Source organism: Echeneis naucrates, chromosome 14, assembly GCF_900963305.1.
Source record: "Echeneis naucrates chromosome 14, fEcheNa1.1, whole genome shotgun sequence".
Taxonomy (NCBI): domain Eukaryota; kingdom Metazoa; phylum Chordata; class Actinopteri; order Carangiformes; family Echeneidae; genus Echeneis; species Echeneis naucrates.
Genome location: NC_042524.1, coordinates 21949266 through 22021354, shown reverse-complemented (window position 1 = coordinate 22021354; position 72089 = coordinate 21949266).

The following is a 72089-nucleotide window of genomic DNA, read 5'->3' as shown; positions in this document are numbered from 1 at the left end:
CAGAGAGCTCATAGTTCCTTACTGTCCTAGCAGGCCACTCCGCTCTCTAGATGGAGGTTTACTTGTGGTTCCTAGAGTCTCCAAGAGTAAATCTGGAGGCAGATCATTCAGTTATCAGGCTCCTCTTCTATGGAACCAACTCCCAGCATCGGTCCGGGGGGCGGACTCTTTAGCAATTTTCAAGACCAGGCTTAAAACTTTCCTGTATGACAGAGCTTATAGTTAAAAAGTTAAAGTCCTCTACTCTTTAGCTATGCTGCTATAGGCCTAGGCTGCTGGGGGAAGGACTGAGCTTCTCTCTCTCTCTCTCTCTCTCTCTCTCGCTCTCTCTCTCTCCCTCCCTCTCTCCCTCCCTGCCCCCTGCCTGTGCCGATAAGAACCATCCTTCTTAAAAATCACAGTTTCTCCCAATTCTAAGCGTTTGTACTGCATTTACTAACCATGTTCTGCCAAAGTCTCTGTCTCTCCCAGTTCCTCTCCTCTCTCTCCCTGTCCTCATCCTGCAGGTGGTGACTCATCGCCATCCCATGTTCCTGCAACACCTGCTGGTCACATATCTTCATGAATACACACACTACTACAGCTCATCTCCATGAACTTCCTGCCTACAACCCCCTTGCCCCACGCCTCTCTCACCCTCTCTCGCTCTCTCTCTCTCTCCCACTCTCAACCCAACCGGTCGAGGCAGATGGCCACCCCCCCTGAGCCTGGTTCTGTTCGAGGTTTCTGCCTCTTAAAGGAAGTTTTTCCTTGCCACTGTTGCCAAGTGCTGAATAATTTCATAAAGAGTTTGGTCTATACCTGCTCTTCATGTTAAGTGCCTTCATCACAGAGATGTGATGATCTATACATATAAATTTGATTTGGTTTGATAAGAAGTCAGTAATTGACTCACCTCAGTCGCCCATCCTCTGCTGCAGCACCTCCAGGGATGATCTTGGTGATAAAGATCCCAGGGTCATCACCAATGTGTGGGTTATCTGTCCCTCCAGCAATGCTGAAACCCAGTCCTGAGTTACCCTGCAGCCATGAAGACCAGTCAGTGAGAAAAGCGAAAACTTATTTTGATTACAGCATGCCAAGATAGATTTGTAAATGTCATTCGTGAGGGTTAACCTATTTCTAGAAGCAGTCAACCCATAGATGAAGGAAACATTTGCAATGTTGTGATCTCACTAAAGAGAAACAGGATTAGATTTATTCATGTTATTATCAAGTATCAAGTAAGTAATAGGGCAGTGTTTTGTTTTGTTTTTTTTTTTCAATTTGTCAATTGCACTATGCACTATGGCCACACTGCGTTCGAATCTTGATAATGCTGCCCCTCTCAAAAAGAAAGTATTCAATCTGAGGAGGATGGCTCCCTGGTATAGTTACCAAATCCGTACCTTGAAGCAGACATCAAGGAAATTAGAAAGAAACTGGCGTTCCAGTAAGTCAGAAGAGTCTCACAGAGCCTGGAAAGATAGCCTAAAAACATATAAAAAAGCTCTCCGCAGTGCTAGAAGTTCATATTACTCAGCACTCATAGAAGAAAACAAGAACAACCCCAGGTTTATCTTCAGCACTGTAGCAGGCTGACAGAGAGCCATAGCTCAGTTGAACCAGTGATCCCCTTAGCTCTAAGCAGTGATGATTTTATTAACTTTTTTACAGATAAAATTCCCACGATCAGAGAAAGAATTTATCAGCTCTTGCCTACGTTAGATAAAAATATCCTACTGAATACAGCAACTCCTGAATCAGCTGCGACGCCTCTTTTACATCTGGAATCATTCTCACCTCTAAATCTCTCAGAGCTAGCTTCTATAGTTTCATCATCCAGACCGTCAACCTGTCTATTAGACCCAGTACCAACTAGCCTCTTTAAAGAGATCTTTTATGTAATTGAGCCGTTTATTCTAGATTTGGTTAATCTGACTTTATTTCTGGGTTATGTACCTCAGGCACTTAAGACTGCGGTCATCAAACCCCAGCTTAAAAGCCTAATCTTGATCCAGATGTTTTGGCAAACTATAGACCCATATCGAACCTTCCATTTATTTCTAAAATCATTGAGAAAGCTGTAGCAAAACAACTACACGAGCATCTGGATGGGAACAGTTTGTTTGAAGAGTTTCAGTCAGGATTTAGAGCCCATCATAGCACAGAAACAGCGCTGGTTAAAGTCTCCAATGACATTCTAATGGCCTCAGACAATGGATCAGCCTCCATACTTCTCCTTCTAGATCTTAGTGCTGCATTCGACACCATAGATCATAATATTTTACTACAGAGACTGGAACATGAAATTGGAATTAAAGGAACTGCACTAAAGTGGTTCAAATCCTACTTATCAGATAGACATCAGTTTGTTCATGTAAACAACAGCTTCCTCCTCATGTACTGTAGTCAGTCATGGAGTCCCGCAGGGTTCGGTACTGGACCAATCCTCTTTACCGCTTTATCTGCTTCCTCTAGGCAACATTATCAGGAAACACAGCATCAATTTCCACTGCTACGCAGACGATACCTCAGCTGTACCTATCAATGAAGCCAAATGAAGTCAGTCAGATAGTCAGACTGCAGGCATGTCTTGAAGACATAAAAGTCTGGATGACTGGAAATTTTTTACTTCTCAACTCTGACAAAACAGAAGTTATTGTACTCGGTCCTAAGCACCTCAGAAAAATACTATCTAATCATCTCATCAGTTTGGACGGCATTACTTTGGCCTCCAGCTCCACTGTAAGAAACCTTGGAGTAATTTTTGGCCAGGACATGTCCTTTGTCCCTCACATAAAACAAGTTAGTCGGGCAGCTTTCTTCCACCTGAGAAACATTAGGAACATCAGAAACATCCTCTCTCAGGATGATGCAGAAAAACTAGTCCATGCATTTGTAACTTCTAGGCTGGACTACTGTAACTCATTACTATCTGCATGTCCAAACAAATCTCTAAAAGGCCTTCAGTTAATTCAGAACGCTGCTGCACGAATATTAACAGGAACTAGGAAAAGAGATCACATCTCTCCCGTGTTAGCTGCTCTTCATTGGCTGCCAGTAAAATATAGAGTAGAATTCAAAATCCTTCTTTTAACGTATAAAGCTCTTAATGGCCAAGCTCCATCGTATCTCAGAGAGCTCATAGTTCGTTACTGTCCTAGCAGGCCACTCCGCTCTCTAGATGGAGGTTTACTTGTGGTTCCTAGAGTCTCCAAGAGTAAATCTGGAGGCAGATCGTTCAGTTATCAGGCTCCTCTTCTATGGAACCAACTCCCAGCATCGGTCCGGGGGGCGGACTCTTTAGTAACTTTCAAGACCAGGCTTAAAACTTTCCTGTATGACAGAGCATACAGTTAAAAAGTCCTCTACTCTTTAGGTATGCTGCTATAGGCCTAGGCTGCTGGGGGAAGGACTGAGCTTCTCTCTCTCTCTCTCTCTCGCTCTCTGTCTCTCCCTGTCACCCTCTCTCCCTCTTTCTCTCTAACTCCCTCCTTGCATGCGCTGATAAAAACCATCCTTCTTAAAAAAAAAAAAAACAACAGTTTCACCCAGTTCTAAGCATTTATACTGCATTTACTAACCATGTTCTGCCAAAGTCTCTGTCTCTCCCAGTTCCTCTCCTCTCTCTCCCTGTCCTCATCCTGCAGGTGGTGACTCATCTCCATCCCATGTTCCTGCAACACCTGCTGGTCCCATATAGCATGAATTCTGTATTACAGCTCAACTCCATGAACTTCATGCAACAACATGTTCCTGCCTACACCCCCCCCCCCCCCCTCCAATGCCTGCCTGCCTGTCTCTCTCTCTCTCTCTCTCTCTCTCTCTCTCTCAACCCAACCGGTCGAGGCAGATGGCCGCCCCCCCTGAGCCTGGTTCTGCTCGAGGTTTCTGCCTCTTAAAGGAAGTTTTTCCTTGCCACTGTTGCCAAGTGCTTGCTCATCGGGGGATCTGTTGGGTCTCTTTAAATAAATTTATAAAGAGTTTGGTCTAGACCTGCTCTATATGTAAAGTGCCTTGATGTAACTTTGTTATGATTTGGCGCTATACAAATAAATCTGATTTGATTTGATTTGATTTGAATTAGGTCACATGACCTAGTACCCGCTTTATTCACGAGTTCATTCAAATGATTCTTGTTGCATCCACATATGAGTCAAGATATGTGGATGCGTTTTTTGTGGATTATTTAAAAAATTCAATTTTTCTCTCATGTGAGCTACTACTAACTGGGGTAAGGGTACAGGCTATGATTAAGGATAAAATAAATCTTTGGCAATAGTTGGCACAACTGTGTGCAAAGCAGCTGCAAGGTGTGTTTAGTTTTACGAAACAGACCTTTTTGTTGAAACCAGGAATAATTTCTTCAAAACATAATCAAATATTGATGCATGATTCAATGCTCTCAGCAAAAGCACGAAATGGTTGGCATGTTGAGTCTTCAGTTTCATATTAATTCAATGACCCTGGTTTCCAACTGTAAACTACAGCCACAGAGTCTCTCTTGATTTAACCTGGCTCTTTATTGCCAGGACTTAAGTAAGAAATATTGTATTTAGAAATATTGACTGCAAACACATTCATCTGGAAGCCAAATCATACTGATTTGTCTCTGCTTCATTATCTGACAATAAATATTGGAGATACTGGAATATGGTTTAACACTGTATTAAATCTTAGTGCAGGCTTTCTTGCTTGCCTCAGATTGCTTTGGATCTGTCAAAATGGCCTCTACTCTGTTTCTTTTGGCAACCACCAAACTAATATTTCTGTCTTTACTTCTGAACTTTACAAGCTCGTGCCAACTGTGCCTGATTTATACATTTCATTAGTAACTCATGACATATATACAGATAAGCCAATGACAATGAGTGCACAGCAGTGGGATGTTTTAACTTCCCCCACCTTCACAGAGCATTTTAAAGCCTCCAGGAGCCTGCTTGATTCCCCCACCAAAGCATGGCAGGCTGTAGATGTAGAGGTCAAGCACTGATGTGGGATGTGAACTACTCACCCGCTCCAAAGTGATTTCCTCAAACTCATATTCAATTTCTGTGCCGTTGACCTGGGTAAACAAAATAAAAGGTTAAACAAGACATTGACATAATTTTGAAGCCTTCAAATATGGAAGTGCTGTTGAATAATTATGCAAAATTGTATTCAGAGAGAATGATGTTAAGTAGTTGTAGCGCCAACTCCACATTAAATGTGAGGGTGGTGTTTTCCAGTGTTAAAAAGGCTTCACTTCAGGGAAACTATTTAATGTGATGGTTAATTAATATTTTTTTACAACATGGAATACAGGAATCAGGCTTAACTTCACTCAAATAATTAATTGCTAGCAAGTGCTTCCGCCATTATTCACATGCATTATGCATGTGGATATCAAATTCCCAGCTGAGTATCATTTGGGAAAGGCATCAGATTCTATCTCTAACTTCATATGATGGGGGAAGCAAATTGTATCTGAATTAGCATCAGTGGTGAAGTATAGTACACAGTTTTAAATGTTGCGAATGACAGTCTTGGACACTTCAGTTCAAGTGAAAAAGTGAGCCCAAATGATGAGGCTGATGAGGCTGGAACCCACTCTCAAGTATTTGCTATTGACAGCCTTTGCATATTTGTTTTTATGTAAAATCCTGTTCAAACTGCTGAAGATTAAAGTCTTTAGAAAGTCTTGCACTGCTCTGTTATTCACAATAAACATCAATAATTCAGCACTGTGACCTATTTTTTTTTTTTTTTACTAACATAAGTTGCACAATGAAAATGTGTAACTCATACATGGCACACACTTTCCTATCTCAAACTCAGTCACAAAGCAGAAAGTACTAATTCTCTTTTTAAATGTCCTCCTTTAACCTGTTGCAGTTATTGTGTAGGTGCAATAAAAAGATCACAAAATTTCAGACTCACATAAGGAACTGACTCCAAAGCATCTGTGTTGACAATTACTGGGGCAGGGCTGGCCTGAAAAAGAAACAGAGAGAGCGAAGGGTTTTAGTAATAGTAATGCTTGTGCCCACCACTGTCCTACTTTCCATAAATGTATCCAGGGGGAAAACTTGTGTAACTCCATGTCATGAACAATGCAACTGACTCTATTTGCTGGATGGAACCATAAACACTCCTCTCCACTGAGTTGTTATGGCTAAAAGGGTTCAGAGAGAGTGAGAACATGGTAGTAAATGAGCGGATGTAATAGGATGCTTTTGTGTACATATGAAATTCAAAATAAATAAAATAAAAATCAGTACCTACAGAAAGCGGTTTCTGTAGAATTGTGCCAAACACACCGGAGAAACAAAAAACATTAAAATCACCAGTGATGAAACACACAAAATATTGTTAACAGCTTTTAAGATCATGATATCTTTTCTCTGCACTTTTTACAGCACCACTGCAGTGTGCTCTCTGCAGTATATTTGAAGTTTGACCTCCCGTCAGGTACAACATTACAACATAAACTGTGCAGCATAAAATAAAACCAAGGTCATACAGTACACGTGGAATGTTTCCTCTTGATGGCTTATAGAAAATGAGCAGATGGCAGAGATCCCAAGAGAGGAACTCGAAACTGTTTTGCAAACAGTGTAAGTGAACATAATTAACAACAGCAACAATGAGACTTCAAAATATGATGCATTTACAAATTTCTTTGAAATTTTTACTTTGGTTTTGCCCCAGAAGATTAAAAAAACCCAGATAGATATATCTGGGTATACATTATTATAGTATATATAAGATATACATTCAGGCTTTTATTAATGGTCCTGGTCTTGCTGCTCTTGTTTTGTGTTGCCTTTCTCCTTGTCTTTGGTTGGTTGGCATGGTAATCCTAGATCTAATCCTAACTTCTCCCCTCCTCATCACAGAGCTAGTTCACCTGCCCCTCATCCTATCAACTCTGCAGATTTTTATCAGCGGATGGTTCATTCTACCTGTGTTTGCTACATTTACATACTTACATTACAGACTGCACCTGCTCCACCGCTTATCTTAAACTTGACAGGACCTTTACTCTTAGTTGACCTTTTGACCCCGCCCCTCTCGACCAATGAGAGCGTTTCCCCGACCCTAACCACTCCCCTACTGTGTCTACGCCCCTAGCGATGAGGCCACAACCAATCAGATCGTAGTGGTCATTGCAAATACAGTCAATAGCATCCTATGGGTATTGTTTTAAGAGAGTAATATGAACACCTTCTCGTTAAACTTGACAGGTCTTTTGATCTTAGTTGACCTTTTGACCCCTCCCCTCTCGACCAATGAGAGTGTTCCCCCGCCCCTAGCGATGAGGTCACAACCAATCAGATCATTCAAGGGCGGGTATGGGCAGAATGGCACCAAATTCATTTGCAGGCTGACAAGCAAAGAGATAGGACGTGTGCTGCTGTAGTGAAAGGAGAGCATATTGACGAGACAATGATATTCACATGACACAGAGTGTTTCTCTCTCTACGAAGAGGGAGGATATTGACAATACAATGATATTCACACAACAAGATAAAAAAAAGAGTTTAAATAATCTGAAAGTTGTGTTTTCTCCCTATGAAGACTCACTTGGGTCTTTGTAAATCAGGGCTGAGAAGAAAAGAGGAAGGTTTCGTCCGTTGTTCAAACCACTGTTGTAATGAAAGGAGAGGATATTGACAAGGCAATGATTTTCACATGAGAAAATGGAAAGAGAGTGTTTCTCTCTATGACTATGGTCTTTGCAAATCAGGGTTGACTGGAGAAGAGGTAGGTTTCACCCACTGATCTGGCCCTAGTGATGAGGTCACAACCAATGAGATCATTCGAGGGCGGGTATGAGAAGAAGAGCTCTAAATTCATGTAGAGGTTGACGGTGAAAGGAAATCCTAAAGTGTTGAGAGCAGATTCAATATATATTTAAAAAATGTATGTTATTCAAATGACATGGTACACATAGTGTTTATCTCTCTCCACGAAGAGCGAGGATATTCACATGATCTGAAAGTTGTGGGGTTTTTTTTCTCTCTATTAAGGGCTACTCACTAGGGTCTTTGTAAATCAGGACCTCTTTTCCTCTGAGTGGAAGACAGGTAGGTTTTCGTTCGTTGTTAAAACCTCTGTTGTAATGAAAGGAGAGCATATTGACAAGACAATGATATTCACATGAGATACACAGTGTTTCTCTCTATGACGTTTACAAAAAAAACGGTTTGGCTGAAAGGTCCGCTGAGTCTGTTTTCACATTTCAATATAGACGGAGTGTGTTAAATAATCTGAAAGTTGTGTTTCTCTCTATGAAGCTCACAGAGAACCAGTCAGAATAAAATGACCTGTGAGTCTGTCTTCTCATTCCAAGAAAGGACAAGACCCTGATTCTAAGGTGTTACACTACATAACAGACAAAACATAGCGGCGGTGAGTCTAGGGAGACAAGATCTTGGACTGTAATGTGTTTACCAGAAAATGTCACAGACAGTGGTACGTCACTATGAACGGCAAGAGCAAACCTCACGTGTGTCAAAAATTGAAATGCAGAATATGCAGGGAGGTCACCTGTGACGAGGAGGAGGAATCAGGGAGCGAGAAGCATCTGTGTTACATGCAGCCTTTACAGGCAGACACGGATCATACGTGTCAGACGTGACCTCCCTGTATCCCTATGTAAATTGCAGTTTCCCTTATCCTCTGGGTCACCCTGAAATAATTCTTAAAGATTTTGAACACCCCAGCAGCTACTTTGGGCTAATCAAAGCCGTAGTGTATCCGTCCAGAGGTTTGCTATTCCCCGTTCTACCCTACAGAACTCTTTCTGGTAAACTTGTGTTTACTCTGTGCCGCGCCTGCGCAGAGATGAATTTTCAGCAGGGGGCGTGCACTCACAGTGACGAGGCCAGGGCCTTAAAGGGGGTGTGGGTCACGCCAGAGTTTAACAAGGCTTTGGAGATGGGCTATCATTTGGCCAAGATCACAGAAGTGTGGCACTTTGATCGCAGGGACGACACCGTCTTTCTAAGTACATGCAGACGTTTTTGAAAGGTAAACAGGAGGCTTTGGGTTACCTGCCCGAGGTGGTAGATGATGAGAGCAGGGAAAGATACATCAGGGACTATATCAGACACATCAGGGTATTTTGCTGGACGCCTCCCAAATGAAACCAAATCCGGCTAAAAGACAAATTTCTAAATTGTGTCTCAACAGCTTCTGGGGAAAGTTTGCTCAGAGAAATAACCTCTGTCAGACGTCTCTCATCACAGAACCCGAAGAGTTTTTCCCTTTAATGTTTTCAGAAAAGCACAAAGTCAAATACTTTAACTTCATCAACGACAGAGTGGCTCTGATCCAGTGGGTGCACGGAGATCGCTACATCGCCCCTCCCAACAAGGTAGACAATGTGTTTGTAGCCGCTTTCACCACGGGCCTACTGCAGATTAAAATTGTACGGTTACTTGGAGCAGATGCAGGAACAGAGTTCTTTACTTTGACACAGACAGCCTCATTTACACCACTAGAGAGGGCCAAAACACACTGCCTCTGGGCAACTACCTGGGAGAATTGACCGACGAATTAGACGGGGACAGCATACAAGAATTTGCCGCAGCCGGTCCTAAAAGTTACGCTTATCAAACTAGGAACAAGAAAAAAGCGGTGCTCAAAGTCAAAGGTATTACGCAGACGCATGACAGCTGTCAAAGAGTCAACTTTGACAGCGTCAAACGACTGGTGGAGAGCTATGTGAGACAGCGGGCTGAGAGTGGGGAGGAGGGAGAGGGGTCATTCAAACCCCTCAACAGAACATTGTAAGGGATAAAAGGGATTTCTCTTAAAGAATTCTTCATTTCAGAAAAAGTTTCGCGTTGTGTTTGACAAGAGACGGTTGCTGCCTACTGGTCGTACTTTGCCTTTTGGTTTTGAAAAAATGTTCACACCTTGTTGAAGAAAATTGATTTTGATCCTAGATTGGTCCTGCCAGTTTCATGCCAGATTGTGGACCCAGCGGTTGTGGAAAAACTTTTTTTGGTAAAAATTATTGGAAAATTGTCAACATGTGATGACCGTGTACCTGAGAATATTGTATGGATTTATACTTTTATCAAAGCATGTACGAAGAACTGCAGAAGAAAAATAAAAATATAAATTTGTTGAAGGACTGCCGAATTCTTTTGAAGACGCTCAATTATTTTCCCCCTCAACAAAACCATCTCATTATATTAGACGAAGAGAAAAAGAAAATGAGCCAGAAGATGTTTCTGCTGAACCCTCAACAGCTGAGCCGACTGACGCAGACGTCAAGCCCCACGGTCGTCCTGGGTACGGAAAACTCCGGCTCAAACCATGAGACGTGAGGGCCGAAAGTGATTGGATGAAAAAATGAGGGCTGTATTAAACAAGGCGGGACTAACCCCTTACGAGAAAATAAAAAAATACAACGCCCTGTTGCAAAGATATCTCATCCTCGACAAACAAGATGACAGAGAGGGGGCGGTGAAGAGACAACCTGCACCCGATGCCGCTGCAGAAGAAGAAGAGGCGGAGCCGTTGCTACAGCAACAAAAACAACAATGACAACAACAGGACAACGCGGTCTCTGAAGTACTGCAAAACCTGGCTCCTCGCGATCGTAAAAATGCTTCCTATATCATGAAGAAATTAAGCAAGAGCAACGGCGGGTGGACTCCAAACGGTGAATTTGTGTATAAGGGAAAGACTGTGAGAGGTTCTCATATAGTAGACCTGTTTAAAAATTTGTCCTCGTCTTATAATAAAAAATTCCACAGACTGGCGCTGAAGGGTTGGATGTTTTTTTTAAATACTCTAACGGAGGTCATTCCCCTATCCTCCGTGAATAACCCTCAAGCTCGCAAACAATACAGCAGACTCAGAACTGGGGGTGAGGAAGAGGAGGAAGAGGAAGAGAGCGGTGGTGGTGGTGCTGGTTTTGAAACCGATCCCCACGATGTCCCCCCGCATGTCCCCCAAAGAGAGAAGAGACGATGATGATGAAGAAGAAACACCCCCGGTGGAGAAAAGATATAAAGAGATGCAGAAACCTCCGTGGATTGAATTTAATAAAGTTTATAGTTGAAAAAAAAAAAACAAAACGCTCGAGACCGTTTTCCTTTTATGTGCATCTTTTATTTCTTATCCAGCTTGTGACAATCTTTAAACATTTGTAAAGAGCAGACGGTGTGGTGAGAGTCTTACGACTCCTCGTACAGCTTTGATATTTTTTCACAAAACGAGTCACCGTGTCATCATTTTTAATGCCTCGTCTTCACCGCCGTACAAAGATAAAACATTTTCAAAAGTTAAACCGCAGGTCTGTGACATAAATAATAAACACAATGCTGGCCGCAGGACGTCCCATTCCGTCTTCTTCCAGTGTAAGGGCCAACCAGTGTTCTCCGGCTTGTGTCCCGGATGTGTGTTCACAATCATGTAGGCGGGGAGTGTGAAAGATGACGTCAGTAAAGGCAACTGATCCAAGGCCCAAACCCTGCAGAAAACATTTCCCAGTAACGATGCATGAGACTTTCCAGCTGAAAGTATTCTTTTTTTTTTTTTTTTGCGTCAGTGTTGACTTTTAGGTAGTAATCCACCAACAGTTGTCGCTTGGAATTGATTTCCAAAATAGATTCGTAGCAAGCGTAAACGATCAGGGTGGTGGTATGAGGTAACGGCACCCTGAATCTCATTTCCAGCCTTAAATTTCCTTTGGAAAAAAGGGGATAAGGCACCGGCGTCTTCGGCAGCGTTGAGGTTAAAGACAAACAGAGAGTAAGCCCTGCTCAAATTCTACCCTGTTGATGCTTAGAGGTAAATCTTTCAAATGTCTCCCTGTGGCGGTAAACATGTTGTAAAACTCTCTGACGGACACACCTCGGTTAAATTGAGGTTGAAAAGCTTTGCCCGGAATTTGTCTCCCGTCACGACACAGGGCCATGTTTTCCACGTCATTGTGGATAAAATTGAACGGAGACAAGTCTCTTCTACCCGTGAAAGCCTCGTGGTGCACTATAGCCAAAACAACGTATTTGGGCATGGTCCCCAGAAATAGATTCTCTTGGTTACATATTTGAGAATTCTCCAGAATGAAATAAGTTTTCACGTTCACCCGGGCCAAAGGATAGAGAGCATTTCCCTTTGCTAAGGCCGCAGCGTGTCCTAAACACACCGCGGGGGCCACGGTGGCTTTTTTCACAAACAGAGAGGCTCCCAGCACTTTTAAACGATAGGTGGCGTCACCGGCGCACATGAAGGCGTCGCTGGCTCTGGTGAGCTTGACTCTCAAATCCACCGCGTTCAAAAGAAGCCTCTCTCTGAAAAATATGTCAGCGTGGAGAAGTCCAGCAGGTGGACCTCTTTGGACTCAGAGGTAAAAGGCAGCCCTCTCGCACAGGCCTTTGTTGGGCCCATTAGTGACAACCACCGAGTCCATAGCACCGGCCGTGTCTTTGTAGAATAACCCGTGCTGAACTGACTTTTTAAGGCACCTTCCCGAATAGTTTAGTAAGGTTTCTATCATGGCCCTGTACGGGTGAGTGGCACTGGATTGCGATATCAATCTGTCTCCCAGAATAACGTCGCATTGACTAAAAATTGTATTCAAGGGGTAATTGATCAGGCTCACGCGGGCATTGTTGACCAAGTCCATACCATCCGCATTGGTGATTTTCACCCTCAGGTGCAGCAAGGTGTCGTTCAGATCCAGATATTTGTCACCATCTCCCGGTATAAAAAAATCTATGGGGCCACCGTCTATAATCACAGACAAAAGCAAAACTTCCGTATAGAGTTTTTCGTTGATAGACAGCTGGGTCATGGGCGCTGAAAATAAATCCAGCTCCGCCATACTGCATTCACTCGATTTGTGGTGTAATTAGGCCATCCTTTATATATTTCTTTTCCTAAAGAAATATATCTCCGGAGCGTGAGTTCCTACCTTTAGGATGGTTTTTTCCGACAGATTTCTTCTTGAGGTCTCCTTTGCGTTTTTTTTACCCTTGGCCTTCCCGAAACAACACACTCCCCGGGAGGTCTCTTCCTAGGTCTTCTAGCCACAACCATGATACCTCCAGCGCCCTCTTGAGATCTGGGGCTCTCTCGCCCACCGCCGCTGGATAATTTACCCACGGCGCGATTAAACACTTCGGAGGCTATGTTTTTGGCCGCCGTTTTGATGTGAGGTTTAGCGACCGCAAAGCCCTTTCTCACCAAAGGCGCTACAAAGTGAAATAACTTGCTAAATACAGAACCTATACCTCTCCCATACATCACAGGGGACCCGTAAAAGCCGGGCAGTGCTCCCCCTACTCGATTTTCGTAATAACTCACAAAACGGTGAGGGTCTGTTTTGAGACTCTGAATCTTTTTTTTACACACCGGAAAGACTTTTGACGGGCCTGAAATGTAATTTCAACACAGTCTTGCCAAAGGTGAAATCGACGGGTAGGTTTTGATCCGATTTAATCTCTATGCGAATGTTTTCAGTGTGGTTCTTGGCCACGGGCAGATAGTAAGCGGGGTTGAAATATTGTGTGATCACGTCTCCGTACGTTCCCTGCACATCGACAATTCTCAAGAGAGGAGCGTAAGCGTCACCCACCACCTGGTGTTGTACCATGTCTGTGTAACAGTAGAGGTGGTACATCCCCGCTTTTATATCCGCGGGATAAGGAGCCGTGTTCGATTCAAACTTGATCCATTCTCCAGGCTTTACACCCAGGATGTAAGCCACGGGTGGAAAACAACGAAGATGAAACTGACCTCTGGCGTGATATTAAAATTTCTTGTGAACGTCGTTAAAGACTAGTTTAATGTCCGATTCGATACGTCTGAGAAACGTGTTGAACTCGTCCGCAAATTGCTCGGCGCTTCTGTGATAACCTTCCGTAAATCTTTGATGACGACCCCCCGTCTCTTTCTTGGACGCGCTCGCAACCGCCAATACCTGCACATTGCCTTTTCTCTTTACGAGAAGAACGGCCTTCACCTTGAGAGGTATTTTTCTCGGTCACCTGCTGAGGGGTCATTTTTATACTTTTATGGTAGCGTTTGTTATACCTTCTCACCAAATCCTGTAAAACATCCAAGTATCTGCGGGTGTTTTTAGCGGTAAAATACCTCCACATTAAATCTTTCCACCACCAAAGCTTTCAGATCGCTGGCCGTGGCAAAATGTTTTCCTTGTGTTTCTTCATCAGCCTCTGAAAATTCTTGTTGAAAAATTCTTTACCAGAGTCCGTTTGTAACTTTTCTGGGGTCCGGCTCTCTTTAAAAACAGATTCAAAAGCCTTTGCAGTCTCCGAGGCGCTTTTATTCTTTAATACTCTCACGTAGGCCTTTTGGAAAATACATCTATGACTGTCAAGAGATAAAGATAACCGTCATTGTGCTTGGCCAAAGCCTGCATATCGCAGAGATCGGCCTGAAATTGAACCATCGGTTGTGGCACAAACACTCTATTCCTAGGAAAATTTTAAATTTAATCTGACCGGTTTATGCAGAGTATAAGCATCCTGCTCCGATAGAAATTCTTTAACTTTTTCCACATTTACTTTTTTACCCGTTTCATCTTGCAAGGCTCTGCGGAGTCTGTCCGCTCCTCCAAAGCTGACCGGGTGAACCGGGTTATAATATGCTTTTTTCATGACACTTTTCTCAGACATGTTAACACCTGCACCTCTCCAGAGTTTAGGAAAAATCAGCAAGACTCTACTTTTTTTAATACAATTTTCTTTTTTTTTCATAAAGCATCAAAAATACATTAAAAATATATGACGCATCAAAATATATGAAGGTTCAAAATATGTTGAAAATATATGATGGTTCAACACATAATATTTAAAAATCAAGGCTGTACAGGGCGTTCCTCATCACTGAGGCTCCAATGGTGGCTCTAATAACACAATGCCAACCTGAATTTTTCATTCATTCATTCAACTTCTACCGCTTTCCGTTGCTGGGTTGTTGGGGGTACTGGAGCCAATTTCTGGTTGCTTTCTCACATAGGTGTGAAAAAATTAGAATTGTGGGAAGACTGAGTTCAGAGGACCCTCCTTTGTCTAAAAAATAAAGGAGTATGTTGTCCCTTTCTTGAACAGGCTCTTCCCCAACATAACCTTGTCTGCTGATATTTTGTTTCCAGTATGTAAGCTAAGAAAAATTCAGGGTGCACACAATAAATCTCAATAATTTGAAGATACCACATTATTGCTCATTCATTCATTCATTCATTTTCAGGCGCTTTTTTGTTTTGAGCGTACCATCTGTAGCATCACCCATGTTAATTTGGAAACATTTCCATTTGAATTATGAATTTGAATTACTGAACTGAGGATATCTGTCACAGACTGACTGAGTCTGTCAATTAAACAAAGGGAGTGCCATTACAGTTGGCTAGCTGTGAAGGCTTGCAATGCAAGAAATTATTAAAGGGTTAAGATGTGAACACCTATGATATGAATGATTTCATAGTTACTTAAAAGAAAGTACAGCACATAAAAATGATGTTGGTTCTGGCTCATGCACACTTTTATTTTTTCTTTACTGCTATAAATGGCTGGTAAAGTTCTCTTTATTATGAAGGAGAACAGGAAACAAAAATAACCTGATTGTGGGTCAGGAGAATCCCACACAGACCCTCAAGATGTAATGGTCACTCGACTGACAAATAAATGGCTTGCTTATCTGCACATAGACTAATTTCTCTTCTTGTTCTTGTTCATGCACTGCAACTGCCTTCAATAGAGCATTAAACCAGAGGTCCAGCAGCATGGCAGCACTATGAATGTCTATTAAGATTCTTATTCATCCAGGTCATTGTTTTCTGTCTCAAAATTGACTCGTAGGCAACCGGACTTGTATTTGTCTAAGAAGACGTTGAAGACATTTCGCCTCTTATCCAAGGGGCTTCATCACTTCATGTTGGTTGGTCTACTAGTCGCACTAGTCTGACCAAGGCAGTGGAGAAGGATCCAGATTGAATGGTACATCCCAAGGACAAGATACCACACAACCAAAAAAGCAACCTGCTATATGCTGTCCAATGCAGTGAATAATGCAAGGACTTATACATTGGGGGGACTAAACAACCTTTAAACAAACGCATGGCCCAACACAGAAGGGCAAACTCCTCAGGTCCTGTCGACGATCGTCATTCACCAGGGGTACACCTGACCCTAACAACTGTCCTACACATGTGACCACAACAATGGCCAACTGAAACCAGAACTTTCACTGGTAATTTTTGGTGAACACACCCACAGAGGCTAAATATCTGGGTCCTTCTCCACTGCCTTGGTCAAACTAGTTCGACTAGTAGACCAACTAACATAAACTGATGAAGCCCCTTGGATAAGAGGCAAAACGTCTTAAACGTCTTCTTAGACAAATACGAGTCCAGTTGCCTACCTACAAGTCAATTTTGAGACAGAGAAACACTACGAATGATATGTTAAGAGGCTTTCATAGAGCTAAAAAATACACCAGTAATAAAAATAGAGCAGAAGGACGGAACACATAAGAACATTTGCAGTTCAGTGCTACAATCACTAAAGGCTGGACACAGAATGTTGTATTAATCAGAACAACTGTTGGTTTCTCTGACTGATGGTTCAGACCATACGCTCTCCTGCATATCATCTTACAAAAACACTCAGACAATGAAATGTCTGTGGAAAGTGACAATACATCATATAGTTGAGATGTCACAGGATGAGTGGCATTTCTCCTGCGGAGTCTTGTGCTAGTGTTGGGTTTGCTCAATAATTCAGTGGTATCTCGTTTAAAAATTGTTAGCAAAAAACATGAGATGTGCATGCTTTATGTGGTTAGAGTGAGGGAGTGAGCGTCTTTAAAGAATATATACACACATATATATATATATATATATATATATATATATGAAATTTAGGCTTGATACGGAAAAAAATGTGTGTAAATGTTAAAGGTTTGAAAAGTTGAATTGTGTTTCTGCACTGATTGTTAATTTCACACTTTTCTTGATGCAGACTGACCAGCTTATGAAAAATGGTTAGTGGTATGCTGGCGCATGTAAGGGGGAGGGAGAGAGAGAGAGAGAGGGAGAGCTCTTTCATACAGAAAAGTTTTAAGCCTGGTCTTAAAAATTGCTAAAGAGTCCGCCCCACCAGACCGTTACTGGAAGTTGGTTCCATAGAAGAGGAGCCTGATAACTGAAAGATCTGCCTCCAGATTTACTCTTGGAGACTCTAGGAACCACAAGTAAACCTCCATCTAGAGAGCGGAGTGGCCTGCTAGGACAGTAAGGAACTATGAGCTCTCTGAGATATGATGGAGCTTGGCCATTTAGAGCTTTATATGTTAACAGAAGGATTTTAAATTCTACTCTGTATTTTAGTGGCAGCCAATGAAGAGCAGCTAACACCGGAGAGAGAAATTGATGCTGTGTTTCCTGATAATGTTACCTAAAGGAAGCAGATGTAGGGTGAAGAGGTTTGCTCCAAGAACTGAGCCCCGTGGAACTCTGTAGTTGGCTGTAATGTGTGAGGAGGCTTTATTGTTAACATGAACAAATGTCTATCTTATGAATAGGATTTGAACCATCTTAGTGCCATTCCTTTAATGCCAATTTCATGTTCTAGTCTCTGTAGAAAAATGTTATGATCTATTGAGTCTAATGCAGCACTGAGATCTAAGAGAAGTATGGAGGCTGATCCATACTCCATACTCCATATCATTGGAGACTTTAACCAGTGCTGTTTCTGTGCTGTGATGAGCTCTAAATCCTGACTGACACTCTTCGAATAAGCTGTTCCCATCCAGATGATCATGCAAATGGTTTGCAACTGCTTCTTTGATGATTTTAGAACAGAAGGTTTTATATGGGTCTATAATTATCCAAAACAGCATATACTGTTTAAAGAGCTGGTTCATGTTCTGATTTTGAATACATGAATATACGACAAACCATGTTGCTAAAATTAGCAGTTGTGAATAACAAGCACAAACAAGTTATAAAAAGCTATCTTTATATATAATACAACTATATTTGTGTTTTTATTTTATGTCACACAGTAAGGTTAATGATGGTGATTTCCATATCTGGCATTGCCTCCTGAAACATAATTTGGTAACACACAATATACAAAGACATGCATGTGTAGGTGAATCAGTGACTCAAAATTGTCTGTAGGTCTGTGAGTGGTTATTTGTCTCTATGTGTTGGCCCTGCAATGGACTGGTAACCTGTCCAGGGAGTACCCAGCCCTCTCCCAGTGTGAGCTTGGATTGGCTTAAGCACCCCTGCGACCTGGAAATGGAAAAGTGGTAAAAGATGAATGAATGAAGGGAGAGAAGTCTCCCATCACCAGCCTGAACAATTACCATCTGGTGGCCCTCACTCCGGTAATCATGAAGTGCTTTGAGAGACTAGTTCTTCAGCACATTAACGACTTTCTCCCCCCCAGACTTCCACCCCTACCAGTTTGCATATCATGCAAACAGATCCACAGAGGACGCCATTGCCGTAGCTTTCCATTCTGCGCTGAACCCCCTGGGGCAACAGCAGAGCTACATCCGGATGCTCTTTGTAGATTACAATTTTGCCTTCAATACAATAATCCCTGACAGACTCACCAGAAAACTGGACACTCTCTGCGACCCCCCTCTCACATGTCCCACCTGTCCTCCACCTGGTGAGCATCAGCTCCCCACAGGGCTGTGTTCTGAGCTCCCTCCTGTACTGCCTCTACACTCACGACTGCAGTCCGGCCCAGAACAACAACATGATCGTCAAGTTTGCAGACAACACTACAGTGGTCGGACTCATCTCCAGGGGTGGCGAGGCCGCCTACAGAGAGGAGGTCCTGAAGCTGGCAGCCTGGTGCTCAGAGAACAACCTTGCTCTGAACACCAAGAAAACCAGCAATATCATCACTGACTTCAGGAAACACGACGCTGACCCTGCCCCCCTCTACATCAATGGTGAGTGGGGGGAGAGGGTCCACACCTTCAGGTTTCTCGGTATCTTCATCTCAGATGACATTTCCTGGTCAGAGAATGCCATTTACATCATCAAGAAGATTCAGCAGCAGCTAAACTTCCTGAGAGTCCTCAGGAAGCACAAACTCAGTTTCAAACTTCTGCTGGCCTTCTACCGTTCATCCATTGAGAGCCTGCTGACCTACTGTATCACAGTATGGTATGGACGCTGCACGGTGGCAGACAGGGAGAGGCTGCAGAGAGTTGTAAAGGCAGCTCAGAAGATCATCGGCTGCCCTCTCCCCTCCCTGATGGACATCTACATGTCCCGTTGCCTCAGCAGAGCCAAAACAATCACCATACTTATTTCAGGTTACCCCCTCAGAACTGTGCACTCTCCTTCTATGTTTATGTTGTATATATTTCTCATATTTTGCACATTTTCTTAAATCCTTTCATTTTGTACTGTCTTTTTTTCTTTTCTTTTTTTATTGCACTTATACTGGTGATGTAATCTAATCTAATCTAATTGTGCTGATGTCTGATGTATAATGACAATAAAGGCATTCTATTCTATTCTATTCTGAATGAATGAATGAACAATAATGTGATATCTTCAAATTATTGAGATTTATTGTCTGTACCCTAGCTAATTTCCTAGCTTACATATTGGAAACAAAATATCAGCAGACAAGGGCCCAGTCCCAATACACGCCCTACCCCTAAATTGTGCACGTTCGTGTGAGGGTCGTGGTGTCCCAATTCCTTTTCCATGTAGGGGTAGTGGGCATAATGAGGAGTAGGGGCTATGAATCTAGCCCTTCAGATCAATGGTTTTCCAATGCTGACTTCCCAGAATGCTTCACGTCAGCATTTGCATACTGAATCAAACAACAATGGCGGCGCCCGAGAGCGAGAGGATGTGGAGAAATTGACTGACAAAATTTACATCGACAGACAGAGTACCAACAGGGTAAGGGGGTCGCATTTGAAAATATCATCATGAACTGTAGCCTCCATGTTGCTGCTGGGACTACACAGTTGCTTGCGTGCCCAAAGTGTCCCAATTCCTAGAGAAGAGAATTCCTACTCCTTGTGGCTTCCTTTCAAGGGTGGAGGGGTGGTGGGTGAAGGCTAGTGGTAGTGAGTAGGTTGAACACTGGGTTTGGACCCACGTTATGTTGGGGAAGAGCCCTTTTAGGAAAGGGACAAAATGCTCCTTTGTTGTCTAGTCATAGGAGGGTCCTTTGAACTCAGCCTTCCCACAATGCTCAAGTTTCACACCTATATGAGAAAACACCCACAAATTTTAAGTCCAGCTGCTATTGGTCACTGTATGACATGTGACCTAGAGCTACAAAAACCTTCTCTCGTTCCTCCCTTCCCTCTCTTCTCTCGAGGCTCTCACTTTCATTTCCTTGTTTTGGCCCTTCTCTCTCAGTTCCTGGATCCTCTGAGGCCTCCTGACTCTGAAGTTGGCTCTGACCTCCTTTGCAACTCTTCATTCTTTTCCCATGGTGGTGACGCAATGTCCTGTCCAAGATTTCTAAGAGTGGACAAAGCAGAACACCAGCAGACTTGATGCAACATTTCCCAGTTATTTCCTGCAACCAACGAGCCTCAAGTTAGAAGCAACAGCTTACTTGCTGCAACATCAGCAACGCAACCAACTTAAAGAACTAAGGAGGAATCCAATCACTCAGCCCTGCAGCGCTGGACTCTGGACTTGGACAAAGCACAAGGAGTAAGGTTACTTGTCCAAGACCTCATAAAACAAGCATAGCTAAGAACAGGACTAATAACCCTTGTACACACAAATGTGGATCTGGTTACTTTCTCTGTTAGGCTTTCTTGTATGGGTTTAGGTTGTTGGTTAGCCATACCAGGAGTTGATGTTGATTGTTGTATGTTCACCTATGCTTTAGCACATAAATCACCCTGCATGCAACTACTGTAACCCCCCACCTTGGCACCGTGGAACTATTTCAGTTGGCCTTAGCAAAGGACCACATGAGACATGCGGCCTCAGCAGTCATCTTGTATGTAGTTTCACCGTCACCATTTGGTCACTGGCACACGCACACACACACATACCAGCCCATATCACAATAGTACTGGTGTGTTTATTTGCAACTTTATGATAAATGGTCTTCAACACAAATACTGGTCTATTTGATGTTGCACAAGAAGGAATATTGCCAACCTCTTCTCTGCTGAACTCTGAATCCTTCTACTTTAATATGGTAATAGGTGTCACACCGCAGTGAGGTTGGGTTTTTGTCCTATCGCAGTGTTTTGTCTTGTCATTTCCTGTTTTATTTTGAAAAGTAACTCTCCTCTCGTTTCATGTCACTTGCCCTTCCTCACGTGTCTCAGTGTGATTGCCCTAGGTGTTTCCACCTGTTCCACTTGCCCTGGGTTTAAATCCCTTTGTCTTGTGGCAGTGCGTCTCTGTGCATTTACCCCAGCCTTTTGCCACAGCCATTGTCTGGATTTTTCTTCTTCTTCCTCCAAGTGAGTTTTTGTTGTAAGTTTTATATCTTAGTTTAGTTTCATAAATAGTGATTTCATAGCCTTTATGTTTCATCCGTGTGGAGTGAATTTTGTTCACTTACCTTTATGGTTTTCAGGAATGTTTTTCATTTACAGATAAGTTTATATAGTCCATTGTGTTTTCCTCCTTATAGTGGAGTGATTATTTTGATAATTTTATAGCCTCGATAGATAGAGCTAGGTTTATTGTCATTTAACATTAATATCTTTCATATTAATTTTTAATACCCAATCACAAATGAACTACCAGGTGCCAACAAATTCTGCCCTTTGTAAGTTGTACCAGTTACAGCAATAGTGAAAAGGTGTACTCTGGAGTATCTTTAAGAAAAGCAAAGCTTAGTTCAGCCACAGATAAAAAAATGCGTAAGTAATGAGACACTAACACTTAAGTTAAGTTGTTTCACTATCACTAATGCAATTTTTTTTTTTTTTTTAAAAACCATCTACATGTTGTAGCTCTCTCTCCCTGTTGCCTGTTGGTCTCATTACCAATTACTGACTGAAAATTAAATTAAAGGCCCCCAGAATTAATAAAACAAACAACGAAAAAACCTACTCAGAGAAGACCAAACTACACTGGGCTGAATCAGTGAAGTAATTCATATAGAGAGAAGCGTGTTCATGATGAAAAAGTTTGGGGTAGCAACCTTGAAGAAGATAAGACTCTGAAGTTGCTGGGTTAAAAAAAAAAAAAGACTCTCCAATGATTAAATGTCCTTCCTGCATCAAAAAGCACAACAAAATCTCCTCCTGAACTCATAAAGACTCCTGATCTGACAACATTTACCTGATAGGGTTCCTGCCAGCTCACAACACAGCCACACTCATAGGGCCACAAGTCACAGTTTCCCCCTTTGTCTTTTACTTCTCTCAAGTGGCTCGGGACAGATCCGTAGTGGTACCGCTGGCATGAGCGATTATGTTGGCAGCTCCTCCCCATTGTGCCCCCTTCCATCCACGTCAGCAAAGCAACTCTGTTCTTTGCTCAGGTAAAGAGTCATGCTCTAGCCACACTGCTGCCATGCAACACTAACCTCTGCTCATTTTACTACTCTTCATCTGTGGATTCACTTCAAATACAAGACATACTTCTGTCTGATGTTCGAGTTGCTCACTCGCACACAATGAATGATGAATGAACCAGCTGGCTGTCTGTTGTAGCTGGACAGGCTACAAAGGGTATGCTTGTCTGGCTGTGTGTGTGTGAGACTGTTTTTATGGGATTGCGTGTGTGTGTCAGAGCTTTTAGAACGGGAGACCGATAAATACAAGAGAGAGGAAGGGAACAGTAAGAGGGAAGATACTTTGACGAGAGAGAAATTGAGGTGGAGAGAAAAGGGCTAAGAGATGGAGGACTTAGGGTGAGAGAGGAGGATGAATTAAGGAGAATGATGGGAATGAGAGAGTAGCACAGCTCAAATAGGAAGGTGGGAGAGAGTGAGTTGTCTGTGTTCTGGTGGCCCCTCCTCTGCTAATAGATGACTCGACTGGCAGAGGAGTTTAACAACACCCATACCACTAGGTAGAAACTACTGATGGTTGGTACTGCAAGGAATTGAGATGAATTCCATAAGCCATAACAACTTACATAATATGCCACCTTTCACACACCCTATTGATGAGTTATTCTGCCCCCAAGTGGCCAAAAAAACAGCAGCTTTGACAAGATCCAGAATGAGTCCTCTGTCAGCAGGTTGGTCTGATCTTATGCATAGACATATGACACCAGAGAGTGGTGTTTGATTTGCATTTGTCCATTAAACAAAGTTAAACATGTTATTTTTACGACCACGTTTTATTAAACTTAGGAAGCCCATGATTATTTTTATTGGAACTATGAAAGGAAGTACCCCACTATTGATACAGTCTGCATGCATATTATTGTAGTCTTAACAAGATGCCTTGGTGTTAATTGATATAAAATCAAATCAGATTTATTTATATAGCTCCAAATCATAACAAAGTTACATGAAGCACTTTACATATAGAGCAGGTCTAGACCAAGCTCTTTATGAAATTATTTAAAGAGACCCAACAGATCCCCCCAATGAGCAAGCACTTGACGACGGTGGCAAGGAAAAACTCCCTTTAAGAGGCTGAAAACTCAGGCAGGCCCAGGCTCGGGAGGCAACCATCTGCCTCAACTGGTTGGGCGGGGCGACCAGGACAAAGAGCTACTAAGTGTAGTGGGGTTAAATATCAAGGGGCCCTGTGCTCAGTGTTAGGGTTAGGGTTAGGATCCTCAGCTCTTCCTTTTTGCTTGGCAAAGTATCCAAGTCACTGAACCTTTAGCTGCCTCACTTTCAAATTGTTTGGATAAACATATCTTCAAATGAGTGAATGTAAATGTGAAGAGCCTCAGGATTTCTAAAACAAAGCGGGGAACTTTTCTATTCAAGACTTACTTGAAGGATTCATATACATAAAAACAGGAACTGGTTCAAAGTGCAACTCGTCCCACCAACCACTGGTTCTCAAATTCAATACCAAGCTCACAGATGAAGAAAGGGGTAAAATTAAATAAAAAATAACCACAGTTTCAATCTGCTTAGAAAAGGCATTTGACTTATACCTTATACCTCAAAACATGTCCATGGGACTTTTAGATGCCTGCAAATGATGTTCAAACTTTCAGTTGTTTTATCATCAAGATCATGTATGTGAGAAATGGAAATGATTGAATACCTTATCGTGTCAGAAACACAAAGCTGCACATACACCAGGCTTATACTGAATTCCAATGTTGCGATGATGTTACCATCACAATCAGATCTCCATGCTATGTTGTAAAGAGTTTTATCTCCAGAGAGATATCTTATATTTATACATTGCACACTTGTCATCACATCACTGCTGTGTGATGCCTCAGCATTATCAGTATTCCATTCCATCTAAATGACAAACACAAAACAGTCAATGATAGTGAATTATACTTTGCCAGAGCTGACTGAGGCAGTGCAGAACAGGCACCATCATTGGGCAGTCTGTGTGTGTGTGTGTAAGAGAGAGAGAGGTAGATGAAGTGTGTGGACAGCAGTGGCATGGTTGAAAGGGTGGCTTCTTACTGAGAGAGGAAAAAAACACAGGTCATAAAAAAAGATTTCAGTTACCATTTCTGACATCCTTCCCTCATTTGTCCATGTATGTTCAGGCTTGCATTTTTATTTTTAGTACTCACTTGGTCCAGTATTATAGACCAGGTGTAATGATGATTTATTTAAATTAGTTAAAAACAGTTTTCCTGACCAGCTGTGGATTAAACTGATGTACGAAGCTCAGGATTTTCATCTTGTTGGAAGTTGAGATTTTTCTTGCAGTGTGTTTCTATAAACGTTTGGGGACAAACTTCAGAATATATTATATATTAATTGATTGATTTCTAATCTCACATTAGCATAAATCAGCAGACACGTGACAGTTTAGAGTTGACATATTTTTAATGATTCGGATTGCAGAAAACTGTTAAAACTCCATCTTCCTCATCTTCGGTTGATGTGATCTCTACACCTATGACAAAAAGCAGAGCTGTGTGTGTTTCTCTCAAGCCATCTCACAACTTTTATGTGTTGCTTAACAGCAAAACATGGCAACAGAATCAGTCCTGCAGTATTATCAATCTCCATAGGTGGTGGTCCTCATAGCTGACACTGTGATATCTGAGGCTGCTCTGCCTCTGACTGAATCACTGACTTTGTTCAGTTATTTAACTCTACTCAGAGGTCGTATCATCTTGTAGATTTGGAACTAGAGTGTGGGCAAGTTTTACTCATTTAAACACCTATCCCCCTTCCGATCATACAATGAATTCACATTATCTTAGATTTCCAGCTAGCAGAGACAGTATTAAAATCATTAGCATCTTTGTGATAACTGACACAGTATGTTCATCTATCTTTATTTGGCTATGAAACCTCTTGCTTTTGACCATATGGACTCGTTGTTGAACTGACAGTCAGTTATTTATTCACAGTTTTTTGAAAGCTTTAATATTACTATTATTTATTTCAAAACTTACTCTACTTACAAACTCTTTGGTGGTGCTGGAACCTTGCCCAGTTTACATTGGGCAGGTCGCCAGTCCATTGCAGGGCCAACATACAGAGAGAGACAGACACACACACATATACTCAGACCTACGGACAATTTAGAGTCAGTTAACCTAAACATGCAGGTTTTTGGACTGTGGGAGGAAACCAGAGTACCCGGAGTATTCCCACTCAAACAACGTGAAAGCTGAACATAGAAAGGTCCCTGGCCTGGGAACCGAACCTTCTTGTTGTGAGGCCACAGCACCAACCAATTTGCCGCCATGCTGCCTTTACGAACATATATAAAAACAAACACATACACAAAAACATTAATATAATTGTAATAAAAATAAGAAATATAAGCTGGAGTCTTTCATATAGGCACTGGACAAAACACTGGAGTAAATAAGTATCTACTGCAATACTTTTTACTGCTACTAATAAAGTTTTTTTTAGCCTGAACAATTAAAATTTTTATCACTCCACTTCTTTGACCCACCTCCACACATTGTTTGAGCCTGACTATTTTCACTCTCTTTCTCTCTGTATAACAAAATGCTGCAGAAGTTTTATCACCTGCTCTTTGAGACCTCTTATTACTCATATTTGCTCTTACCCTATCTCAGCGGGGATAATGATTTCTAAAAGGACCTTTCATTGGCCTCAATGAATTTCTATCGCAGTATTCGTGGCTTCAAGTCAGGTTGAATAGAGCTAGATATGCTCCTTGACTGTAAACATGCTGTAATTTATTCCCTGATATACAGTCTAACCAGCTGCCTGCAGTCTAAAGCAAATGTATGCCTGAGTTTCATTGTCACTACACACATATTTAACGTTTAACATCAACGGGATGACCTAATGGAAACTGACATGTCCTTTAATGTCTCAGTACCTCTTGACTGAACAGCTCTCAGTCCCTCACACGTCACTGCAATGAAGAAGCAGTCTCCTGGTAGGTATACTGATTTTCTCTAATGGGCAATTTTTCCCTCCTGTGCCATCCTGGCATATATTTCATTCAAGGAGGAGATATTTTGTTTGGTATTTGGTATCTGGATTTTTACAACAGCCTCAGTGACCTTTTTAGGCCCATTCATAATTTTAACACTCTTCTAGACATTTTCAAGACATTCAAGACATTTCTAATTAAAATATGTAAACATTTTACAATACAACCCAACAGAACTGTGGTTTTACAAAGAAATTACGACCATGTATGTTGTAAAAAAGTTTGCAATACATTGATGCAGTCATTAATTGCAACTGTATTCCATCTTAAACCTGATAGCAGAAACAACCAAACCCACTCCAGCTGAACTCCAGTTGAGTGAAATGCACTTCATTATATACAGTATATCCAACTTTCCACAAGAGGGCACTTTAAGTTAAGCTGTTGTAATGACTAACTAGAGGCCTTTAATTTTTCTCCCTGAAGAGAATTCACAGCTCTTCCCCCTACCATGTCTCCCAATAATGTGTCATGAAGGAAGGTGAGGAGATTTTTACAGGCCCTGATCAACAGGCCAGCTTCAAACCCATCAATCTCTATTTCTGAAAAGGACAAAGGGCCAGCTGAAGGCCTCCTCGTTGTACTCCATCCAGGTGTGTCTGTCAATGTTGGTGATTAGTTTCTGTATGACTTTAGAATACTTGAGTTTGCTGGAAAAATCAGTATCCAGAACATGTACAGAAACAGTAAAAGATAGAGCACAATTATGACCAAACTGCAAGAAAAATTTTTTGTTCACACTAAAAATAAATAAAACTGTTGTATTTGTATTTGATTGTATTTTAGGCCACGATGAGAAGCTGGGGCCCTGGGTCTTAGAAATCAAAATGTAGAACAGCCTATTGGCAAAAACCACAAAACTTTTAAATGGCAGCTCTGAAATGTCACAAAGCTATAATTTCCGTCCAGCCCAGTGATAACACAGTCTTGAATAAGGCATTCACAGTCACTTCTGGAAGCATTGAATTCCTTTTCCTTACTCATTTTTCTCTTTTGTCATCACTCCTTCATGCATTCACTTCCACACAGTTTATCACTCAGAACAGCTCAGATCCAGCCCTCACTCCTCACTCAAGCTTCTCCTCAAAATATGGCTTCATCTGGTTTGTTGGATTGGCTGGCGGTGGCTTTAATTTTTCTTTAAGAAAGAGGCATGAGATAGCAGTTTAAAATGCAAACACCAGAGTGCCATTTATTGTTCCTGACATCAGGCACCAACGATCATCATCCATTAAAAATCCATGACTGCCTTTTATATCCCCCCGGCTGCAGGAAATTAGCCAGACCAGTCCACAAAGTGTAGGTGAGAACATAACCATAGCCCTCCATAAATACTTACATAAAACCAACACCCTCACAATAGCACATTGCACATTCACATGCTTACACCTCTACATAAACATGACACATGCTTGTACTCTCCCCCCTATCTAGGCATAATGGTTTGCTCCGAGAGCTCTTAAGGAGCTTCCTTGGGCCATTCCCACCCTTTGGTCTCCACCCCGTGCTGAGGAGGCAACCAGGAAGAAGTGAGTACTGACTTATCTGCTAAAATTGATGTACACACAGGAAGCAACCAATTACACACCAAAATGCCATCCCTTGCACATTGATTAGCACTGATTGACACTGGGATTTTCATTTTACACAGGCAGGATGGCCAGTCCTTCTGTGCCTCCCCCCAGGCCCACTCCCACCTGGAACCTCCGCACAGCACAGTAAATGTCCCAAATGTTTGTCCCTTCAATAAACCTGACCATTAACATGTGTGTGCCTATACTGGATTGTTTGTATCCATAAATACACATTCAATTATTAATTTTCGTAATGGAAGCCCTGGTCTCCATTACATGGTTTACAAAAAAACATTTTAGTTTAGAAAACAATTAGTGGCATCACGGAGGGTTAATACTCTCCGGGTTGCTGAGGGTTGAGAACATGCAATACCTAATAATGCCCTAATAAACACCCAGCTGTTGTATAATACTTTATGCTCAATAACCATATTGGCAGAATAATTAAATTTGAGTTTCTAATTATTTTAACACAACACGTCCTGCAGCTCCTTCACAGTAAAAGGCTTGAACACTGTAATAACCGGTGATGGCTTTTGCAGCTTTTGCACCTTATTTGTTTACATTACATTATCATTACAGCCAATCTCCACCACACACACAATCTCATAATCGTATAATACCATCCATATACCAGCTCTTCCAGAACTCTGCTTCTCCCCTCGATATATACATACTAACATATAAAACTCTTCCATTTACTACTATTAAATAACTTCAATCACTGGCAATATGATTTGATGTATAACTGGCATTAAAATAGTGGATTTAACAGGCCCCCAAACTAACTATATTACTTCCTGGTATGAATGCTAATTATCAGGACCCCTGCCATTAACAACAATCAACATGAAATGTTATATTTAGAAAAATTATTCAAATCTGCACCACCCGCCCTCACACCAGCTTACCGTTCAGCCAACAAAAGGACTGATCTCACTTCCCTCAGAACTCAAATGTTTCACTTGTTCAATAATATTCTATACTGAAGTGTCCTGTTATCACTATTTTTCCTGCACTTCTCTTTGCAACTATGAGCCACACTCTAGTGGAAACACATGAACCAAGTAAATAATCACTGATAATGGTGTTAATGACACAATCAGAGAGCACTGAAATAAACGGGGAGAACTGCTCCATATACATACAGACTTCATAAATTCCATTAATTTAAGGAACCTGAAGGAGGTAAACCTGTGATTCTAATTACCCAACATGTACAAATGTAGAAAGCTATGAAGTCCTCAGATCAGTGGATGGATTCCCTGTTGTTGGATGTGGTTGTGGTCAGGCTTGTCTAACACTGCACTACTGCCTGTTTATCTCCAAGCTAGTCTGGAGTCTTAACGTCATTAAGATTCAGCCACACTTTTCTGTTGCTTTTTTACTAATAAACTGATGTATGTGTGTGTGACAAGGCACACATCTCCTATTTCAATTTGCTTCAAGGTTTGAAAGCAGCATGCAATAAATCTATAAATATATAAAGAAGACCTTCCAACACAGGGATGTTGATCAGCCTCCAAGCATTCTAACCTGTGAGTCAGCCTCAGTGCCAAAGTGTTTCTTCTTCAGCTTCTCTGTCAGAGTCTGTTTCCACTTGCAGACACTAACTAGGGATGGCCATTTCACTGTTCTCAAATTGAGTCCCATATTCAGGTTGCCCAGGTCTAGCGCCCAGCCCTGTAGAATTTCCATGGACAATATCTTCTTGAGGGTCCCCAGGCCCTCAGAGCATGGATCGGGCAGAAGGTTCGGGACACTTCCTCCGTGAAGGGTGTACCCAAGGGACAAATTGCAATTCATGCTGCCCCACCGTGGCTTCCCCATGAAGCTCATCTTGAACGTTTGTCCCTCTAAATTTACAAAGCAAATCAAAGAGGTTCTACTAACAGCAAGGTATTATATTCTAATAATGATATTCTGACAAAGAAAAACTGTTCAATAATTTCCCACAGCATTTTCAGAAGTCAAAAAATCAATCAAGTCAATCAACTCCACATAAAGAAACCAGCTTATACTGTCTTCTTATATCCATTTACAGGACTTTGGGTGGATCAGAGACCCTGCACCAGACACATCTACTCTCCTTGCAGCTGGTTTGTGGATTCTTTATACCAGAGGATTTTAGAACAACAAATGTGGCTGAGCTGTCGAGGGTGATATTTCTCTGGGGGCGGGGCGGGGTAAGCCAGGGGAAATACTTGCGACACATACTCAATATATCTGATTGGGTGAGAGCATCCGCGATTGGGCTGACAGAAGTGGATCCGATTGGATTAGGCAGCACAGAGTGCCTGGTCCTGGAGCACACTGATATAACTCACATGGAGGCATAATTAATGCCTGAGGGAAGTCAGCTTTGTCAGGAAGCCAAAAGTGGATTTGAGACAGATCGATGGAGCATGTTAGGAAAATAGGTGGAGCAGAAGGATCCATGCCAAAAAGAAACATACACCCACCCAAACACAACATAATGAGCTAAAAAATATATAATGGAAACAACAACTTAGGTTCTATAGTGGGAGGTAAATCAACTGCAATGCTGGACATCGGTTCAAAGCTAATTGAAAGATCTGCTTTAATCTTCTGACTCAGTACTAAATCAACCAGAGGACATTCAGTCAGAAAGCAGTATGAAGTATGGGGCTTCTTCATTTACCTGTTGCTGTCCTCCCATTGTTCCTTCTCCCACTTTGTGGCATTTGCTCACTTCAGTGACCTCTCTCTTTGCTAGCCTACAGCCATCTCGCTCCCACATATTGCACTCTTTGGCATACCTAATTTTCTCTCTACCTGTCTTCCAGTGGATCAGGCTGCAGGAGGATGGGTGGACGCAAGAACAATTTGGCCTGAACTGCCTGCAAGTAGTGCCACTCTGCTTCAGCATTGAGTGACTGCAGGATTAGGCTCGCCTGCTTTGACAATAGCAATTTTCAGGTTCACATAAAACGAGGTAGATGAAAGCAGAATGTGGAAACTCTACTAAGCTTGCAGTAGCCAAGTTCATTCTTTCATTTATTCATATTCTACCGCTTATGCATTTCCAGGTCAACGGGGGTGCTGCAGCATATTCCAGCTGACATACAGAGACAGACAGAGAGAAACAACCACTTACAATCAGACCTACGGGCAATTTAGAGTCACTAATTAGTCTGAACATAGAAGTCTGGCGGTATAGTGGTTAGCACTGTTGCCCTCCAATAAGAAGGTCACAGTTCGGTTCCCAGGCCTGGGGCTATTTTGCGCAGAGTTTGCATGTTCTTGCATGGATAAAACTACTGTCCAAAGAGATGATTGTTTTTTCTGTCTCTGTATGTTGAAACGGATAAGCGGTTGAAGATGCAAACTCTGCACAGAAAGGCCCCAGGTCCGGGGACTGAACCCATGACCCTTTTGTTGTGAGGCAACAGCGCTTACCACTATTCCACCTTGCTGCCCACGTACAAGTTGAATAAGTTTAAAAAAGAGAAGAAACAGAAAAATATGCAAAACCTTTAGAGATTAACATGTTTTTCTTACACTCAGTTCTCAAAATGGTTGACATTGGCCCTCTGAAAAGCCTCCAGCAATTATGCTAGACTAGTGGATATCCATTATCAAAGGGAGCTAGTACCCACGCAGCAAATGGCTGCTTAACCAGTGGGACGTCATAGGAGTAAAAACCACAAAAATGGCTGAAAAGATGATACAACAAGTGATTGAAGGAAAAAACTACCAGGTGGACTACGATTGAAAAAAAGCAACTTTGTGATAGTGAAATTTCACTGACTGAAAACTGATTATTTTAAAGTTCTGTATTTTATCTTCATCATAAAACTTTGATCAAATCTTCAACCATGAACTCGAGCAGCGATGGTTGATAATCAGGCTTTCCTGAATCCATGGAGGTGATAGTCACAGTTCAGCTAGACACACAAATGCATAAAAAACTAGATGGTTTATTTTGGTGTGTCTGATCCTCCTGAAATACACACACACTATTCAACCTCACTCTAGCACAGTAAACCAGACGTCACACTTTCCATGAACAATATACAATCTCTGTAGTTCGTTTACACACAGAAGAAACTGCCTGCTAACAGTATAACAGAGCATGAGCAGTACAGTACAATTTGTCCCTATGATGCTGCCTCCAAGTGCTTGTCACATATTATCTTTACGTGTGATTTTTGCAAGTCTCAGATATGGCTTAAGAAACTCAGGGACCTGCAATTTTTACATTTGTAATTCTGTTTTAGTGAAACAACACTGCTGCAACTCCAGTAATATACATCAGCCCTGTTTATATTTATTCACCATTTATTTATGGGAGCTCTGTTACAATATCTCTGACAGCAGACAGCCACTCAGTTGCTGGGTTAGCTGTGGGCTTTGCTGTGATCCCAGCTAAGTCCTGCGAAATAAAGCAGAGCTCACTCTGAACAGCTGTAGGGACAGATTAATTTGGGGTGTTTGGGCAGCAAGCATTTGGAGTCGAGAGCTTGGTAGCCCTGAACTGAAAATTATGAATGAAAAGACTGTTATGCTCATATGAGTGGATGCTTTGACACTCTGTAAGGAGTCATCCAGGGGCTGCATAGCTCCAACTACAGTAATTGTAAACAATTTTTTTTTTATTTGAAGACATTTTATAGTTTATTTTTGTGCCATTATGAGACAGCTGATGCCAATCTAGAGACAGTCTCCCCTCTTGAGGTTGAAGGAGTTGAGCTGGTGGGGTAGAAGTGGTGTTGACTAAAAAGAAGAAATTGACACTGATTCTAAATGTGACTGATAGCAGAGCCACAGTCTGAAGTAGCACACAACATGACTAAGCAAACATACCTGGCATAACTGTACCACCTGTACCACCTCCTCTGTGGAGGGTTAGGGTTAGGGTTAGTTAGGTCATAGTGTATTTGAACCTGGGTTCGCTCAGCTTCATGACAGCTCCTGATTCATCTACTTCAGTAGCACTGCTTTGCTTGTATCACTGACCAAAATATAACCTGATATTTCTGATATCATTTCAGATAAGAGCCCTTGAATTATCTTCTTTTTGCCAAATAATGTTTTTTTGTTTGTTTATTTTTTTTTTTTTTTCCAGAATAGAATCATTGCAGTTTTGAACTGATTCTCTCTGGGAAACTGAAGGGAAACAAACCTGCATGAACTTCTTACATCAATGACTACTTGTGACCCAACAATTAATTTTCGATTTAAGTTCGGTTTAAATGAAACATTACATTTCTGGAAGAAACTTTCTGTATTTGTGACGGCCCTACCTAGGCTGCTTAGGCTGCTATGAATTTTCCCTCCGCTTGATGGTGACGCAATTGTGTTTTTTTCCGAGGTGATCAGCTGATTCCATCAACCTGATTGGGAGCACCTGGGCCCAGTGCTCCAGACGGATAAAACTGGCAGTTGCTGCCTGTCAGATGGTGCTCTTCCTCCTCGCCAGCATCCACAACTTTGATTCCTTTGGTTTTTCTTTTTTTTTTTTCACTCCACACCACAACTTACATGGTCAATGCACCCACATGTACACAACTGATGCCACTCAAGAGGATGCAGAGAAACTAGTCCATGCATTTGTAACTTCTAGGCTGGACTCCTATAACTCATTACTATCTGGATATCTAACTAACTCTGAAAGGCCTTCATTGATTCAAAATGCCGCTGTACAAATATTGACAGGAACTAGGAAAAGAGATCACATCTCTCTCGTGTTAGCTGCTCTTCATTGGCTGCTGATAAAATCCAGAGTCAAATTTAAAATCCTTCTTTTAACATATAAAGCTATAAAGCTTAATGGCCAAGCTCCATCATATCTCAGAGAGCTCATAGTTCCTTACTGTCCTAGCAGGCCACTCCGCTCTCTAGATGGAGGTTTACTTGTGGTTCCTAGACTCTCCAAGAGTAAATCTGGAGGGAGATCGTTCAGTTATCAGGCTCCTCTTCTATGGAACCAACTTCCAGTATTGGTCCGGGGGGAGGAGCTTATAGTTAAAAAGTTAAAGTCCATCTACTCTTTAGCTATGCTGCTATAGCCCTAGGCTGCTGGGGGAAGGACTGAGCATCTTTCTCTCCCCCTATCTCCCTCTCCCTGTCCTCATCCTGCAGCTGGTGAATCATCGCCATCCCATGTTCCTCCAACGCCTGCTGCTCCCTTACCCTCATGAATTCCATACTACAGCATCATCTCCATGAACTTCATGCAGCATCATGTTCCTGCCTACACCTGTTTTGAAAATCTCCTTCTCCTGCTCTCATTCTCTCCCTACGCTACTGTCCCCCCACACCATGCCTCTCTCACTCTTGCTCTCTTCTTCTCTCTCTCTCCCTCCAACTGGTCAAGGCATGGCCACACCCAGAGCCTGGTCCTTCCCGAGGTTTCTGCCTCTTACGGGAAGTTTTTCCTTGCCGCTGTTGCCTAGTGCTTGCTCATTGGTGGATCTGTTGGGTCGCTTTAAATTATTTTATCAAGAGTTTGGCCTAGACCTGCTCTATATGTAATGTCCCTTGATGTAACTTTGCTATGATTTGGCACTATACAAATAAATCTGATTTGATTTGATTTGAGTACATCACACAATAAAAACATGAAAGGCAAAAGAACTACATGACATGTTCAACTTTAAAATTTGTTGCAAGAGCAGCAACAGGACTTTATTTTGAATCCAAAGGGTTGATATACATGAATGTACCAAGAAAATATTCTTGCACTTTTCCCTTCAGCTTTTCTTCAGCACCGCAAAAAAGATTTTTCCTCTGGGGAGTCTGAATATGATCAGTGACCTTCTGATAGCGATTGAATATTCTAAGAAATTATGACCTGATAGCGACACATAAATGACACTTACTCACTCACTCATTTTCTACCATTTATCCATTTTCACGTCATAGGGAGCACTTGAGCTAATCCAAGTAAACGTTCCAGGCAAGAGTAAGGTACACTGTGTACAGGACCCAAGTCCATTGCATGCCCAACATACAGAGACAGACAAAGACGAACAACCACTCACGCTGACACTCATGCCTACAGGCAACTTGGAGTCACCAATTAACTGTGGGAGGAGACCGGAGTACCTGGAGGAAACCCATGCGGGCACACAGAGAACATGCACACATTATGGTTATATATATATATATATATTCCTCAAACGTTTAAATGAAAAAATTGGTAATTTGGCCAGAATTTTTTTTTTAAGGTGTGGGGGGTGTGTTAGTGAAACCTTGACATGATAATGGTGCAAAAGTCTGCAGAAAAATTCTAAATGTGTCCAGTAGTTAGTCAAGTCTGAAACCTGTCTGGTTGCACCAGTGTTTGGAGCCTCTTGCCCTCAGTTATCTTTCGCTATATTGATTTGTAAACAGCAAGACTGGGAAAAAAAAATTGCATCCGTAAGCACCACAGAAAAGTTTCCTGACCTCACAGTACAGTCAACTCACCATCAGGTTTATCAATCGTGAGAAGGATATCTGCAGTGTGGCTGCTCCAAAGAATGCTGGTGAAAAAACTGGAACTCAGGGACAGAATGACTGAAATGGCAAAATCTACTGATGCTTAGTGAGTTGAGATGGAGATTTCCTTCTCCATAGCTAGGGTGAAAAGACAGGATTTTGCTTTCTAGGCAACTGGAGCTGTGTCCCCCAGTGCTTCTTGTCCCTCTGAAACAAGTAGAAGGAATCAGAAGGAATGCAACTGAGCCATGTCACTTGATTTACTCTTAAAGTCAAGTTTATGACAGGGATGTCAGTAGCAGTATTCAACAGGTGAACTGAAGTAACTAAACTGAACTACATGCTGCAGTGTCATCTAAAACAGACATCTTGACTTTAAAAACAAAACCTGGCAATATCAGATGAAGGATCATTAGTGTAGTTCAAATGCATCTGCCATTGCAATAGCATTGTTGCAACAGTCAATTGCATTACCTGTTTTATAAGTCAGTAAAGCATGCATAGGGGTGAACCTACCTTATCTTTTAGCATTTTAGCTTTCCGAGTATTTTGTACAAGTCGTCTCCCTAGCTTCTTGGCATACCAAATAGACGCAAACATAGCGGTAGGTGAAATGATAATGCTCTCTGGTCTGTGGAGACAGCCCAAACAGTTCTAGCTGCAGCCCATCTGGAGTGTTCCTTATCAGCAGAGTATAGTGCACAGGCACAAGCCAAAAATAAATAAATAAATAAAAATAAATAAAAAGAAAGGGAGGGAGGACAGACTGGATGCTGAGGAAGGGAGAATATCTGCCCAGCAAAGTCAGGTTTCCATCAGCCATAAAAATGAGGGGAGGGAGGGAGAGGGAGAGAGACAGAGAGAGAGAGGTTAAGGAAGAGAAAGTGGGGAGGGGCCACAACTTTCCACATGGAAACATCATCTTGAGCACCAACTGAAACCTGCAAAGAGGTTGCAGGCAGCTCCCAGTTTCCAGAGGTGGGGGTGGAGGGGAGTGGGTGATGCACTACTCTCTTGATACAACACTCCCAACAACACTTGTCATCCTAAAGCCAGTCATAAATAATTCTAAAGAAACATGACCTTTTCAGTAAGTACAAAGATAATGCCAACAAGACAGCATTTTACTGTTGTTGGCCAATATTTTTCCAGTAATAGCCATTCATGCAAGCTGCAATATACCACTTTTCACTATCATTGGCATATTTGTCTCTCTTGTATGGGATCAAATGCCATGCTTTGTTCTCCAATCAAAGCAAAGTTTTCAAATTCTGGATTTTATGTAAATGACAAAAGCTGGTGCATGTGGAGGAAGTATTGGATCATGAACCTTTAGTCTTCAATTTTAAAATGTGAGGTGGTAAGCTCCAGATTGTTTGACAGCACTCTAAACAGATATAACAAATCTTAAAGTGTGTCTGCAGAGTCATCTGTCTCATGAGTGTCTGAGAATACAGATTCAATTTTGTTATAATCAATCTCTCTACACAGGTGTTGTGCTCCAAGACAAGACAAGAAACTCAAATCAGGTTAACTTTGGGTATGAAGAGGGTATGGGGTTATATTTCTTTCTTTATTGTTGAATCAAATAGAATAGATTTGCAACCAAAAAAGAGATTTAAGAGCAAAAGACAATAGGTTGCAAGAAACTGTCCCTATTTCCACTTTCAACCACTTCTTCATGTTGTCTCAAAGTTACTATGGTTACCGCCAATTACTGCTGTATAGCCATAATTATCAACGTCATCTGTAAGTGCACCCGAGCACATCTGGCAGGCCTAGCAGATCCTGTACTGACATGGGTGACCGCAGCCAGTAGTGCATTTTTTGACAGTAACTCTGAACCTTCATGATAATTGTTTACAGCCTGTACATCGACAAAGGCTAAGAGTTGAGCAGCATGCTTGCATTGTAATTAATTACTTATGGGAAATATTTAAATTACAAAGAGCAATAGACTATCAACTTACCTTCTGTTAGCAAGGGAATTGTGGGTGTAACAGAAAGTGTAGCCATAACCCTAATCCTAATTCCTGTCAGCGCAGGCCCCGCATATTAAGTGCAGTTAAACTCGCAAGCAGAACTTTTTAACTTGCAAGCAAAGAGGACTGACTGGAGGACTGATGAAGCAAAACGATCATACGTTTTTAATTACAAACATTATATTTGATTGAAGTTCAAGAAATATGTTCTCAAAACATTTTTATTTTTTGATTGCAAGTTTCTCTTTCTCTATTCTCTTTGGCTCTCAAATCTCTTTTTGGTTGCAAGCCTATTCCATTTGATTGAATAACAAAGAAAACAAATGTAACTCCACAAGATGGACGATTAATAGAGCTAGGGTAAGGGGATACGTCTTCCACAACATCGTCTTGACAATGACTTTAAAAATCTCCAACAGCTTCAGAAACATAAAAAAAATGCTGCTTATTATAGTAGTGTCACCACCATAACCACAAAATGTATAGTCACTATATTATATGATGGTGCAGCAAATGACATTATTAGACAAGTGATGAATAAGATGAATAACATGAAAAATGGTTGGACTAATAGAATGAAACTGACTCCAGTACAAGAACTTAAGGAGCCACTGTCTGGTCTGATGAAGAAGAAAATGAAGATTATGTAAATCATTTCCTTTGGCCTTCCCACCCACAAGCTCTATAGTAGATTTTGGAGCAATCTCACCAAAACACCAGATGAGGGATCATCCCCCAATGATTCCTGCAAAATAAATCAGTTTTAAGTCTGCAACCTGCAAGAAGAAGAAGCCTGCTCCTCCCACATTAGTGTGTGTGACAGTGTATTCTGGAACAACCTCCTATAATAATACGGCTCCCCCTCTATCACTAAAGAGAAGGAGCGCTGCATGAGCTTCAGTCTGTCCTGGTTTGTCCTATAACAGACTTTTTAGTTTGCAATTACAGAATGATTGTGATGGGTTAGCCCTTTTACAACATTTTACAGAACACATTGTATGTTTTACTCCTCTGTGTAAATGTCAATTAACAGTTTATCTTTGCGGTCTGGATGCAATGTAATTCACACTGTTAGTGTTTGCAACTAACATGCACTTGCCTCAGCTTTTTAAATAATTATATAAAAAGGGTTACATATAATTGTAGTGCACTTCTTAGTCTGTGATACAGGGGAGTCTATGATAGAACTCTTCTCTAGTACCCTTCTGCTACTGAAAGTACAAATACTGTCAAATAGTGTTGTGCCTCTCTGAATATCACAATACATAAATATCAACATAGCAATCCTCAATGTTGTCATGTGGGCAGGGGTGCGGATTTCTTGCTTTTCGTTGAAGCTGTCTCCGCCACTTACATATCTAGTCAGATAATGCTTTTCACAAAAAACTAGTGATAAAGGAAATAAAGTCTTCAGCTTTGCAAATGATCTTTTGGTAAAAGTTCATTTCAGACTTCAGTTTATGTGCACTCAGCAATCAGCACTAATTACTAAAATATAGTATGGAGCAGATACCTTTGGAACCTGCTGAAAATGTTGTTATATTTGATATTTACCTGCCAAAGATGAACCTTTTAGGTGGCATCAGTGATTACATCTCCCCTGCTTCATTGAATATTTATCATGTAACTTAGATCTCAGTTTGGGGACTGATTTTCAACTGTGCATATGCTTCTTATTGGTCACAATCAAAGCCTCTTTTTTTATTAGTACGTGTTAGTAAATCCAACAACAACAAAAGGCTAATCTAGCAGCTGCTGTGTGATACAAGAAGTTGAGGTCAGAAACTGTATTTTCTATTTGATAAAAATTCAACCTTAAATAAAATTCAGGCTTTATATATTTGAGCCCATAAATCAGTACTCATGGTGTGTGTGTATGGGTCTGTGTAGCAGTAAATTGTTGGGATCAGAGAAGACTGAAAAGTGTTTCTTTCTTAAAATGCACATGTGATTCAGTGTTTTAATTTTGTGTGCAAATGAAAGCTCAGAGCATTAAGGTCTGAGACTGCATCCTCACTAACTGTAGAGGATTGTGAAAGAGATGAGATAAAGAGCATGGAGATAAGGACCTGGGAGGGCTCTGGCACTAAGGAGAGCCTCCTGATCCCATACCACCTCAAAAAACTATCAATTGGCCCTAAAACAGAAACCAAAGGAATGTCCAACACGAACAAAGTCCTTAGTATTGAGCCTTGAAGCTGTAAAGATGCCAAAGTAATTTACAGTTGGCTCAAGAAATCTGCATCAAAACCCCTCTCCCACAGGAAAGAAACAATATGAAACCCCCACAAAGTGACACTGGATGAACATTGCAACAACAATTTTCACCTGGGATTGATAGTTGTTTGTCACCTCTCAACAAACAATGTAATAAGGTATCTTGAGCGCCATCAAGGTACTACCATGTGATGCTCACACCAGGAGAGCATTCCACTCAGATCATCAAGGAGAACATTGTCTTCAACTGCAACATTCTCCTATCCTCTCATATATTTCTATTTATTTCTATGTATTTCTCCAGTTCTTATGTGAATAGTGACACTACTGCTCTTTCAGGACTTTTCCAAACCTGAATCCTCTAACGATTAAAACTACCTCATAACCTCTGATATACCATGCTTTCTATGTATCTCGTGTTATCAAATTTTTACGTGTGTTTAGAATAAGTGTTTTCTCTATCAATTGAAATGTATTATGTAAACCAATAGATTAATTCCATGCCACTATATTAACTACTTCTATTGACAACTATATAGGTTGTGTATATTATAAAATGTGTATGGGCCATGGTGGGAGAAGGTAAGATACATGCGTGAAAGTCAAATCCACTTTAGAAAGTTCAGAGTCAGCTCCTTTCTGTCATGCAAATAACCCTTTGGAGTTGAAAGTAAGATCCATGGGGCGGCAAACACTGCAAATTAAATCTCACACAAGCGAGTCTTTAAGAATTTTGTTCCCTTTTTACAAATGTTGTTCTTGAAATTCAGAAGGGTTTGCGTCGTTTGGCCAGCGCCAATACCTTCCCGAGTTTTATTATATTATTTGGACCTGAAAGCTTATTCCAATGTCAACCTCCGGCCCGACTATCCATCCGTCCAGGACCAGCTGACCTGACAGAAGAGTGCCTACAGGAGGAAGTCTGCTGGCAGACGACCGACGCTGATGCACTGAGATCCCGGCAGAACCCGTTAATCCTGGCAATGTCCGTCATCCTCAAGAGAAACCACTCAAAGCGTGAGGACTGGTGCTCCTTTTAACGAATTTAAATTCTAAATTCTTGTATGCACTGGCGTATCAGGATATGATGTTTTAATGTGGTTTGAGTTAAAAAAAAAAAAAAAAAAAAAGGTGTGACATGGAACAAAAAAGGGATGACGACCCTTTTCTTGCAATAAACCTCGCTATAGATGAGTTGAATCATCCTGAAGCTGTAATGAATGCTGTAAATGAATCGCGATCTGTAATAAACGATTTAACTATAGAAAATTATTCTGCAACTGAACCCCCCATCTCTCCTCATTTCTCTCGGCTTGATTCACCTTCTCCACCGGTTGTTTCACACACTGAATGTTTGAATGCCATAGACTGGGCCATACAGGGCGCAGAGGGGCAGAGGGGGAGAGGGGGATGTAGGATCTCCTAGGGAAGTGGTCAGAGATAGATTCAATAATATAGAAATTAGGCAAATTTTATATTTCCCAACTCCATCGGGCATAGCCGATTATAGAGAGTTTTACGGTGCTTTGATGGGATCCGCTCACGAGTTGTCTGAAAGAGTCTTCTCACAAGCACAGCCTCGTGACGTTATACAGATGGAGCTGAGAGGGGACAGACTGAGAAAATGCGTGATGCTGCTGACCCAAAATGTATTTTATAAAGGTAAATACAGTCGCACCATCAGCTTAAACAGTAATTACCTGGTGCTGTTTAAAAACCCACGGGATAAATTGCAAATCAACGTATTGGCTCAACAAATATGTCCCAGTTAAAAAGATTTTTTTATTCAGAGTTTTGAAGATGCTACTCAAGATTCTTTCGGTTATTTATTGGTGGATCTCACACCCTCCTGTCCAGAAAGATTCAGACTCAGGTCGTGGCCGGTGGTTTATTTGCCTAAAACAAAGTGAAATAATTGACATATTTGAAAAAAAAAAACAAAAAAACTGTATGTTTGTAATGTATGTAAAGGAACGCTCCTTTACTGAGGGCCTTGAGTCGAGCCACGCCGCTGAAACGTAAAGACATTCTCCAGCACTGTTCCTCAGACTTTCTTCAGTGTCTCAGCGAGCTTTGTTTAAACGTGTTGAAAGGAAACATGCCGTTGATAGTTTGTCAATATAAAAAACTCAAAAGCCGGAAGAAAATTATCAGACTGCTGGCAGACAAAAAACCAGTCTGGAGAGAAAACGAGGGGTTTTGATGAAACAGACCGGAGTGATTCTTTTACCTCTGCTCTCTGCCGTGGTACCCATGTTTGGTCAGCTTCTCGGCGGTCTGATTCACAAAACCTAAATCATGAGTCAGAAAATGAGCCAGAAGATGTTTCTGCTGAAACCTCAACAGCTGAGCCGACTGATGCAGACGTCAGGCCCCACGGTCGTCCTGGGTACGGAAACTCCAGCTCAAACCATGAGACATGTGGCCGAAAGTTATTTGGATGAAAAAATGAGGGCTGTATTAAACAAGGCGGGACTAACACCTTATGAGAAAATAAAAAAATACAACGCCCTATTGCAAAGATATCTCACCCTCGTCAAACAAGATGACAGAGAGGGGGCAGTGAAGAGACAACCTACAGCTGATGCCGCTGCAGAAGAAGAAGAGGCGGAGCCGTTGCTACAGCAACAAAATCAACAACAACAACAGCAACAGGACGACGCAGTCGCTGAAGTACTGCAAAACCTCGCTCCTCGCGATCGTAAAAATGCTTCCTATATCATGAAGAAATTAAGCAAGAGCAACGGTGGGTTGCAGTATATACTCTATATGAGAACCGTGAGAGGTTCTCATATAGTGGACCTGTTTAAACATTTGTCCTCGTCTTATAATAAAAAATTCCACAGACCGGCGCCGAAGGGTTGGATGTTTTTTTTTTTTTAAATACTCTAACGGAGGTCAACATTCCCCTATCCTCCGTGAATAACCCTCAAGCTCGCAAACAATACAGCAGACTCAGAACGGGGGTTGAAGAAGAGGAGGAAGAGGAAGAGATCGGTGGTGGTGGTGGTGGTGCTGGTTTTGAAACCACTCGGAAGAAAATTATCATATCCCCACGATGGAGCATGTCCACCAAAGAGAGAAGAGACTATGATGATGATGAAGAAAAAACACCCCCGGTGGAGAAAAGATATAAAGAGATGCAGAAACCTCCGTGGATTGAATTTTAATAAAATTTATAGTTGGGGAAAAAAAAAAACGCTCGAGACCGTTTTCTTTTTTGTGTGTGTGCATCTTTTATTTCTTATCCAGCTTGTGACAATCATTTGTCATTTGTAAAGAGCAGATGGTGTGGTGAGAGTCTTTACGACTCCTCGTACAGCTTTGATATTTTTTCATAAAACGAGTCACCATATCATAATTTTTTAATGCTTCGTCTTCACCACCGTACAAAGATGAAACATTTTCAAAAGTTAAACCGCAGGTCTGTGACATAAAAAATAAACACAATGCTGGCCGCAGGCCGTAGACAAGGTGTGTTGCAGCTGTCTGCCGTGATATGACACGGTTTTGCACCGTTTTTCTAAAAATGTTAAAATGTCTTTAGGGTAGTATATAAAATCAGGAGGGAATCCAAAAGAGTCGAAAAAAGTCCCCTTTCCGTCTTCTTCTTCTTAAGGGCCAACCAGTGTTCTCCGGGCTTGTGTCCTGGATGTGACAATCATGTAGGCGGGGAGTGTGAAAGATGACGTCAGTAAAGGCAACTGATTCAAGGCCCAAACCCCGCAGAAAACATTTCCCAGTAAACGATGCATGAGACTTTCCAGCTGAAGGTTATTCTTTTTTTGCGTCAGTTTGACTTTTAGTAGTTATCCACCAACAGCTGTTGCTCTTATTTAAAACTCTTTTTTTTTTTTATCTTGTTGTGTGAATATCATTGTAGTGTCAATATCCTCCCTCTTCGTAGAGAGAGAAACACTCTGTGTCATGTGAATATCATTGTCTCGTCAATATGCTCTCCTTTCACTACAGCAGCACACTTTGCCTCTTTGCCTGTCAGCCTGTAAATGAATTTGGTGCCATTCTGCTCATACCCGCCCTTGAATGATCTGATTGGTTGTGATCTCATCGCTAGGGGCGGGGGAACACTCTCATTGGTTGAGAGGGGAGGGGTCAAAAGGTCAACTAAGATCAAAAGACCTGTCAAGTTTAACGAGAAGGTGTTCATATTACTCTCTTAAAACAATACCCATAGGATGCTATTGACTGTATTTGCAATGACCACTACTTACAATGCACATTGTTATTAACACTGTGTTGTTTATGAAAGCATTTTCTGTATCTGTGTGTGTTATTTTGGCAAAGGTGATTTGAGGTATTATGTTTAAAAAAGGACATTCTGAATGGCAGCCAACACCTCATTTTCATTTCAATTAACTGCTGCTGTCATCAGAAAATAGGCATTCATTAGATCACAAAATTTTCCCTATAAGATCTGGAAATGCTGTCCAGGGTGTACCCCGTCCTCCCCGTACGTGAGCTTGGATTGGCTCCAGCACCCCCCCGTAACCCTGGAAACAGTTTAGCGGTAGAAGATGAATAAATAAATAAATGAAAATTCTGAAAATGTTAGGGCTGAAACATTGATGGTGAGGGGGACAAGAGTAAATCTATTGTGTAGTTGGATTTATGTTACTTTTTCATATTGTGACAGGATAATTCATGTCTTCAAATGCTAGAAGAACAGAACAATCTATTAATGTACCTGAGAAAAGGTAAACGCTGACACAGAAACAAGAAAGATTCAAAAGAGAGAACTCTTGCATTATCCCTCAATGTAATCTCAGTCCTACACAGCAATAGTTGTGCTATATTTGCATTAACTGGGACCTAATGCGCCACATGCCTCTTTCAGTTGCATCAATAGATGTCAGGACAGCCTCAAGCCACATCTAGAGGCAAAACACAGGGATTATGTGTATGACAGTAGTATTGACATGAGGAACGGTGAAAGAAAAACAGTAAAAAAGACAAGTTCACATTTAGAGAGAAAAAGGGCAGGGGGAAAGGAAATATATCATTGTTGCTGTGATTTTTCGCAAAAAGGTGATGTCTGTTGTAGCAAACAACAAAAGCAAAATCTCTGAAAGCCACGGTAACACCCAATATTTACACAACCAAACTGACGTCACCACAAAATATAACAATATTGAAGCATGAGTGGAACTTAAGGGAGCTCCTCTCTCCTGTACATACTTGATAAAACTCCAAATGGACTTGTATCTCTTGTTCTATGGCTGTGACTCTGGAAGAAATTCATAAAAGAGAAATTATATTAGAAATTTTATTCAGAAAATCATATTCACTGAATTCAATAACTGCATGGAGGATTATTGCCATTTAAACAGCCCCTTTCTGGTCATAAGCATCAAGAAAATTGAAACATTTAGTATTTAAATATTTTAGTCCAAAATATTTGATATTCTCCACCTTGCACTTCCAATCTAAATCAAGTTGATGAGCACATTTCACAATACGCCTGCTTTACACTCAGACTCTCTCTCCACTGCTGCACCTAAAGAATACCATGAAGATCGGAAACTGGAATCTTCGAACACTGTATGCAAGTGGCAACATTACACTAGCAACAGGAGAAATGACTAAGAGACATTATGGGAATCAGTGAAACATACTGGACAGGAACGGGACAAGTAGAACTGGCAGAAGGAGAAATCATCATCTACTCAGGAAGAGAGGATGACAATCACAGACAAGGCGTAGGCATACTGATGTTGAAAACGGTGGCAAGAGCCCTCAATGATTGGACTCCAGTCAACAAAAGAATCATTCAAGCCAGGTACCACTCCCAACATATTAAGCTGATGATTATACACATGTACGCACCCACAGAAGATGCAGAAGAACAAGAAAAGGACAAATTATACATGAGACTGCAAGATGTACTGGACAGGGTTAGGGTTAGGATTAGGAACAAACACGACATGTTGATTGTAACAGGAGACATGAATGCCAAAGTAGGAGTAGAACACCAAGATTATGACAGGGTCATGGGCAAGCATGGGCTCAGAAGGCAGAACAACAATGGAGAAAGGCTGTGTGAAATGTGTGACATGAATAAACTAGTCATAACAGGAACTCTGTCATAAAGACATTCACAAAGCAACGTGGGTATCTCCAGATGGGAAGACCAGGAATCAGATAGATCATACACTTATCAATAAACAATTTAAGAATTTAGTTAAAGATACAAGAGTACACAGGTCTGCAGACATAGGAAGTGACCACGATCTCGTATGCGCAACAATTAAGCTGAGATTGAAGAAAAAACAAAAGGAAACGAAAGGCACCACAGTCGAGTGTGATACAACAAAGCTAAAAAATGAAAGCATCTCAAAGACCTTTGCCATCAGCCTAAGAAACAGGTACCAGGTACTGGAAGAGGAAGAGCAAGGAGGAGCAGAGGATGAAGAAGTAGAGTGCGACTTCCAAGTAATGGAGAAGGCTTACAGAGAAGTAGCTGAGGAAGTCTTGGGGAGACCACGGAAAAAGAAGAAGCCATGGATCAGTGAAGAATCATGGAACCTCGTAGAACAAAGAGAAGGAATAAATAAGAAGATCCTGGCCACACATTCCGAAAGAATCAAAAAGCAGCTGAAAGAGAAGTACGCAGAGAAGAACAAAGAGGTGAAGAGAAGTATAAAAGCAGACAAAAGGAAATGGATGGAGAACATTGCAAGTGAAGCAGAAGATGCTGCAAGAAAGCAACACATGAAGACACTTTATGGACTCACAAAGATACTGCGCAACGACAGATCAAGACAGAGTACAGCAATACTGGACAAGGATGGAAAGCTCATTAATGGAAGAGATGCAATCAAGTCGAGATGGACAGAACACTTCAAGGAAGTATTAAAGAGTATCACCAGAAAACCCAATAAGAGGATAAATGCTAATTCAACGACAGAATCAATGAGATCACAATAAACTAACCAACACTAGGTGAAGTTAAAGACACAATACAAAGACTACAGAATGGCAAAGCACCAGGAATCGACTGCATCACAGCTGAATTATTGAAAGCAGATTTAGATTTTTCAGCAATAAAGGTACATCAACTGCTGGCCAAAATATGGAAACAAGAGAAGATCCCATCAAACTGGAAGAAAGGGCTTATCATAAAGCTAGCAAAGAAAGGAAACCTCAAGGAATGCAAGAACTCGAGAGGCATAACTCTACTGTCCATAGTAGGAAAGATACGTGGAAAGATCATTGTAGATTGAATAAGAAGTGGAATCGACTGCAGGCTGAGAAAAGAGCAAGTGGGTAACAGGACAGGTAGAGCAAGTTTTCATATTGTGAAACATCATCAAACAAGTTAATGAGTGGCAAGCAACTCTGTATGTGAACTTTGTAGACTTCGAAAAGGCTTTCGACTCCATACATCATGACAGCCTATGGTCGAGCATGAAGAAATATGGAATCCCAGAGAAGATTGTGAGAATTGTTAAAACGTTTTTTATGAAGACTTCCAGTGTGCAGTAGAAGAGCAAGGAGAAATATGTGAGTGGTTCGACATTAAAACCGGCGTCAAACAAGGATGCAATATGTCAGGATTCTTGTTTTTAATTGTAATGGATTGGATAATGAGAAGAACAGTTAAAGAGGGAGAGAATGGCATTCGATGGAAGCTGACATCAAAACTCGACGACCTAGACTTTGCAGATAACGTAGCATTACTCGCCTCAACAAAACAACATATACAGAATAAAACAACACAAATGGACAAAGATGCTAGGCGAGTAGGACTCAGGATCAATACACAACAAACAAAAACAATGACAATTAATGCAAGAAACCAAGAAAGAATCCAGATCAATGGACAAGAGATTGAGGATGTAGACCAGTTCATATGAAGTGAAGTGGCGAAGATGGAAGATGATTGGACACGTACTACGGCAGGACCGCAACAATGACATGGACACCAGAAGGAAAAAGAAGAAAGTCTGAAGTGAGGACTGCAGCAGCAGTGGAAGCGCTCTGTGAAGGCCTTATGTGCCACAAGGCACGAAGCTGAATAGTAGTAGTAGCAGTAATTTAATCCATCGTCTTTTGTGATTATTACTATTACTGTGACAAGTGCTAGATTCAAAACAGTGAGTGCTCGAATTCACTCCTTCTGTTAACCTTCTGAGACTGTATATTGAGTTTGGTAATTTGGACATTGGTCCCTGGTAACAGGGTGGTGCCCCAAAATTTACTACTTATAGTAAACAGTCTTAGATATCAATGATTACTTTTGACAATCATTGATATTAATCGCCGATCTCCAAATTTGCTTCTACTCGTGCATAACAACGGCCATCACAGCATTACTCCTAGCATTTATCTCGGTAAAATAGAGACTTGTGCTTTCAATCTATTAAAACATTTAATCAAGCTAATCACAATCATGGGCTGTTATTATTAATGAATAATCACAATTAAAATTGTAGCATTTACTTGGATTTTTGTGGGGATATAAAACAAATAATTTACTTGTATTTTTAGGCAGATATAAAAGAAATGATGCAGCTTTGTTAGAAAAGAAAACATGTCAGTTTGTACAAATTTTTTGTTTTACTTTATTATAACATCCCAAAGTGAACAGTCTGTTTTCACAATCTTAGGCAAAAAGCATTAGAAATTTTGAAACATAACTTCAGTAAAGATGCTCAGGCAGACTAGCTTGTTGACTTTTTCAGATGAAAGAGTAAACCTCTTATTCTGTACAGCATGGCCTGCCAAATAAAAAAAATCTCTCACATGGCGCTGCTGTGGCTGTTGCAGCCAAATACTGTTTTGCAATATTGGCCAGTGTACCATGGGCACCTGTGTGTGTGCCATTCACCGGTTAAGTGGTCTGTGGACAGTATTTCATCATCACACTCTGACCTCATCACTAGAAGGGCCATCTTCTTCTTTGGAAGTTTTCCTAATTGGAGGGCTGTGATGCAGGGTTTTTATCCTTCAGCATCTCACCAATGAGAAACCCTTGCCCCACCTCATCTCTGATTTGGACGGACATCTGATGTTCTTGAATATGGACTCTAGGGCTGTTGCTACCTTTAGTCACGGCAGGTTTGTGCTCTCCTTTTGTCTGTGAATGCAGCCTTGAAGCGTGCTATAGAGGTAGGTTGATCATCTGAGACATCCATTGTGAAAAGAGGTGACATGGTGCAGACAGTACCACAGAACAGGACACATATTTGTCAGCACCCAGGAGCTCAGTGACATACCTACAAACAGACAAGACCAACAGAATTGTCTTCATTTTTATGAAGATAACACCCATTTACTTATGAGAGTGACCTAATATTATTTCTAAAATATAATAACAATGTAAATATTACTTTAACTGCGTCAATACATCCTAGATAAGTGACTGCTTTTCATGATCATGAGAGATCTGTAGAACCTTCAGCTCTGCTGTGTTTGCAGACCATTTCTGAAATGCCCGACTATTTTATGGCACTTGGCTAAAGCACCATCAAACCCGCTGTTGCTAAGGGCCAATGTGATCCTTCTCTATTGCAAGTGCTGTCTGTTTCAAATAGTGACTTTGTCAGTCATCTGCCATTCTTTCATAACTTCAAGAAATTGGTTCAAGAAACATTTTTCCTGCAAAGTGCCTCTTGTTTATTTTCACGACACATAAAGCAAGGAGTGCAGTTGACACTTGACATCAGTGAGATGCACTGTTACACCGAGGTAGTTATGGCTGCTTACAGATGTCTGGTGGTCTGCAGTCACTGCTGTAAATGTAGCTTGTGCCATCTGCTCCACTTTCGTTTTCTTTTCCTTTTGTGCAATTCATCAATTGTCGTCACAATACTTCCCCTTGATGGTAACTGGTATGATGGGTTGCCTGTTAAAGCGAACTTTATTTTTAGTCTTCAACAATGTTGATGGGCCTTGAGTCTGTGGCAATTCATGGAGCAATGGCATTGTTTATTTCAGTTGTTTGCTTGACATTGTTGACAGACTTGCCCCGACTGCACTCTTTCAGTGTAGCTTGATGACCACGGTTTGATACCATCTCAGGGCTAGGACTTTTGCTGTAATCAGCATGCTTTTCAGCTTCATATAAGATATGTTTTATCTGGATATGTTATTTCAGGTTTGATCATGGCAATATATGCACACAACTTGCCATCCAGCATGCTAGGTGATGCCTCCTGTTATATTTGCTCATGCTAGATTGAATAGCCTCTTACACACTGACCTCTGTCTGTGATTGGTTAAAATTAAGCTCGGGGTTATGTTGTTAGTATGTCAGTATCCACCAATAAGAGACAAAGTAAGGCAAGTCTTACCCAAGCCGAGGTCCCTCCGGGCTATCCAATATACTTAGATATTGCACTGGAATTACTGGAGGAAGCAGTAGTCAAACTTGGTCTTATGATTAATTTGAGGTAGATTTCCAAATTAATTGCATGCAGTAACACGTTAATGTTGATATCACTAATTTAAACACTAAATTAATGGTCTATATCATAGTAGAATGCAGTTCTAGGTCCTACTTCATACTGTTTGGTTTGGCTTGGTTAATTTGGCCTCTTTTTTCTTCCTGTTTCAGGAAGTACAGTGGATGTTGTCTGAGTTTTCGTCTGGGCTGGTAAGCCTGTGATACATACTACATGAAGGATAGGGGCACAGACCTATTCTCTAGGACTAGATGTGGGCAGAATAGTTTGAAGGGCATAGCGAGTGTGGCTGGAGGGAATAAAGACGGTAGATTAGAGGGAAAGATGCTCCAGGTTTGTCCTTGTGGTTGGCAGAAAATAACATCAGTCAGAGGCCTTAGAGTGCATCAAGGAAGAATGAGATGTGTGGGAAAGGAAGGGCAGTGTGGCCACATCGATCAGAACTTTTTAAGAAGTCGATTGAGTAAGTCGGATGAAATCCAGCGACAGGTAGAAAACCACAGTTCGGAGGATATCAACAACACAGCCACAGGGGTGGAAGAGGCGATTATAAGAAGGGATGCAGCTGACATTGAGGTGAATAGGCCAGTTAGAGAGAGAGATATGGAGCAGAAAGCTAGAGTTAGATGGCCACGGGCAAATAGTAGCAAGGAATGGGAGACAGTCAATAGGGACTTGTCAATAAATCTGAGTAGACTAGGAGGAGACGCAAGTGATAGATTAGAAAAAAAGGGAGACATAATCTACTCTTACGGTGTCGAAAGATTTGGGGTGCAAGATAGAAAGAGGGTTGAAAGAGTACAGGTAGCTAAGTCTAGACGGCAAAGAGAAATTGAGAAATTAGTTAAAGAAAGAAGACAATCAAGAAAGCAGTGGAAAAGAGCTACAGAGGAAGAGAGAGAGGGAATTAATGTGTTGCAAGAGGGATTGAGAAATAGGCTAGCTGTGCTTAGAAGGGCTGAAAATCTTAGGAAAAAGAGAAAAAGGAAAGAATATGTAAGAACAGCATTTTACAGGGACCCGTTCAAGTTTGTTAAAGGATTGTTTAGCCAGGAAAAGGGAGGGCAGCTTAAAGCGACAAAGATAGAAGTAGAAGAGTACCTGAGAAATACATATTCAGATTCAGAGAAGAATAGAGTAGTAGGACTTCCACCTGACATGCCACCATTAGGGGAGATAGATCAAGAAATGGATGTTAGACCACCTGGGTGGAAGGAGGTAGAGGAGGTAGTCAGGCGTGCGAAAGCTTCTTCGGCCCCCGGGCCAAATGGAGTCCCCTACCGGGTCTATAAAAGCGCACCTGATATCCTAAAGTTTTTGTGGAGGCAGTTAAGAATAGTTTGGAAAAAACTGTCTATTCCCAGAGCATGGCGTAGGGCAGGAGGTGTTCTTATTCCCAAGGAGAAGGAGTCCTCAGAGCTGAGTCAGTTCCGTATGATCTCTCTCCTGAATGTAGAGGGGAAGATTTTCTTTAGTGTAGTTGCACGGAGACTAGTTAGTTATTTAGAAAGGAATAGCTTAATAGATACTTCAGCACAGAAGGCAGGAATACCAGGTTTCGCATGGTGTTTAGAGCACACTAGCATGATTTGGCATCAAATTCAGGCAGCCAAGAGTGAGAAAAGAGATTTGCATGTGATATTCTTGGACTTAGCAAATGCATTTGGGTCAGTGCCACATAGTCTTATTTGGGAGGCGTTTGATTATTTTAGAGTGCCTGGAGTAGTTGTCAATTTAGTAAGAAACTATTTCCAGGATATCAGGCTATGTTTAAGTACGGCAGGCTTTACAACAGGTTGGCAGAAGTTAGAAATAGGTATTATGGCAGGGTGTACGATTTCTCCATTAGCATTCACAATGGCAATGGAGGTAATTATTAGAGCCTCTAGGTGGGTTGTAGGTGGAGAGAGGTGGCAGGATGGGATGCGCCTTACACCAATTAGGGCATATATGGACGACATGACGTTGATAACTACGATGGTGCCATGTATGAAAAGAATACTGGAGAGACTTAATAAAAACTTAAAGTGGGCTAGTATGAGAATCAAGCCTAGTAAGTCTAGAAGTATTTCAATAAGTAGAGGAAGATTAAGTGATCGAAAGTTTGTAATAGATGAAGAAGCAATTCCAATAATTAGGGAAAAAACCAGTAAAGAGTTTAGGTAGGTGGTACAAGGCAGATTTGAATGACAGAGAACAGGTAGTGCAGTTTAGGAAAGATGTTGCTGAGGGACTGGACAGAATAGATAAATCAGGACTTCCAGGAAAGTTGAAGTTGTGGTGTTTGCAGTTTGGATTGGTTCCTAGATTGTTGTGGCCACTGTCAGTATATGAGATTCCAATATCTGCTGCAGAGAAAATGGAAAGACTAGTAAGCTTTTACATTAGGAAGTGGCTCGGGGTTCCGAGATGTTTAAGCACTGTGGCACTGTAAGGGAAAGGCATACTACAGCTCCCACTATCTAGTTTAGTGGAGGAGTTTAAATGTACTAAGGTTAGGACAGAGCTCCTGTTATCTGGGAGTAAAGACGTGGTTGTTAGTAAAGTGGTTCCGAACCCAACCAAGGGGAGAAAATGGAATCCGAGAATGGCAGTGCAGGAAGCAGAAGCAGCTCTTAGGCATACCGAGATTGTGGGTAATGTACAGATAGGCCGGGGAGGCTTGGGGCTTGGCTCAGGCAAACCGGTGTGGAGTAGAGCAGGTCCCAAAGAGAAGACGAAGCTGGTTGTAGAGCAGGTGCATAGACAGGAGGAAATATTAAGGAGTGCTAGGGCAGTGGCTCAGGCTAAGCAGGGACAGTGGTTGAACTGGGAAGGTGTAGAGAAGAAGAAGCTTAGTTGGAAAGAGCTGTGGAGTATGGAGGAAAGTAGGATTAGATTTTTGATAGGGGTAACATATGATGTCTTGCCAACTCCCCAGAACCTAAAGCTCTGGGTAAATGGAGACCCGTTATGTTCATTGTGTTCAGGTACTGCAACTCTAAAGCACATTTTGTCCAGTTGTAAGGTTAGTCTCTCACAAGGCCAATATACGTGGCAACATAACCAGGTTTTAAAAAGCTTAGCTGCAGGTATTGAAGATATACGGAGGCAGGCAGTTTTAGGAGGGTCTAAGACAAAGAGAGTTGCAATACAGTTTGTTCAGGAAGGAGGGAAAGTTAATAGGATAATGAGGAAGCAAGGCAGTTTAGAGGATGCTGGTGACTGGGAGATGCAGGTAGATTTAGGAGGAAAGCTTGTGGTTCCCCAGGAAATAGCCTGCACAAAGCTAAGGCCTGATATAGTTTTGTGGTCTAGGAGTAGAAAGAAAGTATATTTCATAGAGCTGACTGTGCCTTGGGAGGATTTAGTTGAAGAAGCTTATGAAAGGAAAAAGCTCAGGTATGCAGATTTAGGTAAGGATGCTGAGCAGCGAGGATGGAAGGTTAGGATTTGTCTAGTGGAAGTAGGATGTAGAGGGTTTGTAGCAAGATCTGCTGTTGCTTTGTTGAGGGAGTTAGGAGGAAGCGGCCAGAGGGTGAGGAAAATAGTGAAGGAAATGTCAGATGAGGCAGTAAGATCTAGTCAGTGGATTTGGGTTAGAAGAGGTAATAGTAGCTGGGGGCCCAGCAGGGGAAGCTCTTAAGATAGACAGACTCTAGGGAGAAGCAGAGGAAGAAATCCAGGAAGGGGAAGTGTATTTAAGTCGGGGGTGTGGCCTGTTTGAGCCTCTTTGCCACCATGCAGTTAGTCCAGGTGAGTCGGCTTGTGTTGGTGTGTTAATTTTACTTGAATATAGGATTGTGTAGATGAGGTTAGTCGCTGAATCTGCTAGTGTAGCTTGTAGCTTGTACTGCCTCCACCTCCTGCACCCTCTATACTTTCATGCCCCCTACCCGAACCAGGGTCTGTATCCCCACCCCACTTTCACTGGTGCAATCGGTGAGAGGTTAGAGTAGTTGACAGTGGTGTTGTTTGAAATAGTGCTGTGTGTTGGTGCCTTTCGACACCATGCGGTTAGCCTAGGAGAATTGGCCTGTGTTGGAGTGTTGGCTTTGGCTGTTCAGGTGAGTTTGGTTGCTGAATCTGCTGGTGTGCTAGCGTAGCTTGTAGTGCCTCCACTTCCTGCACACTCTATACTCTCATGCCCCCTACCCGAACCAGGGTCTGTATCCCATCCCTACTTTTCTCTCTCCTCTATTTCTCCCCCCCTACCCGAACCAGGGTCTGTATCCCCACCCCGCTTTCACTGGTGCAGTTGGTGAGAGGTCAGAGTAGGTGATAGCAGTGCTGTTTGAGATAGTTGTCTTTGTGTGAGGAGTGGTGATGGCTGGCATTTTAGGGGGGTGACGCTGGGACGCCAGTGTTCACGGTCTAGCCTTCTGGAGGTGTTGTGGGCCTAACTAGACGAAACACCGGTGAAAGGAGGTTCCCACCTGATGACCCTGAAGACATGATAGTTATCACCGCTCACTGGCCTAGTTGGATATCATCTGTAGGGAGCATAGAGCAGTGTGAAAATTTGTTGCTAGGAGGGTGTTCACTGAGTCTGGTCCATTTTTTTTGTCGCACAAGTTTCTTGTGTTTCTCTAAATAAAAAAAAAAAACATGATACAAAAATGTATATATTGGCAAAGTCGACCATAGCAGCTTTAATGTGAGTTCCCTATTGTACAGGACAGGACTTTTCAACACTATGAGGCGTAATCCTCTGCTCTGGCTATGGCCATGTGTACTGTCCCTTTATTCATGAAACATATTACACATTAGGAGAAATGTAAACATTACAAAAGCAGTTTAATATGTGATGGGGAAGATTTTGAAAAGCAAATTTCTAATTGCTTTAGTTGCAAAGGTCAAGATACTAGTGATCAAGCTTAAGGAAGCCCAAATTCCTGTATTTATTTATTCAGACTGCACATTCACAAAGTGTTGTCTTCAAGACCAACCTGAGTTCAAGGTGACATAACTTCACAGAAACGGAGAGAGGACCTTATGAGACTTGTTTGCATGCAATGTAAAGTAATGAGTGACGATGACATTTAAATTTGGGCATGATCCTTAAGTGTCATTACATGTGGTACATTGGGTGGAAGGTCCTGTGCTGACAGTTTAACCGCACTGGATTTTTTTAGGTGGAACTAGGTTGACTATTAGTTAAAGATGCATTATACCAGGAAACTCAAATAAACACAGAATCTCAATATAAGTTAAAATTAAACTTTTAGGGCTTTAGAAATTTAGAATTGTAAAACAAAAAACAAGCTTTGAAAGTCTGAATGAATAAAAATGGTCAGCTTACATCCAGCATTTCCCACACAATGTTAAGATGCAGCCTTTGGCTACAACTGGGATCTATCTCATGATCTAATAAGGTATGACAGCACTGTAAGTACTAATGGCTTTATCTGTTTAATGGACTTCCATTTCCCATTGCTCTGTTTGAGAGATGACCTCTTTTGAATGCTGTCCTATTTTTTTGTAAGATGCTCCCTTACAACAATATAAATCAACTGTTTAATCAATTTGCCATTTTTTTACTTTTTGAGTATTGTTCACCTTTAATTCAGGCTCATGTTCATCTTTTACTGGTGGGTTGTGCAAAGGAAAAAAATAACTATTTTGGGGGAAAACTGCTGGAGTGGGCAAAATTGACCTCTTACAGAAAACCCACTTAGAGCACATCAATTTTGGCGGATCTCATGGTCTCTGAGTGTGAACAACAACCCTATCTTTCATCAAAACAGTAAGATGCTATGGGTTAATTTTCAGTGCATCATTATGCTTATGAAACTCCTTGTGAACAGGCCATCAGCAGAGGAGATTAGTCAAACTGACTTACCAAGCATTTTCCTCCCCCCTTTTATTTTTTCCCCAGCAAATTCTGTTTTGGAAATTAGATTCTGTCTGCTAGCAGAAAGAGAAATAAGAAAGGCCTCTCAACATCTAAAGAGGGCACTGGGCATCTATGACACAACTGCAGAGGCCAACTGCAGACCACACACATAAGATTTTGCTAAAAAAAAAAAATAATAATAATAATAAAAATGGCATTGCATTATTTCAGTGAATTTCTCAGTTGCACATTCAAGCTGCCAATCTCCTATTCTACCAAGGCCCCACTTTCAAGAGTGTTTGTGTTTTTGCAAATGACTGTGCTCCTGCAGCACTCTACTATTCTGGGGCAACAAAATGTTGACTGTACTTCTTGCTTTTAACAGAGAATTGCCGCTCATTTGGAAGTGGTTTACATTTGTTAACGAGACAGAGCCAATCGGAGTCAGTGAAACAGTATGCACGTTGAACAAGTTTGAACAGTATGAACAAAACAGATGAAAGTATGTTCACACACAGGTTACCAATGAGAGGTAAGTGTCATGTCAGAGAACAGACTACTAGACTATCAAAGGTTTCTTGAGGCCTTTTATAGCAACAGAATCTTCTCAGATTCAGGTTCCAGTCTTTTCCCTTCAAGAGAAATTAGTGAAACAGCAACCCTGAAAAGATTTTTGAGAACTATGTGACTGATTTAAACAGGCACTTTGATAACGATAAATTTACAGAGGATGAGAGATTTCTCTTTGAAAACTAGAAGTGTAGGCACTTCCTCAGACCCACTTAAAGAGACTGAAACATGTTGTTTTATCAGCTGTGATAAAATTAATATTCAAATGTTTGCAATGATGACTGGACTTTTTTGTGTAAGCCTTTGAATTAAATTTTTTTCAGAATCTTCTTCACCAAAGTCTTGTTCATCTAACCCAATATCTTGGTCTGTAAATGACAAGAGTTTTTGATTACCAGGTTTTCCATTGCCCTAATGGGAAGTGCACTGTTCTTTTAAAATAACAAGACTACATATGAAGCTGATGCATTAAAAGGGTAAGAAGTAAATTTCATTATGAGGCAATAAAAAAATGTGTGCAAAGATCACATCTATAACTGCTTACCCTAAGTGCTGAGGATGACTGCATTTTGCAACAAGGTCTGCAAGATTAGGTTTTTGGGGAACCCTTTTGACTGTTGACTGACAGTAGGAGGTATGATGTGAACTTACAACATGCTTTGTACAGTACTGTGATTCAATATGGTTACACTGTCCTTGCCTTGGAGAGGAAAGTCATTCAACCCATGCAGGAATGAAATTTATGACTCATGTTCCAATATCAACAGTGATGTTGCCACATACAGTATGTCACCTATAAAGGAACATACAATAACCATATATATATATTGTACATCCTCTGGATATCTTAAGGTATTATTTTATAACATATGAAATAGATACCATGTTCTGACCACATAGGTATGTTCATAAGACACAATTCATTTATACATACAAATGTAAGAATGGATATTTCTATTGGTTAGAAATATGTGTCAATAAATGGCGTCTTTAAAATTTCATGTTAGTATTTTATTTTCTATCCAATAATCTACAGTATTGTTCATACATACTTTGCATGCACTAATTTGTGTTTCTTTTCATGTAGCATGGAAGCAGTTTATAGTTTGAATATAAATGTATTTACTCAGTTCATACAACATAAAATATATATCACGCCTTTCAAAACTGTTTTAAAACTGTTACCTCAAATAATGAAGAATGAAGCTGAAACGCATGTCACCTGAAAAATGCATGACATGTTTTTGTGTACTACTGTACACTGTTTCAAAATGGCAGTGAGCTCAGGGCATATGATTCATTACTTCTACCATTGTGTACTAACTACCTTATACATCAAGTGAAGTTAAAAGTTGGTAATAGATTCAGATTGATGGAATTTTGCCTAATTGTGTTAGGACAACTTTATAATATCCAGTCACTTTCAAGGACACCACAAACTCAGTTTGTCTTGGCCCTACAGCTGCTTGGCCTAGAAGCCTTTTTTATCACTCTGATCTTTAGCTGGGAGCAAAGGCATGTCTTATCATTCTGACAACCAAAATAAACTACCCTTCCTTTAACATCCATGCCTTTACATGCCTCATTCCAAAATAAGCTATTCAACATGAATTAGAGGAGATTCTTTTAAAGTTTGTTTGATGGTCATTAATTTCAAATCAGGTGCACAGAATTATAAATACACGGTGACAAGATTGCAGTCTTACTTTAAAATCAGACAGAGGTTTGAAACAGAAGTTTGAAAAAACAATCTGCATATCTGAGAGTCTTCAATAGGCAATCAGGACCTTCCATTTTTGTGGATAAGAAGAGAGAGGAGAAATTAGAACAGGTACTGGAGAGAGAGATCGGGGGACCAAGTCAGATTTTGAATCCTTAGATGGTGGCATTGCGGTGCTAGATCAGATTGATAACAAGAAGTCCTCTTTGATCACACAGAGGTTATCGGACAGAATTTAAAATAAAAAATATTGCCAGAGTGGAGGACCTGGAAAGCTTCATCAACACTTACTATGAGCAGTGCATCATGGAGCTTCCCTCAGACAACTGGGGCAAGAAGAAGAGGAAGTTTACCGACGAGCCATCACAGGGCCAACACAAAGAGGACACGGACAGTTTTGAGTCACCAATTAACCCAAACGTGCATGTCTTTGGACAGGAGTATCCGGAGGAAACCCACACAGGCACGGGGAGAACATGCAAACGCCACACAGAAAAGCACCACCTTCTTATTGTGGGGCAACAGCACTTAGCACTTAGCACTCTGCTGCCATGCTGCCCATGAAAATATCAACTGTGCTTAAGTAAGATACATACCCTAATTTCCTGATTACTTTTTTTTTTACGGGTAACAAGCTTCATGCCGCCAATACATTTAATGTCACATCAGACCAATGAAATTACCGAACAGGTCACAGTGGACCAATGAAATTGTTCTAATTAAATTAAATGCACCCACACTAAATTCTTCAGCTCAGTCATTTATTTTGCACTTCATGCACATGCCTTATCATAGAAAACACACAAAGCAATGTACACGATGTAGCTTTCAAGTTAAAGTCGATCGATCTGCCGAAAAGGCAAAATCTTACTGTGTAACATAATTCCTGCCATTTCCTCCCATATTTCCGACACCTGCAGCTTATAAACAAGTGCCCTAAGCTAACCCTAACCCTAACCCTATATATGTACAAAACTTTTTTCTTTTTAAATTTAGCAGGTGCGGCTTATATTCAGGTGAGCTCTATTGTCCAGAAACACTACTACACACACTACCAGTCAAAATTTTGGACACACTTTCCTCTTCATTTGAATGAGAAAGTGTGTCCAAACCTTTGACTGGTAGTGTACATATATATATATATATATATATATATATATATATATATACACATATCCATACAATGGATATATTAGCTCACAAAAATGTATATGTATGTCACCCTTTCTATCCTGTCACTCACCTTGTCAGTCTCCCCCTGCTTTTCTTTGCTCTTTCTCCCTCTGTCTATGTCCCCCTATCCTCCATGCTCCCTTTCACTCACCCCTCCACATATCCCTTATGCAATAACTTTTTTCATTGTGGTGCCCATGTCATTAACTTTGTTGTTTCTTTTCCAGGTCTTCAAGTGCAGTTTTTATGACATTGCAATCCAACAACCCAACTTTCACTTCTAGAGTCCACTGATTGTACCCCCCTGCATACTGATAGCAGTAGATGGTTATATAGACACCATCAATATTAATTCAAAGAATGATTAAATGCTCTCTCTCTCTCTATGTCTTACTTAACTATAGCATCCTGGAATGTTCATGGCATTCGCTCACTGGCAAAAATAAATTTAATTAAGGACTATATCACAAATTTAAAAGCAGAAATTCTCTTCATGCAAGAAGCCCACTAACTAGATTGAGAAGAAAATTCTCTTATATATCCAAAGCTTTTCCACCTGTTACAATAGTAGACAAATAGTCCATTTTAGTCCATGGGAGATTACTATTTACTTTAAACAGGATAGTAACAGACCCAGAAGGCCGGTACATCGTTATCCAGGCATCAATCATCCAGGCTGAGCTTATACTTCAACAACTCAGACACCAAGATTTTGAACATAAGGCAAATTTATTGCAAAACGACTCCAACGCAGCAAAAACAACAACAAAAATCTCCCATAACTGCAATTCAGGAAATCAATTATATCTTTTATCAAAACCTATATTCACCAACAAACAACCCAAACCCGGAAGACCATTCAGGCCTTTTTCAAAAATCTGCTTCAAGTGACTGAAGAACAAAGAAACTTCTTGGATGAGCCGCTGACGATCGATGAACTATTAACTGCAGAGGAAAGAAAATATGACTGCAGGCAAGGCTTCCAGACCGGATGGCTTCCTTGCTGAATTTATGAAACATTTCTGGTCAGAGTTAGTGCCTCTATTCCTCAGGACAGTTACACAGTGTAAAAACATTGGCTATATAAGAGCCCACATGAATACAGTATATACATATATATCTCTCCTAAATTATCAGCGTTAGTCCACCTGAACTTTGATCCACTCCTGGAGAAAATCTGGGCACTGGAACAATCTTGCCAACTCTCTTATGGGGCATATAGCTATGGCCAAAATGAAACTTTTTCCAGAAATGTATTCTCCATGATTACATGAGTACAAACGGAAAAGTGGTTCCAAAATATCAATTCTGCTATTATAAAATTCTACTCAAAGAACAAAAAGATGAAAATTAGCCTAGCTACCCTTCAAAAAATAAATTGGAAACAGGATTGGATGCACCAAATTTCAAGAATTATTACTCAATCAATCAACTGCAATATATCAATAAATAGATAAATCAAAATGCAGATTATAACTCTTGGCTTGAACTTGAACAGATAGCCAGTCACAGCATCAGAATCTCTGACCTCCGTTACCGTGATCCTCAAGCGTCATAACCCCTGATTGCTTCCACCCTCTCTGGTTGGTGGAAAACTCTAGAGACCACAGGTTCCCGACTGGAACCCTGTATGTTTTCCCCAATCTGACACAAGGCAGACTAACAAAGCCCCTCTTCATTTTAGCACTTGGGAGCAAAAAGGAATTAACAGAGATCAACACAAAATCCCTTTGGTTTCTCATAATTTTGAGAGAGGTGACAGAAAAAGCACAGCATCCTTCATTCTGCTAGTTCCTACCAGCACCACCTGCTTCCCTTCCCCTGCCCATCCTACTGCATCTTGTCTGTCCTTTGTTCCCCCTCGTATTCACTGTTGTGTAGCACTGCCCTCACTGCCACACAAATGTCACTTTACTCAATACAGATCAACAAACTAGCTTTCAGGGAGGGCTGGTGATGGTCACACACACAATTAAATTAGGGCTACTGCAATCGAATTAATCAAGTATTCCACTGAAAACTCCATCGATTAATAGAGTAATCGTATAAAACATATTTTTGTTTAGTTAAAGAGCAATTATAAATAAACATGAGAAAATACGACGTTTCAGTTTATAATGAACAACTGGTTTCCTTTTTTAGACAATCACCATTTATCTTTATCATCACTTTCATCGTCGTCACATCTTTCCACCATAGAGACAGAGTGCACTTAAGCCCCACCCACACCAGAGGGGAAAACAATCAAGAGCTCTCCATAGACTTTATATTGTTTGAAGGTGTCTCTTGTCACTCTCCGTGTCCCAGCAAATACAAACAAATGCCTAAAAGCTGCTGTGTGGTACGGTGCACTACTAACAGGGAAAACATGCATCATGAGAGGAGCTGGGAGATCATCATTGCCTCTCTCACCTCCCTCCATGACATTTACTACGCTCGCCTCACCTGTAAAGCCCTCCACATTGCTGCTGATCCCACCCACAAATCACATAGTTTCTTCAGCCTGCTACCATCAGGTCTCTCTGTTTCTTTCATCAGACTATGAGGATGTTAAAATCGCTCCATGCCCTGTCCCCCCACCCACTTCTGCTCCCTGCCCACACAATCCAGACTGTCACCCCCTCTCCAAGACTGAACTCTGAACTACAATGCAATACAATACAATGGACTTTATATTGTGTTGCTGCTATTGTGCCCTTTTGTCCCCTTTTTGTTGTTTTTTGCACAATTTTACATATATTTTATGTCTTGATTTTGTTTATTTTCTGCACTGAGGGTCTGAGAGAAACGCAATGTTGAGTCTGGGTGACCTACATATATTGCAGGTCACCCAGTATGACAATAAGCCTCACCTATGTTGAACAGCCTTTTTGCAACATCCATCTCTGCCTAAATGCTAATAAGACTAAATGCATTGCTTTTAGTCTGAAATATGATGCCTCCAGCCTTCCCAAGATCTAGTGTTCCGATGGCTCGGATTTCGAAAAAGTCAGTTCCTACAAATACCTAGGAATCTGGTTGGATTCATCTCTGCCTTTCACCACATATATCAACAACCTTCAGACAAAGGTCAAAGCTACACTAACTTTTCTCTTTCATAACAAAGCTTCTGTCAAGCAGATCCTCTTCAAGATGACTATACTCCCAACTCTGGACTACAGTGAAATCATCTACAAAATGGCACCAAGCACTACCTTCAAAACACTGCACACTCTTGATAATTCACCCATCCGCTTTGCCACTAATGCACCTTTCCACATGCACCATTGTTATCTCTATAAACTAGTGGGCTGGCCCTTCCTTCGTAACTGGTAGCTCCATCATTGATTTCACTTTGTCTATAAGACAATCCTGGAAAAGACACCCCTCTATCTGTCATCTCTTCTTCACTTTTTCCATAATAATTATTGCACTAGGTCAAGTGAATATGTCTTGTTCACCATCCCCAATACCTCTACTATTTTTGGCCACTCCTTTCATTTTTGTAACAGCAAATGAATGGAACACTTGACAAAACAGACTCAAACTTTCATCTTTAACTTTGACTTCTGTTATCACGTTCAAGCTTAAACTCCCACAGGGTTCGGTCTTTTATCAGTTCCCAGAGTCTGAACCAGACTTGGAAAAGCTGCATTCAGTTTCTATGCTCCACATGTCTGGAACAAAAATCCAGAAAGCCTCAGATCAGCTGAAACACATCAGTTTATTTAAATCCAGGTTAAAGACCCACCTGTTTGCAACTGCATTTAAATATTTTTTTTTCTCAAATCTACACAGCCTCTTTTAAGACTTAGTGTTCTCTCTTTTGTTTTTAATTTTTAAATCATGCTTTTTATTCTTCTACTTTTTAATGTTTTCTGCTGCACCCCAAGGTAATGCTTTTAATGTTTTATGGAAAGCACTTCAAATTGTCTTGCACATGAAATGTGCTGTACACATAAACTTGCCTTGCTTTTACTTCATATCATTTTTTCTTTTGTACGCACATATGTGCATTCTCACACATACACATTACTTATCCCCTCTTTTCGGTTATTACTCACTCACTTGTCCTTATTACTCCTGCCATTTGTCCCGTTATATGCTCGCTCCTGTGTTTTTGTTTGTCTTCCTTTTTGCATGCAATCTATGTTTTTATGTGTATATGTATCTGTGTATATGTATTTTTCCCAACTGGGGCTTCTTGGCCAGGTAAACAAGTTAAGACTAGCTCACAGTAACAGCAGAATAAGCACATTGGATTTCATAGCAAGCAATGGCCCACCAGAAATGACAAGCCTGCTTCTTCAGGCAATGGATTAAGGACAACACCAAAACAAAGCCCATGCAAAACTGAGGGCATGTCATTCCTCCTGGCCTAGGGACCCAGATATAAGAAATTAGTTCACACATAACATTAGAAAATTAGAAAGCGCGCTTCTGAAAAGTAAAGTAAAAACAAAACAAAACAAAATTAAGTTAAACAAAAACTTGCTGTGTAGTTTGCTGTGGTCACACTTGGGTATGCAATATCAAAACGGGTAACTAGTGCAGGCTGCAGGTAAGAATGAAGGACCAGGTTTACCAGCCAGTATAGAGACAGAGAATATGAGACCCTAGTCCAGTGCATCAGGATAATACAGCATTAGTAATGGTTACCCTGTCACATATTGAGTGGACAGAGGAGGGAAAATTCTTTAAGATGGCATTAACAGGAGTGGATCACAGTGACTTCCTGAATTCTTTTAGTGAATGCCTTAAAGCAGACATCAAGGAAATTAGAAAGAAACTGGCGTTCCAGTAAGTCAGAAGAGTCTCACAGAGCCTGGAAAGATAGCCTAAAAACATATAAAAAAGCTCTCCGCAGTGCTAGAAGTTCATATTACTCAGCACTCATAGAAGAAAACAAGAACAACCCCAGGTTTCTCTTCAGCACTGTAGCCAGGCTGACAGAGAGCCATAGCTCAGTTGAACCAGTGATCCCCTTAGCTCTAAGCAGTGATGATGTTATTAACTTTTTTACAGAAAAAATTCTCACGATCAGAGAAAGAATTTATCAGCTCTTGCCTACGTTAGATACAAATCTCCTACTGAATACAGCAACTCCTGAATCAGCTGCAACGCCTCTTTTACATCTGGAATCATTCTCACTTCTGAATCTCTCAGAGCTAGCTTCTATAGTTTCATCATCCAGACTGTCAACCTGTCTATTAGACCCAGTACCAACTAACCTCTTTAAAGAGATTTTTTATTTAATTGAGCCGTTCATTCTAGATTTGATTAATCTGACTTTATTTCTGGGTTATGTACCTCAGGCACTTAAGACTGCGGTCATCAAACCCCAGCTTAAAAAGCCTAATCTTGATCCAGATGTTTTGGCAGATGTTTGACCCATATCGAACCTTCCATTTATTTCTAAAATCATTGAGAAAGCTGCAGCAAAACAACTACACGAGCATCTGGATGGGAACAGTTTGTTTGAAGAGTTTCAGTCAGGATTTAGAGCCCATCATAGCACAGAAACAGCGCTGGTTAAAGTCTCCAATGACATTCTAATGGCCTCAGACAATGGATCAACCTCCATACTTCTCCTTCTAGATCTTAGTGCTGCATTCAACACCATAGATCATAATATTTTACTACAGAGACTGGAAAATGAAATTGGAATTAAAGGAACTGCACGAAGGTGGTTCAAATCCTACTTATCAGATAGACATCAGTTTGTTCATGTAAACAATAGCTCCTCCTCATGTACTGTAGTCAGTCATGGAGTCCCGCAGGGTTCGGTACTTGGACCAATCCTCTTTACGCTTTATCTGCTTCCTCTAGGCAACATTATCAGGAAACACAGTATCAAGTCTGGATGACGGGAAATTTTTTACTTCTCAACTCTGACAAAACAGAATTTATTGTACTCGGCCCTAAGCACCTCAGAAAAATGCTATCTAATCATCTCATCAGTCTGGACGGCATCACTTTGGCTTCCAGCTCCACTGTAAGAAACCTTGGAGTAATTTTTGACCAGGACATGTCCTTTGTCCCTCACATAAAACAAGTTAGTCAGGCAGCTTTCTTCCACCTGAGAAACATTCGGAAAATCAGAAACATCCTTTCTCAGGATGATGCAGAAAAACTAGTCCATGCATTTGTAACTTCTAGGCTGGACTACTGTAACTCATTACTATCTGGATGTCCAAACAAATCTCTAAAAGGCCTTCAATTAATTCAGAACGCTGCTGCACGAATATTAACAGGAACTAGGAAAAGAGATCACATCTCTCCCGTGTTAGCTGCTCTTCATTGGCTGCCAGTAAAATATAGAGTAGAATTCAAAATCCTTCTTTGAACATATAAAGCTCTTAATGGCCAAGCTCCATCATATCTCAGAGAGCTCATAGTTCCTTACTGTCCTAGCAGGCCACTCCGCTCTCTAGATGGAGGTTTGCTTGTGGTCCCTAGAGTCTCCAAGAGTAAATCTGGAGGCAGATCTTTCAGTTATCAGGCTCCTCTTCTATGGAACCAACTTCCAGTATCGGTCCGGGGGGCGGACTGTTTAGTAATTTTCAAGACCAGGCTTAAAACTTTCCTGTATGACAGAGCTTATAGTTAAAAGGTTAAAGTCCTCTACTCTTTAGGTATGCTGCTGTAGGCCTAGGCTGCTGGGGGAAGGACTGAGCTTCTCTCTCTCTCTCCCTGTCACCCCTGTTACCCTCTCTCCCCCCTCTCCCTCTTTCTTTCTCCCTCCCTCCTTGCATGCGCTGATAAGAACCATCCTTCTTAAAAAACACAGTTTCACCCAGTTCAAAGCATTTATACTGCATTTACTAACCATGTTCTGCCAAAGTCTCTGTCTCTCCCAGTTCCTCTCCTCTCTCTCCCTGTTCTCATCCTGCAGGTGGTGACTCATTTCCATCCCATGTTCCTGCAACACCTGCTGGTCCCATATAGCATGAATTCTGTATTACAGCTCAACTCCATGAACTTCATGCAACATCATGTTCCTGCCTACACCCCCCCCTCCAATGCCTGCCTGCCTGTCTCTCTCTCTCTCTCTCTCTCTCTCTCTCTCTCAACCCAACCGGTCAAGGCAGATGGCCACCCCCCCTGAGCCTGGTTCTGCTCGAGGTTTCTGCCTCTTAAAGGAAGTTTTTCCTTGCCACTGTTGCCAAGTGCTTGCTCATCGGGGGATCTGTTGGGTCTCTTTAAATAAATTTATAAAGAGTTTGGTCTAGACCTGCTCTATATGTAAAGTGCCTTGATGTAACTTTGTTATGATTTGGCGCTATACAAATAAATCTGATTTGATTTGATTTGATTTGATTTGGTGGTTAAGGCTGTAAAAAATGTGAGGGATGATGGATCCACTAAGTGGAGGAAGACAACACCACACATGAGAGGTTACAGCAGATCCCAGGCAGCCCCGCAGCGACAGCATAATATAAACCCTCATGTTGAGAGGCACTGCTCTGCTGGAGGAAAATCTGTAGTGTTTAGCTTGAAAAGGAATTAATTGTTGCAGCTGATCACCAAGATGTGACATTGAATGGATTTTTAAATGCAAATGAACTTATATAAAAAAAAAGAATACACATGATGAAGAATGACTGATGCTAGAATAACTTCAGCTGCAAATTTAGCACAGCTTGACACAGAACAACAGCCTGTGAAGAATTACCCTGATGTTGCTAGAGTAAAACAACAGTACTCAGCTATTGTTACATAACTCTACAAACACACAGGACTTTGTTGAACACCTGCATACTGACAGCATACAACAAAGTTACTGGAATAGCTAACATTTTATCCCAATTACATCTTCACCAGATCAAAATATTTCACATTGGTTCATGCCCCTTTCTGACACCCTTCCAATAGCAATTGGATTTATTTTTCAATGTTTAATTTATAACTTGCTTTATAACTTGCCTTGGTTGCCTTTTAGTTGTCTTAATTCTTGTTTTTGTCTAGTTGTCACACCTTTGCATTGTCTCTCCTGTGCTGATGTGTTCAAACACAATCAAATAAAATCAAATCAAATCAGATTTATTTGTACAGCGCCAAATCATAACAAAGTTACATCAAGGCACTTTACATATAGAGCAGGTCTAGACCAAACTCTTTATAAATGTATTTAAAGAGACCCAACAGATCCCCCGATGAGCAAGCACTTGGCAACAGTGGCAAGGAAAAACTTCCTTTAAGAGGCAGAAACCTCGAGCAGAACCAGGCTCAGGGGGGGCGGCCATCTGCCTCGACCGGTTGGGTTGAGAGTGGGAGAGAAAGAGAGAGAGAGAGAGAGAGAGACAGGCATTGGAGGGGGGGGGTGTAGGCAGGAACATGTTGTTGCATGAAGTTCATGGAGTTGAGCTGTAATACAGAATTCATGCTATATGGGACCAGCAGGTGTTGCAGGAACATGGGATGGAGATGAGTCACCACCTGCAGGATGAGGTCAGGGAGAGAGAGGAGAGGAACTGGGAGAGACAGAGACTTTGGCAGAACATGGTTAGTAAATGCAGTATAAATGCTTAGAACTGGGTGAAACAGTTTTGTTTTTTTTTTTTAAGAAAGATGGTTTTTATCAGCGCATGCAAGGAGGGAGTTAGAGAGAAAGAGGGAGAGAGGGTGACAGGGAGAGACAGAGAGAGAGAGAGAGAGAGAGAAGCTCAGTCCTTCCCCCAGCAGCCTAGGCCTATAGCAGCATACCTAAAGAGTAGAGGACTTTTTAACTGTACGCTCTGTCATACGCCTGGTCTTGAAAGTTACTAAATAGTCCGCCCCCTGGACCAATACTGGAAGTTGGTTCCATAGAAGAGGAGCCTGATAACTGAACGATCTGCCTCCAGATTTACTCTTGGAGACTCTAGGAACCACAAGTAAACCTCCATCTAGAGAGCGGAGTGGCCTGCTAGGACAGTTAGGAACTATGAGCTCTCTGAGATATGATGGAGCTTGGCCATTAAGAGCTTTATATACATTAAAAGAAGGATTTTGAATTCTACTCTATATTTTACTGGCAGCCAATGAAGAGCAGCTAACACGGGAGAGATATGATCTCTTTTCCTAGTTCCTGTTAATATTCGTGCAGCAGCGTTCTGAATTAACTGAAGGCCTTTTAGAGATTTGTTTGGACATCCAGATAGTAATGAGTTACAGTAGTCCAGCCTAGAAGTTACAAATGCATGGACTAATTTTTCAAATGCATGGACTAGGTTTTGCTGCAGATTTGATCAGATGAATGACAAGAACGTATTTCTCAAAAATATCCTAACGTATTTAAAAAGAAAAAAACATCACCACATAGGGCTGCAAATTTAATTGAATTCTAATCACGATCATGATTTTGGCTTCCCACAAACAAATTGCGTGATCGAGCGATATTTAAAACGCGTCATTCTGTTCATAGAACACTCCGTGTCATAGGTTTTTTTTCCCAAAGCCTCTGGCGCTTCATAAACCACTGTCTGATCATCTGCCTCCTTAAGCCAATCAGAGTTGTTCCCTGCACCACCACACAGGTTCGTTTCTAGATGTATTACTAGTCGACAGTCACTGAGGACAGAGTAGCAGCGAACGTGGGGAAAGCTCAACAGTAGATAGCAGTCACCAGTCAGAAGGCGATAAACTATCTTTACAAAAAAAAAAAAAAAACAAAAAGGGGCAGAGGGTGAGGGCTTCATCCGATGTGGAAGCATTTTGGGTTCAAGGCAAATGACAAAAAACAAGAACAGGTGATATGCAGTTTCCTTTGTTTTATTTATTCTTTAAGGAGCACTGAATTTTGGTGAATAAGAAGACCTATTTTATTTTTGATGCACATATTTGTACATTAGCAGGAGTGTAGCACCATATGGATGTGAAAGCAGTTATAACAAGCCTACTTTATGTGACAATAAAATTTGTTTTGGTAAAAATTGTCAATTAATCATAATCATAATCTAAATATTGATGAAAATAATCATGATTACCAATTTGGCCATAATCATGTAGCCCTATCACCACATTTTCATTAGGAAATATTGAACCTACACAGGATACCAATACCAAATCCTAAATATAAGCAAAATGTAAAGCGAAATCATACTCCTCAATGTTCCTCCAATATTTCCTCAATAGAACACAAATTATCCATTATATTGATTCTCCATTCACTAAGCTGATTAATGGTTTGACAAGAATTTGAAACAATCGACTGCCTCTCTTCACTTCACAACATTGCCCTCTGCTGGCTCAGACCTGAGCAGAACCAAAGCCAACTAACAGACAGCATCTACCAGGGGAACCTCCTGTAACCTTTAATTCAGACAGCCTGGGTTATTGAACACTGAGACATCAGACTCTTGAAGTCCCGATCAACATAACCATTGCCACCTCACGAATCCAGATAATCCAGAGAAAAAATGAGTGCAAGGAATTGTAAATGTAGAAATGAGGAAGGATGTCAAGGCAACTATTTATCATTTTCTCCTCCAGTAATCAGAGAAGCACTGCTTGATGGCTTACATAAAAGTTTTTGATGTAATCTAAAAGTAGCAGACAAGTATGCTTGCTGCCTCTACTCTTTGTCAGTTCTAAAATCACCAGGGACATGAATTGTGTTCTATACTTTTGCTAGGTGTTGTGAATTTTTTCTTGGTTGCTGATGACTGGGTAATGATTATTTCCAATTCATCAATTGTGTTAGATGAAAAATAAGGTATTTAATAGCTATGTTACCACATATATTAAATGTACTAACATTCATAATTGTGTGGCCACATCTATGCTAAAAAGACAGATGGGGGAGTCAGTGGCTATATTGGCAGACATTCATGGTGCTGAACTGGGATGCAGGTTGGAGATTCATGGTTCCTATGATGGGAGAGGCTGTAACGCTGACCTTGAGAGGAGAGATGTGGGAATGGGACACGTAGCCGTGTACATTTTCAATCTCAGACAGATTCTTCTCAGACACATGCACAAGCTCAGGTGAGCACACTTCATTGGTGAGCCGTGGGAATTCCTGGTCAACAGGTGGGGAGTCATCTTCATGGTAATGGTACTGCTGCAAATGGAGACAGAGAAATAGAAATATTAGCATGCGAGAGAAAGAAAATAACTGACACAAGGGATACCAACTATGAGCTGGAAGTGTGTACGTGTTCTAAGAATACCTATAACTACATCAGATGGTTAATTGTACTCACATCAATGTTTTAAATGTTTACTTGTGCAGCTATTGTTTTAAAAGGAATGACATGAAATAAATTGACAATCAAAGATGACAAAGTGTCAAATGTACCAAAAATCAACATTCCCAAAATTTTGCGAAGCACTTGATTCAGATACTGCTACAAAGTTTAAATAAAACAAAATTAATTGTGACTTGATGCTGCTAATCAACAGATTCAAATGAAACAGGCGGAATCATCAGTGAACATGCAAGCTCAGTGGTGACATGAACTAAGATCATAAATATCGTGCAGAGTAAATAATTGCTTATTGGTGTGAGGTGACCCAAAGGAATTTCATGTTACAGCATCAACATGATGAAATCTGCTCTTATCTTTGAAAAGCTCAAACATGAAAAAGACACAAATGAACATGTGTGTTGTTGTGTGATTGATGGCCAGGATGACACTTGTTCAAGTGGATGGGGTGAAATAAAACTAACCCCCTCCTCCCTTCTCTCACCCAGGGAGCGTTCATCAATGCAGGGTTCATGTAGGGTAGGAGCTGACCGTTGTGGGATGATCCCTGTACCACTGGTGGCCTGTTCTGGAAAGAGCAATAGGACCGTATGTGATCACCAAGAGCAAAAACACAAGACATGATGTTACAGCACTGACGGCAGGAGGGGCAAGAGGGGGCTTAAGCCCCCTCTCAAAAAGTCTTAGCCCCCCCTTAAGCCCCCCCAAGCAAAAATAAAAAATAGTGTAAGCAGCATCCACAATCAACTGCTCCGTCGCTATGCCGTTGCTGGGAGAGCTGTTAAAGCTGTAACATATGTATCAAACCCAACAAAAAAGTTAGGCGCATATGATAGAGCTAAAGTGCATGTGTCTATGTGTGACCGACAGACAGTTAAAATTCGTAAACACCCCCAGTGAAAAATACAGCCCCCCCAGCTCCCCCAATTAAGAATTTCTGGTGCTGTTACTGTGTTACAGTCACCATCCCGAGCACAAACCCATTACACACAGAGGCAAACACAACAGCAGGAAGTAGAAACAGGAGCTGACTGTGAGACTTTGCAGTGACAAAACACACAAGAGTGCATGCAGGACTGACAGAGTGATTGAAAACTAAAATACATACGTAGATAGTAACAGATTAATAAGGACAAAGTCAGCATCATGATCAATTTAAATTAAACTAAGTTGACAAAAATTTGCTCTATTGGAAGGAAATGGAGAAGCAGTCTTAGCATGACTAAATAAGTAAACTAAATAAGCCAACACAGTCTTGTCACTTCAAATCAGGTACTCACAATTTTAATTGCTACTGCTTGTTATGTGACCATAAAGAAAGTTTCAAGAATATAGAAACAGGGCAGGAGGTGGCCTCCCAGAGCCACTGTGTACACTGAACAGTAATTAGCAGATGTATCTGGCTTACAAAAATAGAAGTGATCTTCAAGGAGAGTGTATGGCTAGCCACAGCTCTGAGGTGTAAACCAATTGTAAGGCCTCA